The 62,040-nt window shown below is 37.6% G+C and overlaps 2 protein-coding genes across 3 annotated transcripts; both read right to left on the bottom strand.

Annotated features, from left to right (window-relative positions):
* Positions 1-14,463: 14,463 nt before the first annotated feature.
* LOC134841920 (MFS-type transporter SLC18B1-like) lies at positions 14,464-42,130 on the bottom strand. Of its 2 annotated transcripts, XM_063857999.1 has the most exons (3): positions 41,871-42,130; positions 39,695-39,830; positions 14,464-15,030 (listed from the first exon to the last, which is right to left on the bottom strand). In XM_063857999.1, exons 1-3 carry the CDS (start codon positions 41,964-41,966, stop codon positions 14,555-14,557), a joined length of 708 nt encoding a protein of 235 aa, XP_063714069.1. In that variant the 5' UTR covers positions 41,967-42,130; the 3' UTR covers positions 14,464-14,554. The 2 variants fall into 2 exon arrangements, with proteins under 2 accessions (XP_063714069.1, XP_063714068.1); XM_063857998.1 differs by lacking the exons at positions 39,695-39,830; positions 41,871-42,130 and adding an exon at positions 27,382-28,069.
* A 7,279-nt stretch (positions 42,131-49,409) lies between these two features.
* Positions 49,410-50,423, bottom strand: LOC134841561 (uncharacterized). Its single transcript, XM_063857592.1, has one exon. It carries the CDS (start codon positions 50,421-50,423, stop codon positions 49,410-49,412), a length of 1,014 nt encoding a protein of 337 aa, XP_063713662.1.
* Between the last annotated feature and the right edge of the window lie 11,617 nt (positions 50,424-62,040).

Raw genomic sequence — 62,040 nt, 5'->3', positions numbered from 1 at the left:
AGTACGGACGTATTCTTTTGTGTTTAATCGAAAAACAAGTGTCTCGGCGGAAGCAGTCGACAACATCTACTCCGCAACAAATCTATTTTGGGAATGGCATAAAAAATTTTGCTACTTTTTAATTAACAATCAACCATTTTCGGTAAATGCTTTGAATAGTTTATGCAAATATTTTTTGAACATCGTTAAGAATGTTTTATAGAAAACTAGTCGATAAAAATATTAATACAATCAAACACGAGTTGTTCTTGTTTGTTTCTTTTCTTTTTCGAACTTGTTTCTTTATTATGGTATCAAAAATAGACTCTTTGAAGGATTGTTTGCAATGTGACTTATGTCCAGACTATCGTCAAAACATTCGGACTAACTATCGCACTTTTATAACAAGACTTTTGCTAAAATTTTTTAGACTATTGCTACTTGGAATCCAGACTAGTCCTGCTCCTGTTCAGATTTTTTAAAGCTTTTGTTTCAAAGCTTTTAATAGCCACACTAGCTTGACTCTTTTCCTGGCTCTCGCCACAAACTTTTAGACTATAACCTGATTAATTTCCAGACTATTGTTGGATGGGATTCTTGTTCGTGTCTGAATTTATGTCCGTAACTACAAAATGAACTCTAAACTTCAAATAAATAATGGCGAAATAGCACTTGGGGTAATTTTTTTATGACCGTAGGGTCTAAAATCTTGAATGTGTGCAGCGGATTTTAGATATTTCGAAACTATTACAATCAATTTTAAGTATTTCCTGACTGTCAAAACTGACATTTTTTTCCAAACAAATACAAAAGAATACGTCAGAGACTTTTGATACTGAAAAATAATGTCAGTTTTGTCAGTCTGGAAACAACTAAAATTGATTGTAATAGTTTTGAAATATCTAAATTCCGCTGCCTTAGTCTGGATATAGTACCACGACCTCAATCTTTGCAAGAAAAATTGCTTTTCCAAAATTTGTTGCATAAAATTTGGCTTCCAATTTTTAGTCTTCCGTAGTTTGAGTTTCTTAAATTAGTTTGGCTTTAATTTCAATTTAGTGCAAATTGAAAAAGAGATGTTAACTTCGTTTTCGATTATGAATTGTCAGGGAATTGAGCTTTCACATTGATAAGTGAGATGTTAACACTTCAAGTCAAACCGTTTCAAGACTCGTTTTCGAGAATTAAAACCTGGAAATTTACCTATATGTCTGAGACTTAGACAAAAATCGGTGATTGATGACCTTTCAGCAGAAACAGATAGTGTTGGTGCAGGAGGATTTAAAAACAACAGACATTGTGTAAGCTATAAAACATCCACGCCTGTGGTTTTCTGAATCCGGAAATTGGAAACCAGATAAATACTGGCCTCTTGTGACTTTTTAGACGTAATTTTCTAAAAATGTAACCTAAAAGCAACCATACTATATTTTCAAAAACCCTAAGTTAAAAACTTAAAGTTCCCTCAGAAAAGCAATTGATAAGCGAGATGTCAACACTCAAGTCAAGCCGTTTGAAAAATCGATTTCTAGTTTTAAAAAAATTGTGAATATTTCATTCTGACAACGTATGTTCAATTGCAGGCCCTCTGGTCAAATTGCTTTAATTTTTTGCAATGTGCTTGATTTTTACTGGGTAATTGTGCTACAATAAAAAGTTTTCTGTTGATATTGAAGACTGACAAACATCAATAAAGTTTCATATAGCAAATACAGATATGCAAACGGTGTACAGATATGGCATTTATTGCTCTGTCTTGTCTCAAGGTCTCAACAATCGAATCAATCAAAAATTTGTTTAAAAAGTATAGTTTAATTCAAACTGTTTTGTTTAAATTATATCAAATTCTTTACCTAACATCGACAAAAATCAAATATAAATTGCCTATATCTGACGTGCCTGAAACGTGCGTTGAGTTGGATAAAAATAAATTGTTTATATTGTTTAATCAGTCGTCAGAGTTTTTGTTTGACTAATTTTCGAGCCAAATTTACTGACAGCAGGAGAAAACCAATGGCTCGTTTACGTCGGTGCTACATATACATATTAATCAACGTCGGTGCTACATATACATATTAGAAACAATTAAGTTATTGATATCTTGACAGGGTGTCTAAAAAATTGACAATGATTGTTGAAACATGTTCACTTTAGTTATATTTCTGCTGCTATTTCTAAAAAAAATTTTGAATTAATAACAAAAAATTGGAACTTGGTTAAGGATCAGTTAGAAGTGTCAGATATTGAATAGAGAAAAATTGTTTTGATCGATAAAAACATTTAGACCTAGGACTCTAGGCAGTTTAAATCGGGAAATTACAAACAAATAGAAATTTCCTCATGCAACTTTTTAAGTTATGTTACTTAAAACATTACAAAAAGCAAACACCGATTATCCTGATAATAACTAATAAAAATTTGCTACACCCCTTCAAAGCAGGCCAACATCTAAAGAAAACCATTTGCCCGAGAAAACTGGCTACCTTTAGGAACGGTAAGAATAATAAGTTCTTGCTGCTCTTTTTGATTTAATTACAATAGTTAATCATTGAGAAAAAACTTGGAAGCAAATAGAAACAAGGCCCTCAATAAAGATCAAGAATTTTTCGAAAAGCTTGTATATAAGTTCATCTAACTCTAAGCGCAGATTTTTGACTTTTGCTCAACTAGATATGAAAATTGCTGAATTTTTAATATAAATTTTTGCCTAACATCAGATAGAGACTTTAGCCGAAACTAGGACATAGAATTATAGAATTATGCTTGATATTTGACGTGAAATTCTACCCTACTGCCTGATTTTTAGCGATAAGACAGTGATTGACGACCTTTCTACGGAAACATAAGATTTTAGTGCCGGAGGATATTTCGGTAAATATTTAAGACTGAGAGAAACTATTAAGCTTTCATGTAGCAAAAAGAAATCTTGGCAAAACTTGATTTTCAAAATATGATTTTGCAAAGAGGTACCAAACGGTAAAAGGCAGACGCTGTACAAAAAATGAAAGGAATATATGGCTTTGTTCTGTCTCCAGGTCCCAACAATCGAACCAATCAAAACTTTGTCCAAAAATATTGCTGAAATTCTTAAGCATGGATTTGAAAAATTTTCAAAAAAATACTCACGAGCTGTACCAGCCACCGACAAAGCTCCAATAATTATTGCCAAAGCACGAAGCATCAAAAAACTGTCAGATTTTTTTTCTCACAATTGACGTAGATTTTTATATTTTATTTCAAGCCGTTTTGTTCAAATTTTATAAGTATTTTACTTGCTATCAAAAAACTCAAATATAAGTTAGCAAATATCTGACGTGCTTGAAAATTGCGTTGAATATGACGTAAATAAGTTGATTGTTTTTGTTTAATCAGTCGTTCGAAGTTTTTCAGCCAGTTTTACTAACAGCAGCAAGAAAACCAATGGGACTTCTACCAACTAAAATCAAGATTGGTGCTACATATACTCGATAGAAAGCAATAAAAATTTTAAACTTTTTAATATCTTTACGTTATGGCTAAAAGCGTTTTGATTTTTTTCATTGACTTTTACTACATGCTCACTTTAACTATACATTGTTAATTTGCTACTTTTTTTTCGCATGTTTCAACTCAAAATCAAGAATAATAAATTAAAACCTGAATAAGGACCAATTAGAAGTTTCAGATATTGTAAAAAGGGAAGAATATACTGAACGATAAAACATTTACACCTAGAACTTTTGGCTGACTTTTTAGATCGAAAAATTACAAAGAAAGAGAACTGGTCTCACGCAACATTTTAGGTTATTTTGCTTAAAATGTTACAACAGAAACTAACCTACTAGTCTCCAATAGAATTTTGTTTGATAACTTCAGTATTTGTTCGAAGAATACAAATTATACAGACTAACCTATTAATCACTAATTAAAATTGCCCCATCACTTCAATAATTGGCCAAAGAAGACCATTTTTCAGTATGAATTCAAAAAATTTTCCAAAAAAACACTCACGAGCTGTCTAAGCTATCTACAAAAGTCGAATGAAAAAATCTATACGACAGAGCCCCAGAAAATTGTTTTTCTGCATTTCTCTTAACTGGCCTAGTCTTTTGTACATTTAAGCAGTTTTGTCCAAATTATACCAAAAATACCCATTGTTATGAAAAAAATGCAAACCTAATGTTACAAAAACTGGTCACTCTGCTTAATTTTTACTGGATGTGTTTGCTTAATCAGTTATAGAACTTCACTTTTAGCTAATTTTTCGGGTATTATCAAGAGAAAATATAGCGCAGGTTTTTTAAATTGAATCAACCTTTCTCACATAATTGATAGAAAACATTTAGAGTTATTTCATCCCTGATGACCTCAGTGATTGTATTCGAAAACTCAAATTAGGAATCTATTTTTAAAAACTTCCTTAGTTGATAAGATTACTGTGCAACGAACATCCAAAAAATCAAAAAGACTGCAAGCATCTGAAAAACAGTTTCAAGAAAAAAGGTTTCAAACATAGTCCCTCTTTCATCGCTTTTTCATAGAAAACAAAAATCAAATTACAAAATATTCAGAAAAATAGTCATTTGATATCTCGTTGAGATAAAATAATTGCTTGGTCAAAAGTTTGACAAATTAAAAGGAGAAGGAAAACATTTGGAGAAAACTGGCTAATATCAGGAACGGCTGAAAAATAAATTTTTGCTGCTCATTAATAATTGACTAGCTCAGGTAAAATAGGATTTTTTTCGGTAAACAAACAGAAACAAAGATAAATGGTTATTGTGCAAGTACCACAGAAAGTAGTTCTGACCATATTGAAAAAAAAAGAAAAAAAAGGTTTTTTCTTTTCAAAGTCGTTTTCTTTTGCGGGTCGTTTTTAGTAGATTCTGTGATTCCAGAACTATACAATCGACTAGAAAAACTGTGAAGTCAGTATGATCGACAAGCTTTGTCCTCAAAATATGAACAAAAAACAAAATTGTAAAAAAAAAATTGAAAAAAAAATTTGCACAAATTTTTTATATTTTTTGCCAAACCAGCGCTGAACGAAACTTTCAAAACTCTATTTTTATTCTTAAAATCAAATGTTTTTTCACAAAACTCTGAAACAATTAATTATTTTTTAAACGAGCGTTAGAAAGCGTTTTTTTTTTTCAAGCGACCGCTGAACGATACTTTCAAATGAAGTTTTTCATCACAAAACTTTTTAAAAATTTTTTTTTCTATAACGAGCGACACAATTACAATTTTTGAATTATAAATTGTTATAACTTCAATTTTATCAGTTTCAATGCAATCGTGAAAATGCAAACCCAGATATTTGAAAACTAAAGAAAGCTGAACGTTTCAATGTTTTTTTTTCTCATTCTATTAAGTGGACTAAAATTCAAATATAGGCGATTGTGTGCACGCGTATTGCACCGCTATTGTAAATGCAACTTTTTTTGCTTTTTCTTGACGTTGATTTTTCAAACTGAGTTTCAACAGCTGTATATTTGAGAGACATACGAATTATATACTACCTATCTTTCCGTGCGCAGAGAAACTGTATCAATTTGTACCATGAAATTAAGCACACAATGGTTTCAATCTTAATTTCTATTTCATATCCCAAAATCTAACCAATGAGATCTGTATACCTTGCCTGCATTGTTTTTGTATTGATATTATAACCATGTATGTTCATAAGGGTCCCTGTATTGTCTTTTCAAGCTGATCGTTTTTCTATCGCGAGCTGCCAACAGGGCTCTTACTGCGTCTGATGGTTTATATGGCGCTATCTCGCGTATGTAACCATCATGATTATGCAGTAAACAAGAAAGTCTGTTCACGAGTACCATGAAATCCCTGATTACCCGGATTGACAAAAAATGGTTATCATACATTTTTCATATATGAAAAAAAAATGCTTATTATACTCTTTCATACAATTTCATAGAGCAAAAGTATATGTATGAAAATAGCAAAATAAGCATTTTTTCCATATATGAAATTGTATGATAAGCATTTTTTCCATACTATGAAATTGTATGATAAGCATTTTTTCCATAAATGAAAATTCAAAAAATTTTTGTTCCGAAATTTCGCGCTTCAACCGAAACACCAACCAAGGATTTTATGTCATGAGAAAACCCAGAGTGTAACTGGCAGGTACCACGCAGATAAACTGCATTTGGTGGTTTCAGCCTTAAAAGTTAATTTATCATTTTCACATGGAAATATATACCAAAAAAGTAACTTTTTGAATATGGCTAGGTAATTTTTAGCTTGAAAATTATGATGGTTGAGAAAAAAGCCTGTTTTTTACAAGTTTTTTTTTAGTTTTAGCAAATGAAACAAAAGATAATAATCGTGTTTATAAAAAGAAAAAAAACATTTTCATGTGATTTTTGGGTTTTTGAGTGAGAAACTCATCCTGGACTACGTTATAAACACAAAAATGTCAAACTTTGCATGCAATTTTTTTTTCGTAAAATTTATATTTCAGCACAAAAGCAAATTTGCAGCCAAAAAAGGGATTAAAATTTTTTCTACATCAAGTTTTAATTTTTGTTTATGAAAAAAATGCATATCATACAATTTTTATATATGAAAACTCTAGGATAAGCATTTTTCTGACCGAAATTAAAAGTATGTTTTTGATTTTCAATATGCTCTCTATCATAGATATACTTATTTAAATCTATTTAAAGTTACCCAGACACGTTTTTTGGTGATTTTTGAAAATTTTTATTTTTTCTGACAAATTGACTATTTTATAATTTTCATGCATAAAAATTGTATGATAAGCATTTTTTATAAAAAATTTTTAAATCATTTTTTAATGACCAGAAAGCTTCAAAAGTGGCAATTAGACCAAAAAATGTTCATTAAAAATTTTTAAAACACTTTCCAAATTTTGTATAAATTTTTTATGATAAGCATTTTTTTTCCATAGACTGCGTATATGAAACTGTTTGATAAGCATTTTTCTTCTATGGACGTCGACCCTGGTACCTCACGCTCTACTACGAAGATTGCTGATAGATTACTACTTCTTGGTGATGCCATAATTTTCTAGCTGACAATCTCAATGCATCTCGTTTGGCCTGTCTTCCGTGCAGGCATGTGTTGTTGTTCCGACTTTCGAAGGAAACGGAATATTTATGCTCGGTGTGGTTTTTTATTCAGTCTCAATTTTCGCTGATCAAAATAATAGTTTTCAACAAAAAACTTTTATACCCCATTAAAGATATCGACTTACTGGGTTCAAATACAAAAAGTGCGATTATTTCTTTTTTACCTCCGATTATTTTTGTAATGTTCTGGGGGTTTGAAAATTGCCAAATCGGTCACGTACTGGACTAAATTATACGCACTTTGAAGATTTTATTCAAATTGCTGAGAGCGTAACGCGAATTATTTATGCGTGGCAAATTATCCCACACAACAAAATCGTTCCAAATTGAATTGAGGCTAGCTAATCGGTCGTATTAATTTCGTACGACTCAAAATTTCACACTTCTGGTCTTCATTTCTGTCCAACCATGGGCTTTTGCCATATTATCAGAAAATTCGAAGCGACCTTTCCTCTGTCCTGGTCTTTTGTCATCAGGATTTGTAATTTTACCGGTTCTTTGAGGGCGTCCTGCAGCCGTAGACCCATCCACCACTCGCGGACTTTTCCAGACTGCTTCGCACAATTGTCAAAAGTGGGAGTCCTGCAACAGAGGATGAGGCTGAATTCTCAGTAGTAGAGACGTAGCCAGAATCTAACGCTTCGATTTTGGCACCCATCCTTACTAACGCACCCCTGTCCCTCATGTGAGGCGGTGAAGACGGGTATCGGGTGAGCGCGGGAGAAAAAGAATTAAAACGAAGGATCCTATGTGCGCATCTGATATGAATGATGTAGATTGACCACTGCGGATGTGAAAAAAAGAAGGAGTTTCATTGGAACCTCGGGGGCACTTGATAATTAAAGCCAGCCAAGTCAAGACCTTGCGTAAAATCCGCTCGATATAGTTTCCGCTTAACAGTTTCACATGATTGCATATTTTGCTGAAATTGGAGAGAGAGAGAGAGAGAGAGAGAGAGCCGGTAGAACTAAACCACGACTGTCATGACAAGATTCAACGATCTCTCCAATGACCCCAATTAGTCAGCCCCAACGCTATGTCAAAGGTAGTTGATCTGCATCCTGACCTGCAAACGGATCTGCATTTTGTGCCCCTTGATCTGACCATCTGCTACCTGGTGCCTGCCATGAGAGTGGACAAGCCAGGCGCCCACAAGTTCTACCCCAGTTCATGAAGGTGCAACCGAATGATACCTTCCGTAAATATCGAAGGTGGATGAAAGTTTCAAGCTCCTTGGACATGAAGTAGGAACACAATCGAACCAAACCTCAAGACTCCTCCGAAGATGACATTCGTTTTAATACGGCTTATGGTGAAAAGAGGATAAGACCACGGAGCACATTGCGAAATTGGAGACACATTTGTGCAAGCTGAGTGCTTCTCAAAGAACCTTTTGGATCCGTTGAGCTACCCATGAGAGTTCTGAGTGGATGGAAGAACCGAGAGGGGACCCAGAGGGAACCATCCCTGCAGAGTCTTCGCAGTTAACGGCAAACTGCCAATCACACTATTTTGATTTGAAGCGAGCCGACGGCAGCCAAAAGATTCTCAGCCAATGGCCCTGGAATCAAAGTTGCCGAGATTGTAACTGAACAGAAGCAGCCATCCACTCAAGAGCTTACGAACTCTTATGTCGAATGGAAGGCTGAGATAGCCGAGATGCTGTGAAAAAAATTACCAACAGATCGATGTGCTTCAAATTTCTTTGATCATTGTGAGACCACTGTTTGCTGGGCACTTTACATTGCCTTGTCTGATTTGAAACTTGTTTCAAAAAATTTTTAGGGCTAGGAGAATGGCTTTGGTAGAATTGAAAAGAAATGCACAGAACACTTTTTAATCCCAGAACACAGATGAGTTTTTAAACACATTAGCACAGCATGATTCGGAGGAGAATGTCAAGTCTAGGATTCTCATTCTGTCTGCTCTGACAACTAGGAGACGTCCCCTTCCCTGTTTTGGCATGACCCATTTTTCTTGTGACCTCCCGAAGCAGATGAACACACTGCTGATGGCTCTAAAGACGCATTGTGGTTGCTAATTCAAGGTGGTAGTTTTCTTCAAACTGTTAACTGGTACCATTATGCAAAAGAGGGGGGACGGTTGTTAGGCGACGACACACTTGGTGTGATCATCACTCATCACTTCCCTCGGATTTGTGACGCGGTCAGAAGGCCCTAAAATTTGAGATAGCTAGGACTTCGCGCGCCTCAAAAAGTTGATGAAAAATGGCGATGGGGGCCGCCATTTGGGTCTTGCCAATTGCCAGCATGCGGACCTTTGAGTGAAGCTACGGGCCTGGTCATCAGACATATCTCGCGAGCCTAAAGGAGTCCCTGGTCCAGAAGATGTCATGATTGGTCTCGTTCAGAAGTTAGGCCTCCAGATAATTAAATTTGGTTGACTAATGAAGCTCAATCCCAAGGTTTGAGACGCCGTGACCCAGATATCAAGTGTGCCAAAAAAACGTTTGGCTGCGACCGATCTGATGCAATTGACCAGACGACGGATTGATACCAGCTCTCCGGTCTCTGTTCAAAACTGTACTACTCTTTACACTATCCTTGATTCCCCGACAGTTGAGGGACATAATGTTAGAAAAGAGTATCTGGATGGTATATTACCGTATTCTCAACCTGTCTATCACTGTAAATATATTATTCACATTTCATCTGCCATTGGGAAATCAAATCCTTAATAGTGGTCCAATGATACTCAACACGCTTAGACGATCCATATTCAAAATATTCTGGTTCAATATATCCTTGTTCGATATGTAAAGTGTTCATTTTCAATAACCGTTTTACTTTAAAAAATCACATAAACTTACTAAAAAGATCAATTGATTCATAGTGTTAACGCAATATAAATAATAAAATTAATAAAAAAAAATCATTCTCACAGCAAGAGAGTGTTTGCAGCATCAAAAAAACCAAATGAAAATTAAGAAGAGTCAAATTAATGATAAGATTAAATTAATCGAAGCTCAGTCGTAGTTAGTCTGTCTTATTATTATATACGTTGAAAGAGAGTGAATCAAAATTGGAATAAGGTTGCAAAGTAGGGCTAAAATTTAGCGAGCAGGCTGAAACTGGGCGAATACTGATATACGAGGAAGTCTTCGATAACATAACTGGGAAAAGTTCCAGTGAGCTGGTCCAGCGGTTCCAATTTTTATCAAAATCTAATTTGATAAGTATCACCTGACTCGAAGTGCTCGGTTTAAGTTTCGACTTTGAAAGTCGACCATGTGTAGTTTTGCAAATAAAGTTCAGCGGCCAAGAAGCAATTTTATGTCAAGCACAATTTTGAAACATACCCGATTTCGGTCGAGAGAGTCGAATCATAGATCATGCACGGTCAGAAAACAGGTCAAGCACAACCTCGTTTTTTCAAAGTATAGTTTTTTGAAGATTTTAGTTAAATTTGAATTGTAAACTGAGCAAAAAAAAACTTGCTCAGAAAAGTCCTCCGTCAGAAAATTGCAATCGGCAACAATCCTTTGAGAATATTTCGGAGAAACCTTTGAAATTTTTGAAATCTAAGGGTTCTTGCGAGAAGAAAGAGTAAATTCGGCCGGATTTTCCGCAATTATCACTTTTTAGACCAGCAGTTTGGGTCCGGGTTTGTTAAGAAGAAAAGGCAAAATGAAAATATAAATTTAAAAAATTTAGTTTTCAATTTAGGAGTTTTGCATGTTACTGATTCTTATAACTTCTTTTCAATACAAGCATCTTTAAAACCTCCGTCCTTTTTTTAATAAAGCAGTATTTTGAAAGACAAACATCATTAATCACCTTGGTGCTAAAACTTCAAATCAATTTTTTAGATTTTTTTTGTCAGAATTTCAAGTATTTTGAATGACAAACATAATGACTCACCTTGGTGCTAAGAATTCAAATCAATTTTATAATTTTTTTGTCAGATTTTTCTGCAGAACACTCAGCCAGAAACGCTCAAAAAATTAAAAAGTTTTTTTTTGCTCCTATTGGTATGAGTTTTGAGTTTTTTTATTGAAAGAAAAGAATATTACCCTTAATTTGAGATTAAGGCGCGTAGTCAGCCAATTAGTATATTTTCGACAAGATGTAGACATGGTTGGGTTCTTGAGTACTGCGGAGTTAGTTCTAGCCTAATAACTTTTCGTCATCCTTACTATAGTATCCGGCAGTATTGTACTAAATATATATATATATAAATATATATATATATAGATATATGTCCGCATTATTCTCTTTGGAACAATCAGTTAAGCAACCATACCGTTCCTGTTGACTTTACCGTAAATTATTCGGAAAATAGCCCTTGTCTTCTCTTGACCTTGATTTATTATTACAAAAATATAATATTATGAAAAAAGGTATCTGATCAAGAAAATCTCTTCACTGAGATTGTCTTTGATTTTATTCTTCATCATATCTACACCCAAAACAATGATTTACAGTATCTGGTATCGTGGTGAGTTTTTTTCCGAATCAGTGTTTTATGCTGCGTTAATAGTTTGATTATTCAAAAAGTTTATTTTTCTTCGTTTGATCTTTCATTTGAGTTTTTTAAACTTTTGCTTTTGATTATTTCTACTGGTATTCGATTAAGTAATTTTGCTGGTTCCCGCGAATTTAGGGTTTACTAAACGTTTTAGGTGTTTCAATTACTGCCAAGTTTCTGTTAGTATCATACCAAAAGATATTTTTGACTTTATTTCCAGCTTAATTGTTTAAATGTAGGAATGAAACTTTTTTTTGGTTTATTTTATGTTTCTTTACTTGAAATTGTTGAAAGCAGCGCTTAAAGTTAGTATTTTGACCACTGAAGCTTGAAAATTGAAGTTTCAGAGTTCAAAGCCGCCCTGCTTTTAAGGCTCAAGTTTGAAAGTCTCAAGTCTCAAAGGATCTAAAAATTAACCAGGATAGCCGGTTACTGTGCAAGTAGCACAGAATGTTCCGACATAGTCTTTAGAAAACTATAGTTTAGAAATTTTTTTTTTCAAATTGGTGTAGTTTTCTGCTTGGTGTGATCTAACCTAAAATATAATTAGGGTAAGCCAGACCGTCATAGTAATGTAGAAAAACTGGACAAAAAATTTTGTAGAAAACTGACTACAAAGACTATTAAAAATTTTTTTTTTAAATTTTTCAAATATTTTTACAGTAAATTTTTGAATTTTTTGAAATTTTTGGATCCCAAAATGAAGTTCAAAAACTCCAACACTAGATGTACTTGCTTAAAGTAAATTTTAAGGTCTTAAATTAGGCATTGCAGTTAGTGTAAGCCTGTTCGCTCTCTTTATTCGCGCGAATTATGACGAAAAATCAAAAATTTGAAACCGGTTTTTCTCCCCTTTTTCTCCAAATTTTAAACCAATTTTTCTCGGCGCTGGGACTTTTTTTCAATTAATTTAAAATTTTGATCGATTCTTGACTGAAAAGGCTTTGATTTGGCATCACTTCGACCAATTCCGATGACTACTTGAGGTACTTGATTTTGCGTGTGAAACAAAAAAAATTAAAACACACCCGACCGCAAAATTTCTCTTTATTTTCAACGGTCGAAACAATAAAATATAGAACTATAGCTCTAAAGACCGAAATTTGGAACTGTTTGTGTAACATAAAAACTTCGAACAACTGGAACGGGAATTTTGAAAAACACAGAAACTAATTATTAAAAAAAAGTTTTTTACCAATAGGCCTGGGTCGTTTATGTTAATGAGCTAATTCTTACTATATTGAAAATGTCTTAGAAAACTCAAAAAATCTAAAAATCTAAAAACTATTATCCAAAATTTGATATTCTAGTTGAAACGCCTAATCAACGTTTAAAACTCAAAAAATCTAAAAATCAGTTAGAAAACTCAAAAAATCTAAAAATCTAAAAACTATTATCCAAAATTTGATATTCTAGTTGAAACGCCTAAACAACGTACCAAAATTTTAGTTTCAGTTTTTCAAAAGTGATTTGTTCAAAAGGATTTTTGTTTGTTACTCTCATTTCCCATATTTTTAAAAAAATAAAATCAAAAATTTAGGTACCGCAAACCTTTAGTATGATTTCTGAAATGTTGATTTCAGACATTGGAAACGAGTTTCCAAGTTAGTATGAAGGGTTTGAATAGCATTAGTTTTCACCAGAAAATTGATACCTGACACTCAGAACTCAAATTTTATACCGAAAACCCAGCATTTCTATTCTAAATTCTGAAATTTTCTAAAAGGTAACCTTTGAGGCCAATTTTGGTCGTCTGGTAATCAAATTTAGATTTTACGAATTACTTTTTGCTATTTTACCCGAAACCGCCAACAGGTTATCAAATTTATTACAGGAACCCAGAAACATTTTCACCTGAACTGTTCGACACTAAAACTGAGACCTAAACTGAATTTTCATGTAGAGGGCTTGAACATCAGATTCCTCGGTCTGCTTAAAACGTGAAAGAAAAAAATACGGAATTACATGTTTGAATAACTAATTCCTTTATAGCTGGGAAGTTTTTGCATGGGAAAATTTTATCCTATTACTTCACATCATTTCTAACTGATAATCTAACTGTAGTATGCAATTTCTCTGGCTTTGATTAAGGCTTGTTGAATTTTAGATACCGCATTTTCTTACATGGATTGTCCACTTTCAATTATTTTTTCCCAATTTGAAAAATAATCTAATTAAGTTTTATTTAGATGTTTACAAAGTTTCAGTTGCAACTTGTTTTTTGATTTAGTCTACAAATTTTGAAAATATTTTCCAATAATCACAATTGATGATCATATACAAAATAATACGGAATTTCTTGATGCGAAGGTCACACACAGAATGTTCCAGCTATCAATTAAGTTTCTGAGCAGGATTTCGACGATAGAGTTTTTTTAAATCAATATTTTTTGTGAAAAGTTTTCTCTTTCTTCTAGCCAGCGGGTGGATCTAGTATTTTCTCGAGGGTGGGCGGATTTTCAAAAAATTTTCGAAAATTTTGACCTTTTTTTAGGTCGAACAAATTGATTTTTCGAGCTCTCCTAAAGCCTCCCGAGCACTACAAGACGCTGTTTATGAGAGAAAGCGTCCGACCCCCCTAAATCCGCCCCTGCTTCTAGCAGCAAAAACTGTGTAAATGTTAAAAAATAATTTCCAATCAATTAATAAGTTTTGATAAAAAAAGCATTTTTCATGAAAACTATTTTGCACATCGAATGGAGCGGAAAAATCTTTGTTACCAGAAAGTTTTCTCTAAAATTACTAAATGTTGGTTTTAGTAATTAACTTTTTTGTAAGCGCACTCCATTTGAAAAACAAAAGCAAAAGTTTAACTTAGCTTGAAAGTCGTCGGAAAAATAAGGCAAAAAAAAATTTTGCGAAAAAATCTTCAAAAAAAATGTAAAATTTAACTTTAGTATTCGGAACATTCGTGCCATCCTCTGTATCAATCAGCTTTATTTGTACAAATTAAGGTATATACAAATATAGACCATCATTCGGTTTGAATTTCATTCTGCTCTTTCGAGGCTTGTTGGGTAATAAACTCTGCCTAACAAACTGGCTCTAGCTAGGAAGAGAATATGCCACGATGCTGTGCACAATGCAATTGCGCCGTAAATCAAACTGGTCCAGTAAAATCCCACCTGCTCGTTCACAAATCCTCCGAGAACAATAGCTCCGAATATTCGACCTGACGACATCATAATGCTGAAACTCACAGACGCAAAAGTTCGCACTTGTTCAATACTGTCTGCTGATGCATCTTTCACAGCTAGCTTTTGAATTATTAGATAGAATGGGTTCATCATTCCGTCAACTGATATTCCGTTTATAGCTAATATAATCACTGCCCAAATTGTGCTTTCCATTTGAGGAACGAAGTGTGGTAAAAACATGGCGAAAGCAGTAGCAACTATTAGAACTTGGGAAGAGATCATGACGAATGTTCCGAATCCTCGCTCTACCAGGGTAGCCACGACAGCACCTGTGAAAGAGTAGTGACGTCATACATATCAGATCCCAGGCGCGGATCTGGGAATTTCTCGAGGGGAAGGGCGGATTTTCAAAAAAAAAAGAGGGGAAGGACTTTTTTTAAGGTCTGTTATACCCTCAGCCGTTAGGTGAGGTATAATCTAGAATCTATGTAATCAAAGTCTATGCTGTTCGCTAACTGAGAATTGAGAAATAGAAAGGTTGAGAGAACAACTTGAATTCAGTTGATAAAGTTAAGTCTGATTGGAATCTGACCTCGAAATCACGAGAGAGACAGAGACTCATAAATAACTATTGAATATGGTGTTAGGTTTAATAGGTACTTAATTTAGATCAGACATCTATATGGTTACGTTTACATAATGTTACATAAGTAGGTATGATTAACGTTTAGGCTAAGAACGATCTATGTAATGTGTTTTAGCTATACAGAGTTCTAATGAGTATCCAGTATATCCGTACGGATAACATTCCCCCTGCTTTTTTCTATATGATGAGCACATCATATGTCCTCCTGTTTTTCAGTAGCGTCCTCGTTTGGTGGAATGAAAGTTTTGGGGGCGTTCGTTGCCGATGATGTCTGTGGTATCTGTTGAGTGGCCGGTTCGTTGCTTTTCTCCTCCTTTGCGTGTTTAATGAGACATTTAGGGCGATCTTGTCTCTCACATTCTCTTTGGAATGTCATCGAGTTTTTTGGTGGCGAGATGGATTTGAGGATCTTCATTGCGTCATTAAAACTGTCAATAAAAGATTTGTCTGGTGAGCATGACGTTCCAGTTGGTCTGTCGATCACGTAACGTGAACTAATTGCTCGTTGGATGGGGCTATTTGGTGAACTGCGTTGGGCTGACGTAGCTGACGTATTTAACTTTGACACTAATTTGTCACTCGGGTTACTCTGTGGTGACGTTGGGTGTGTGGTCGTTTTTGTTGGTGTATGCAGTGTATCATTTGGCTCAGATTCATCGCCAATGGAAGTGATTGGGCCACTTGTTCCTTCGTTGGTTTCTTGAACCCTTACCTGCTCTGGCGTTTTGTCCATTGTGTTAATTTCGATACATGTGCCGTGCCTGCTTGACCAATTGGTTCCGCGTTTTTATCTTGCTGATGTTGTACTGTTATGAGACAGACTTCGTTATCCGAAGTATTATTGTTGGTGATCGTGTTAATCGGAATTGCATTTCCTAATTTATTTGCAAGCGCGCTTGTTTTGGTCCTTGTGGATCTACGGCTTGGTATAGTTTCTTGTGGCGGCGTATTTTTCCGGTCCATATTTTTGGCTGGGGGCATGTTTAGCGATTGCGTCATATCTTGATTAATAGAATCGTCCGATGAGATTGAAATTGACGTGTCACACTCAAATTCTATGTGTTTTTTGTCCCTGCGTACTTTCTCTGGGCTGCCCTTTCCTTTTCGGCTTGGCGACTTGAGATTTTTCGTAGTCGTTGGTGGGTTTCTTAACGACGGATTTTTTGATGTTGTCGGTATCGTTTTATGAATACGCTCCTGTCCTAGAGTCCTTCTGTTTGTTGTTTGCCGGATAAGTTCCTCGATATTCTTTGGTGGCTTTCGTTTGGGGCTCGTAGGTGTTGATGTTTTTCCCGCTGGATTCTCTGGTCCCTTGGGTGTTTGCTTTGTGATTTTTGAGCCAGTTGGTTTCGTTTGTTTAGCTTCTTTGTCTGAAATACGGGGTTTAGCTCTTGGTAAATGTTTGTATGCTACAAAGTCTTTTAGCTGTGCCGGTCTACATTTACCGTACACTCGCGGATCTGGTACAAACGCGAAACCGTCGTGTCTTATTACCCTCGGTTGTTTCCCATCTTCCCGGACCCATGCAGTGTGCGGGGAGTAATTAATGATTGATCCGTTTCCGATTACTTTGAATTGTGCCCGAATACCCCATGATTTTTTGTTTTACGTGCTATGGTACCCCATTTTCTTGCCACTTGTTCCATACGTTTTCCTAATTTTGGGTCTATGGTGTCCTAGGGTCCTTTAAATCGATCTTTTAGGAACACCAAGGGGGCTCTTTCTATTCTTTGTTTTTCTTGTTGTGTAAGCCAACGAATTGGTTTTCTTGTTCTAATATTTGCTAAATCATGTTGCGGGTTATCGGCGAGAAAAGACCGTTTAACTTTTTGTAAGTCATAGGGTATATTATTAAGTGGAAGATGCGCACCTATTGGGAATTTTTTCAGCAGAGCTTGATCGAACTCCTCGTCCTCGTCAGTGTCCGAAAGTGTCACCTGCTTCTTTTTCACTGTTTCTATCTGGCTAGTTTTTGCTGGTCCTGGAGTCTTACTTCGAACCGCTTGTGTAGATGGTCCCGCTGGTTCACAGGATGGTTCGGGAAGATAGTTACTCTTGTATACCACGCTCAGTTCGTCCTCACTATTGATGTCCCTATTCCAAATTGCTTCGGGCGTGAGGGCAGACTTTGTGAGTATCTTTTCATCTAAACACGAAAGTTTTGTGTTTTCCCAAGAGAGATTAGAGATTTTAGGTGTTGTGCAGATATTAGTTAATGGTGTTTTGGTTTATGCCCGTAGTGCGCTTCAAACGGTGTAATTTTTGTTGTCGCGTGTGGGGTAATACGCAGTGTCTTGATCAACTCTGCCAATTCTGACGCTAATTTGTACGGTGTGTTATTTTTATCGATTTTCATAATAGAGAGACGAGTTTTTAAAGTTCTGATTAGTCTTTCCACCATGCCCATTGAGCGATGGTCGTCCACTGGAGCAAATATCAGTTTAATGTTTTTGCTTTTGCAACAAATCATAATTTTTTTAGCCCGAAACCCTTGAACTTGGTCACACCGGATATTCCTTGGTACGCCGTGATTGACAATATGTGTTTGCATAATTTTTATGATCGTATCTGCCTTGTTATTTGCTACTACTTTTGCTGATGGGAATCTTGAGAATCTATCTACCCCAACTAGGATGTACACGTCTTTATTGTTTTCATCCGGTAGCGGTCCGGCGAAATCCAATTGGATTTCCTCGTTCGGTTCAACTACGGCGTCTAGGCAGTGAAGTGTTTCCAACCGGATATTACCCGAAGGTTTTTACCTTTAGCGCGACATTCCTTGCAATTCTGCGCTGCTGTAACTATATCTCTATGGAGATATGGATACCAAATGTGCTTGGCAGCTTCCAGCATGCCGCCTTGTCCCGGGTGAGTTAGATGGATCGAATCTAGGATGATTTGCCTTAACTGCTTTGGTATTACTACTCTGTCATCATAGACTAAGACGTTGTTACGGAGAGACAAACGGTCGCGCACGTTGTAAACGTATGGTCCGTAGCAGGCTTTGATCTGATCCCACTTTTGTTCTCGTATCATATTGATCAGAGGCTGAAGGTTTCGATCACGTTTCGTGGCCGCCGCGATAAACTCCACGTCGAGTGCTTTTCGTAGATTTTTCCGAAAAAGCGGTACATCTTCCTCCTCCATAGAGATGGCTTGACATTCTGCCGGGTGATCTGGGGGGTCTGTTTGACATAATTGGTCTGACTTTTTGTTAAACGTTAAACTATCTCTCGACGGGATCACTTGATGCCTTACGTCGCTGAATGAGAGAGTTGATTGGTACGGTTCCTCCGAGATTTCTGTGAACGATGCAAAATTGGTAGGTGGAATTGTTACCGTCGTTTGCTGTCCACTGTGACATTTCCTCAGAATCCTTTTGAGCGGGGGTAGTGACATTCCTGTTTGTAATTGTCGATTCATCTTGTTGGCAACTGGAGCGCTAGCTTGTGAGGTAAGGTAAGGTTGGTTATACTGAAGATTATAGGAAGTTTTTTCTTTATGTATTTCGTTTATTGAGGACTGGTTCAAAATGTTTGAACTTGACAGAGAGTGACTGTTTTCTAGAGGTTGATCATTAACAGTGAAATCTGTTGCATTTGCGTGCGAATTTGAGCGAGCAAAGTTTTCCTTCCGGTTGAGCTGTAACGTGCGTTGAACTCCGTTTGGATTTTTTGATAATTTCGACGTTAGCTATGGTGTTGTCTTGAAATTCAAGGCAAGAAATGAAATTATCAATAAGTGCGACTACGAAATGTTCGTCCCAATACGAAGGGGGTTGTGGTTTTCCTACCGGATGGCGCGAAAAATAATCGATTAAGACCATTTTGCTGCCGGAAAGATGTTTGATGTCGAAATCAAATGGGATGAGACGGTCAATCCATCTAGTTAGGCGACTTTGATATGTTTTATTACTCCTATTGCTATTTAGAGCACTAACCAAAGCTTGGTGGTCAGTAATTAATGTAAAACGGCAGCCACACAGATAATATTTAAAATGATCAATGGCCCATACTGCAGCTAGAAGTTCCAACTCGTTTACTGAATATTTATTTTCGCATGCGTTTAGAAATCTAGACGCATATGCCACCGTAGCCCATCCGTCTGGAGTTTCTTGTTCAAGAGCTGCTCCGATACCATCGCGGCTTGCGTCGCAGACTATTCTGGTCTCCCGGTTATTTACGAAGTGTCGATTTTCTGTGATATTTTGCACCGCTGTAAGGATGGTTTGAAATGCCTCTTCATGTTTTTGTTCCCAAACGTAGTGGAATTTGGAAGAAGAAGATAAGAGTGGTCTCAATGGTGTACACAGTTGTGCCAAGTTTTGTATAAATTTATTTAGATGGTGGACTGATCCCATAAAACTTTTGAGTTGTTTGAAAGTTTTAGGGTGTTGTAGTTTTGCAATCGCATCGGTTTTCTTGTGCATTGGTATTGTTCCGTAATCATTTATGATGAACCCCAGCCATTCGCCTTCTTTACAGCCGAATTTACATTTATTTAGGGAAATAGCCATATTTTCTTGATCTAACTTGTCTAAGACCTTTTTCAATTTATCGATGTGTTGTTCTTTAGTTCCGTGGGATATAATCGGTATGTCGTCAAGAAAAGCGAATGTATCCTTCTCGTTGTTTAATGTTAGATCAATGGCCTTCTGAAATTCTGCGGGCATATCCGTGAGCCCGTAGAATCCAGTCTGGAACTGATAGGTTCCTGTTGCTTGCCCGCCAATTATACTTAAGTTACACTGCGTTTTAGTTTTATCGTCTAATTTCAGTTGACTGTAGGTAGGCGAAGGTCAATGGTAGAGAAGTATGTTGTCCCTGTTTTACCATTACCTTCTTGAGCAAATTGGGCTACATTATTCAATATTACGTCGATTTTTGGCATTTGATACTTGTTTTTATGTATCGCTTTGTTAATTTGTTTTGAATCCATTGCTAGTTTTATTGAATGATCTTTCTTTACCGTTATTACGATTGGACTAATAAACTGCTTGTCGCTACAGCTATCCAGTTTCACAATATGGCCTTGGTCAATCAAAGATTTGAGTTCTTGTTCGACCTTCTCCTGAATGTGAATCGGAATTCTGCGCCCTTTCTGTTGTAGCGCCTTGAAGTCGTGTAGAAACTTTGTATGAACTTCGTGGTTTTTTGAGCGTCCGATGCGTGTGCACAACCCCGGGTATGATGATTTTACCCAATTTGTAATGACTGTGTCTGGTTGTTCTGAGTCAGTTATATAATTGATTGACTTACCAGTTGGTTTTTCCTGTTGAAGATGGATCCCTAGTTGCGGCAGGAGATTTCTTCCCAGGATATTCGCCCGTTTATCATCAACCACGACAAATGGCGCGGTGTTGATCGTCCACCCTCCTGACTCTATAGGGGCAATTAGCCTGCCGAACGCCGGAATTTTGTAACCATTGTAGCAGACCATTCTATTAGCTTCGTCGTCTTGGTTGATCTGAATGCGTCTGGCCCTTGGCACTGTATTCTGTAATGTAACCGCTGTTTTATTGTTTACAAATGACGTTGGAGACCCGGTATCTGCAATGAAGGTAATATTATTATTCCCTATCTTAACTCGAATGAGGTGTCCTATTAAGTCGTCCGTCGTTAGTTTTTCTGCCGTTTCTTCGTGAAAGTTGACAGCATTTACGCTGTTGTCATCTGGGTGGATGAGTTCCCATCCCGGAACGACATCCCCTGCCTGGAGATAATCAACATACGCCGCTATATCTGTATCCTGCATATTTAATTCGGGATCTGTTTCTTCACTGATTGCATTAACGTTTGAGGAATTACAGAGTCTTGCGTAGTGTCCTCTTTTCGTGCATTTATTGCAGATTTTATCTTTAGCCGGACATTGTTGGAGGTGACCAGGTCCGAACGGATTACCGCACTTAAAGCAAGATTGTTTCCTGTCTCTGTGTTGTCGTTGCGAGTTTCCCCGCTGTGGTTGTCCTCGACCCCCGTTGTTTCCTCGTTTTTTATTGCGGTACGCGTCCCCTCCTCGTATTTGAATGAACCCAACTGGTTCGGATTTTATGCCCGTTTGTTGAGGAGAAATTGCTGATGATCCTTGCTGGCGTATTTGCAGTTGATTTTCCGAACCTTTTTCCCTGCGTATTGCATATTCAAACGCTTGGTCGGGGGTTTTCGTCTCGGCCAGTAGGTCTTTTTGTACCTCATCATTTATCATGTTTGCTGTGAATAAATCTCTAATGATTTCAGTCTCCAACGTGTTATTATAGCAATTAGGACATTTGAAGTTACACTTAATGACCAATTCCGTGAGGCCACAGTGGAACTGCTCAAGGGTTTCCTTCTTGTTTTGCTTTCTTGTGAACGCCTCGTATCTGTCAAATGTAACGTTGCGGTCTTTAATAAAGAGATGCTCTAGTCTCTTCCAGAATGCTCTCGTTGATGTCTCCTGTATTTTTAGATCAGGGTAGTGTTGACTGAGACGTCTTTGTCCCTCGTTTCCAAGACTGAGGTAAATATAGCTTCTGACTTTTATGTCGGCTTCCTCCCATGGTATTCCGTCCACGGTGGGTCTCAAGTTATCCAATTGGGCACATTGGTTATCCCATTGGATTTTCTTCTCTTGGTTGCGTATGTTTCTGTCCCTAGTTTTTGATTGAGTTTCCCCCTCTATAGGGAGCTCATAACCAGGTTCTTGCGGTTTTCGCACTGTGGGTGGGTCTCGTAATAGCTTTAGCAAGTTATTCCGTCTTTTGCGACGATTCCTAAGTAGAGCTGTTGGTTCCATTTCTCCCACTCGGTTGGATGTTCCGCCGAGGCTTTTTGCCAAAATGGGGCGATACCTAGTGGGTTCTTGGTTGTGAGTGCTGGCTGCGCCATGTTATACCCTCAGCCGTTAGGTGAGGTATAATCTAGAATCTATGTAATCAAAGTCTATGCTGTTCGCTAACTGAGAATAGAGAAATAGAAAGGTTGAGAGAACAACTTAAATTCAGTTGATAAAGTTAAGTCTGATTCGAATCTGACCTCGAAATCATGAGAGAGACAGAGACTCATAAATAACTATTGAATATGGTGTTAGGTTTAATAGGTACTTAATATAGATCAGACATCTATATGGTTACGTTTACATAATGTTACATAAGTAGGTATGATTAACGTTTAGGCTAAGAACGATCTATGTAATGTGTTTTAGCTATACAGAGTTCTAATGAGTATCCAGTATATCCGTACAGATAACAAGTTCGACCAAACCACTATAAATACACTGTTTTGGCCAAAATTTCCGCGCCGCAGGCAAAATTTTGAAAAAAAGGGCAAAAAATAGCGTTTTTGAGCACTTTTTGAAAAATTTCGACCAAAAAATTGGGTTTTTTCGGCGCGCACTCCCCCCTCAAAATTAGTATAGATTGGCGCCTAAGGTGCCTTTAGAAAAATTTTAAGGTCAGTCAGCCAAAATTAGATATCTCAAAATAGTGTAAAGGCCCCCCCCCCCTAAATCCGCTACTGTCAGATCCCAATGATTGTTCCGATCATTGAAAATGGGGAGGAACTTTGTATTCGGGTGAGCTATAGTTCTTTTTTTCGTTTTTCAAGCAAAATCAGGTACCTCAAATAATCATCGCAATGGGTCAAAAATGATATGCCAAACTAAAGATCTTTCATTTGTGATTCGAACGATTCCTAAAAAAATCAAAAAGTTGTCCCAGTTCCGAGAAAAGTTGGTTCAAGTTTTTGATTTCTAGTTCAATTTCGAGCGAGTACAGCGATCGAGTAACGATCATTATGTGCAAAACTATTTTTAAAAAAAATTTAGGCTTAAAAAACTTAGCTTACTCTAATGAACACTAATTTTCATGTGGAAATAGTGTTTTTTTGGCAACAAAGGTTTGTTATAAGAAAGAATCAAAAACTATTGTGCAATAAATTTGAAAAAAATTGAAACATTTTTTTGTTCGTCAATCTGTTTTTGAGGAAAAATTTTGTCTATTATATCGAATTCGATAAACTTCTACGCGTTTGTATAGTTCTCGAATCGACCCTGAAATGTCACTATTTTGAAGAAAAGAAATCAAAATTTTATGAAAATGATCGGAACATATGACAGGACTTTTTTAGCGAATATGACCGGAACATTTTGGGCATGTCTTAAGCTATTTGCTTTCCAACGTCCACAAAAAGTCATTTAACTTATTTGGTTCTATTTCAACTGAACATTTGAATTCTGTCCCATCAATATCTTTTGCAAAAAAAATCGGTTTTTTGACTAACTTTTCAATTTATTACTTGACCATTCTTTCCCTTCTCGACACTTTAGAGCTTTTCTCTGTTTCAACGGTAGTATTTTGTCTAAGGAAGTTTGAATCAATTTTTTGTTCCTTTTTTTGTTCCTCCTTCATTTTTTGACGAAAAATTTTGTCTATTGTCTAAATCACTAAATTTCTAAGCGTTTGTAAAATTTTTGAATATACTCGAAAACGAAACTTTATCGAAGTCAAGAAATCATATTTTTCACAATTTTTTTTACGAATATGGCCGGAAAATTTTGGGCAAATCTTCAACTAATTGTTTTCCAACGCCCACAAAAAAGATTAAAATTTTTGGTTTAATTTCTACTGCATTTTTGAATTTTGATCCATCAATACCTTTAGCTTAAAAAATGGGGCTTTGAACTACTTTTTCACCTAGTTACTTACCCACTTTTTTCCTTCTCTACTTTCTCGAGTTTTTTTCTGTTTCAGCAGTAGTTTTATGTCTAAAGAAGTTTGAATCAAGTTCGAAAAGGTTCCAACATTTCATCTAGTGAAACTTGTGGTGATAGATTTCTGGGTTCAAGGGTTCCCAAGCTTATCTCCCCGTGTTTTTAACCCCATTTTTCTTAACCCCCTCTCAAATAACCCCACTTTAATTTAACCCCTTTTTAATACCAATTGTTAGAATCAAAGTGAAACTTACTTGAGAGGGATTCGGAACCATATCGTCATTTAAACATGCACGCTGCTATATGCGTTTTAGATTTGAACAGAAAAGACCTTGCCGATAGTCTAGACTTTGATATGAACTTGAAAACAAATCCAAACGTCATGATTCAAATTAGTTAGCAAAACTGGTTAGATTTTTCGAAAACTGAACTTGATCTTGAAGCAACTCTTGCAAATAAAAAAATAGTTGACTGGATTTAAATGAAATATGGAATGAGAACTGGTTGTGACCCAAAAGTTGATCTAAACGGACCTTTTTAAATCAAAATACTGATCAATTTAAGTAAAACTTATCTATTTTTTCGAACCATCTAAGCTTTGTCAACTTTTTTTCGAATTGTCGGCATACAACGCAATGTCTAAGGGGTTTGCCAGCCCGTAGTCCCAACCTAGCGTCCCATCCAAAGGAGCGATTGTTCCGGGAACAAATTGCTAGAGACAGCTTTTTTCAAATGCGAGTCAAGTCATTGCGTTTTTTTACGTCTCCGGGAGGCTGCAAAGAGACGTCTTTTCTCAAAAAAACTGACAAACAAAAATTTAAATTGAAAATATATACCAATAACAAAAGAACAAATATTTAACTCAAGTTCGACATAGTGCGAAAGAAATGCAAACCCGTTTTTTCTTCGTAAACATGCATAATATTCTGCTTTTTTTCGTTGAGCAGCCGGTAGTTTTTCTTTTTTTTGTAAACTGGTGACCACTCGAGGCCTTATAGAATTCAGGTTTTTGGATGGAAGCGTCTTTTTGCAAATTTGCAATCAATATCCATATACTGGGTTGTGATCCACTGAAGTATGACTGTATGCCATAATGCCAGCCTTCAACAGCATTTGTTGTTCTTGCCAAACCCGATGATGCCGCATCCCTTTGATTCCATAATGAAGGGGGGATAGGACTTCTCGATTCGGGACGAGACTTTTTATTTAGTTCGATCCAAAATTAAGGCAAAAGTCGTCAATTTTTCCGACTCTTTTATAGTGTGATTGCAAACTAATTGAATTTCCTCCACTATTTTGTCGTATGTTTTTCCTATTTTTTCTTCTTTTTCAGAAGCCAGTGCGGGTAACATTTTGAGTGCTAAAGCGAACTCGTGGTTTGTTTCGTAACCTTTTTTAATCCGAGCTCCGCAATTTTTCTCATAAAACTTTGTGAAATAGGGAAGAAACATCCCGACAGCTTGGAATCGGGGAAATTTTTCTAAAACGTTTGAATATCGGCCTGCTCAAAATCCAGCAAAAGTTTTCCAGATCTATTATCAGGGGCTAGTATTTTCAGGGCTTCTAAGAAACGGCGGTAGGTTTTTTCTGTTTTATCTGGCCGGAACGCATACATGCAAGCGGGAGCTGTTCCTGAAAGACTAACGTGTAAAAAATAAAGTTTATAAAACATTTTCGGGGTGACTTTGAAAGTTCCATCGCCAACCAGAAGTTGGATTTTCCAAGCACACGAAGCATTTCAGGGTCGACGAATAAAATAATCCTCTTAAGATAGTTTTGCCCACTGTCAAATCTTATAAAATTTCGAAGCTTCTGGTTGCTGGGGAAATTGGTAAGACTCCTTCTCGTTGCTTGGGCGCTCGTTGTGCGGTGCGAATTAAGTTTTCGTTGGTTGGTAGGGCTAGTTGAATGGCAATGTCTTCTGTAATGGGCTGAATGGTGGTTGGGACTGCGACGGTTGGGGTGTTACTATCGCTAAGATTCTTGATGTTTTTCAAAATTAGTCGAGCATCAGGTTGGCTCGTTGAAATATCGTGATTATATTCACCCATCGTTTCAAAAAAAATTGTCTCCATCCCTAATTGCTGTTGCGCGGCATTTATTTGTTTGGTACTTCGAGCAGTTCCAATTTTTAGTTGTCTTGTTTTTGCGTTTAAGGTAATACTCGTGGCCTGATATCACTAGCATTTGTTTTTGTGTGTCTTTCGACAATAAAGTAAAATAGAATGACGCTTCAAACATTATATCTGATCTGATAGAGTGGTATAACAATGGTTAAGGAAATAGGCAGTATGATTTTCATAAAACTCACAAACGTCTTTTGTTGCCTTCAATTAGCAATATGTAGGTTATCTCTGTTTTAAACGTGTAAGTGAGGGACTATTTCTCTATTTAATCAAAATGCAATTGTTTTTGAGATGCTAGAGGCATCAAGTGAATTAAGACTAGTTTTTCAGGCCTCAATTAGTACAATTAATTGGACTACTTCTGTACTTAAAAGTAGGACTTAATTTGAAACAAATTATCGTCCTTAAAAGGGTGTTAAACTGTTGTGGGGTTATCTAGTTACGGGGTTATAAAATAGGGGTTGTAAACATAGGGGGTTAAATATCGCGGGGTTAAAGAGTGGGACACCGGGTTCAAGTAAGCATGTGTGTACTAAAAAACTTTAATCTAATCGAATTTCACTTTTGTCTATTTGCTTAAAATTTCTAAACATCTGGCAATTGTTTTCCTTTATACTTTCAATGAAGCTTATTAATTTTGTTGAGAATGAAATACCATGATGGTCTGATAGGGCAGTTTTTATTGTCAAAATTTGGACATTGTGATGGTTTGTTTCAACTGAAGTTCTGTAATTTATTAAATTTGTGGCGTATTATCCTACTCCACCACCTCGGAATTTTCTATTTCCGTTCATGGTAATTGACGATGGAGAAACACTTTTCTTTTGAGTCTATAACATTGAATTTGCGGTTTGTGGCTCCTATTTGCAAAAAAAAATGAGTTTTGTTGGTATATTTTTGTTTTGTTTTGGTCCATTTCAAAAACATAACGTACGAAAACGGCCCAAAATGGCCTTCAAAATATTTCAGCTCAGAAGAACAATTTTTTGTCCGTAATTCAAACGTCTTCTCTGAATTATTTTCTGAATTAATAAATTTCAATGAGATTAGCTTTGAGTTTTAATAAGTTATAATAAAAATCATTAAAAAATTGTTTTTGAGCGGTTTCATGGTGGATAGTTTAATAAATAAATTTACTGACCAAGCCAACACTTTTACTGCCTGGGAGTTCAAGTTAAAGAAGTTAATGAGCATGGTTTGAGCAAGTGAATGGAACAAACCTGTGATTCCAGCAGTAATTGCATTGGAGACGAAAACGAATCCCATACTCCCAATGTCAATCCCTATGGCCTCCTGAAAATGGAGAGAAAACGCCGCATTTCTGAACCCGGACATGAAAAATACGACAGATGAGGGTATGACGACACTCATAGTTGAGAACTTGGCAAGAAACTTCAGATAGCCTCCAGAACTGCTTTTGCGATTGTGTTTGTTGTTCACAGTTGAATTTGTCAACGATGGGAAGATGAATATGGCAAGAAAAGAGAAAAGAGCCTCCGTAGCTCCTGAAAATATAAAAGGTGCTGTGTACCCTCCGTATGGAATCAAGATGCTTCCAATAATGGGTCCGGAAAATACTCCCAGACAGAAGGAAGTCTGGATTATGCCTGCCATCAGACCTGCTTTTTCTGGAAAGCACTTCAGAGGTATTGGAGTAAGCATTGCAAATGTCATTGCGACGCCAACACCGTTAACTGCTCGGGCAAGAATACAAGAAGCGAAGTACAAACTGGATCCAGAAATAAAAGTAAGGAGCCCAAAAACAGCAATAGTAACTGCACAGAGCAGAGTTCCAGTAATTGAGACCGTTTTGGTATTTTCTGGAGTTGTGTGACTTCCCACCAGAAATGCAGCAATGAGGCAAGAAACATCCATCGTTCCACTTACGACTCCAATCTTAGATTGCGTTAAACCTTAAAAAAGTACAAGCTAAATAACTAAAAAACGCAAGTAATGTTGGCAACATATAATCGATTCTGATGGACAAAAGGGGATAAAAATTTGGTCATAATCTTTTGGATTTTGGAGCCGCCCTCATTTCGAAACTTTGATTGAACATCAAAAATTTTTAGCTCAAAGTGAATTTGTTGCCAAATTCACTCTGAGCTAAATTCACTCCCCCCTCAGGGATTCGACCCCTGCCGACCCAAAAGGGTCCCTCTCTGTACTATTTTGAGGTATCCATTTTTGGCTGATTGACCCTAAAACTTTTCTAAATGCGCCTAAAAACACCTTTTTTGGCCTGTTTTTTTTTTCAAAAGTTCGCCTGCGGCGCAGAAAATTTGGTCAAATTGTAGTGATTTAGAAGAGGTCAGAAAATCGATTCGGTCGACCTAAAAAAAATCGACAAAATTTTCGAAAAAATCCGCTCGAAAAAATCCTAGATCAGTCCCTGACTGTTATAAATGAAGAATCTGATTGGCTAATTTTACCTAGATAAAACTGCATGGAAACAATTCTGAAAAAATGACGATACTTTTTTTCATCTGAGCTGAAAATTTTACCGCGGGGTTTGGCTTCGAAAACACTTCTTTTAAATGTAAACCTAGCAATTTCCTATTTCGACAAATCATCTGTCAACTATTTTTCACTGGCAGAACTTTTGTCATTTTTTAAAATTCATATGGTCTTAAACTAAAAAGTTGAATCTGTAGCTGACTTCAGTTTTTAGCAAAGCTTTTTTTTCTAGTTTAATTTTTTGAAATGTGAGTCTATTATCAGGGGCTAGTATTTTCAGGGCTTCTAAGAAACGGCGGTAGGTTTTTTCTGTTTTATCTGGCCGGAACGCATACATGCAAGCGGGAGCTGTTCCTGAAAGACTAACGTGTAAAAAATAAAGTTTATAAAACATTTTCGGGGTGACTTTGAAAGTTCCATCGCCAACCAGAAGTTGGATTTTCCAAGCACACGAAGCATTTCAGGGTCGACGAATAAAATAATCCTCTTAAGATAGTTTTGCCCACTGTCAAATCTTATAAAATTTCGAAGCTTCTGGTTGCTGGGGAAATTGGTAAGACTCCTTCTCGTTGCTTGGGCGCTCGTTGTGCGGTGCGAATTAAGTTTTCGTTGGTTGGTAGGGCTAGTTGAATGGCAATGTCTTCTGTAATGGGCTGAATGGTGGTTGGGACTGCGACGGTTGGGGTGTTACTATCGCTAAGATTCTTGATGTTTTTCAAAATTAGTCGAGCATCAGGTTGGCTCGTTGAAATATCGTGATTATATTCACCCATCGTTTCAAAAAAAATTGTCTCCATCCCTAATTGCTGTTGCGCGGCATTTATTTGTTTGGTACTTCGAGCAGTTCCAATTTTTAGTTGTCTTGTTTTTGCGTTTAAGGTAATACTCGTGGCCTGATATCACTAGCATTTGTTTTTGTGTGTCTTTCGACAATAAAGTAAAATAGAATGACGCTTCAAACATTATATCTGATCTGATAGAGTGGTATAACAATGGTTAAGGAAATAGGCAGTATGATTTTCATAAAACTCACAAACGTCTTTTGTTGCCTTCAATTAGCAATATGTAGGTTATCTCTGTTTTAAACGTGTAAGTGAGGGACTATTTCTCTATTTAATCAAAATGCAATTGTTTTTGAGATGCTAGAGGCATCAAGTGAATTAAGACTAGTTTTTCAGGCCTCAATTAGTACAATTAATTGGACTACTTCTGTACTTAAAAGTAGGACTTAATTTGAAACAAATTATCGTCCTTAAAAGGGTGTTAAACTGTTGTGGGGTTATCTAGTTACGGGGTTATAAAATAGGGGTTGTAAACATAGGGGGTTAAATATCGCGGGGTTAAAGAGTGGGACACCGGGTTCAAGTAAGCATGTGTGTACTAAAAAACTTTAATCTAATCGAATTTCACTTTTGTCTATTTGCTTAAAATTTCTAAACATCTGGCAATTGTTTTCCTTTATACTTTCAATGAAGCTTATTAATTTTGTTGAGAATGAAATACCATGATGGTCTGATAGGGCAGTTTTTATTGTCAAAATTTGGACATTGTGATGGTTTGTTTCAACTGAAGTTCTGTAATTTATTAAATTTGTGGCGTATTATCCTACTCCACCACCTCGGAATTTTCTATTTCCGTTCATGGTAATTGACGATGGAGAAACACTTTTCTTTTGAGTCTATAACATTGAATTTGCGGTTTGTGGCTCCTATTTGCAAAAAAAAATGAGTTTTGTTGGTATATTTTTGTTTTGTTTTGGTCCATTTCAAAAACATAACGTACGAAAACGGCCCAAAATGGCCTTCAAAATATTTCAGCTCAGAAGAACAATTTTTTGTCCGTAATTCAAACGTCTTCTCTGAATTATTTTCTGAATTAATAAATTTCAATGAGATTAGCTTTGAGTTTTAATAAGTTATAATAAAAATCATTAAAAAATTGTTTTTGAGCGGTTTCATGGTGGATAGTTTAATAAATAAATTTACTGACCAAGCCAACACTTTTACTGCCTGGGAGTTCAAGTTAAAGAAGTTAATGAGCATGGTTTGAGCAAGTGAATGGAACAAACCTGTGATTCCAGCAGTAATTGCATTGGAGACGAAAACGAATCCCATACTCCCAATGTCAATCCCTATGGCCTCCTGAAAATGGAGAGAAAACGCCGCATTTCTGAACCCGGACATGAAAAATACGACAGATGAGGGTATGACGACACTCATAGTTGAGAACTTGGCAAGAAACTTCAGATAGCCTCCAGAACTGCTTTTGCGATTGTGTTTGTTGTTCACAGTTGAATTTGTCAACGATGGGAAGATGAATATGGCAAGAAAAGAGAAAAGAGCCTCCGTAGCTCCTGAAAATATAAAAGGTGCTGTGTACCCTCCGTATGGAATCAAGATGCTTCCAATAATGGGTCCGGAAAATACTCCCAGACAGAAGGAAGTCTGGATTATGCCTGCCATCAGACCTGCTTTTTCTGGAAAGCACTTCAGAGGTATTGGAGTAAGCATTGCAAATGTCATTGCGACGCCAACACCGTTAACTGCTCGGGCAAGAATACAAGAAGCGAAGTACAAACTGGATCCAGAAATAAAAGTAAGGAGCCCAAAAACAGCAATAGTAACTGCACAGAGCAGAGTTCCAGTAATTGAGACCGTTTTGGTATTTTCTGGAGTTGTGTGACTTCCCACCAGAAATGCAGCAATGAGGCAAGAAACATCCATCGTTCCACTTACGACTCCAATCTTAGATTGCGTTAAACCTTAAAAAAGTACAAGCTAAATAACTAAAAAACGCAAGTAATGTTGGCAACATATAATCGATTCTGATGGACAAAAGGGGATAAAAATTTGGTCATAATCTTTTGGATTTTGGAGCCGCCCTCATTTCGAAACTTTGATTGAACATCAAAAATTTTTAGCTCAAAGTGAATTTGTTGCCAAATTCACTCTGAGCTAAATTCACTCCCCCCTCAGGGATTCGACCCCTGCCGACCCAAAAGGGTCCCCCTCTGTACTATTTTGAGGTATCCATTTTTGGCTGATTGACCCTAAAACTTTTCTAAAGGCGCCTAAAAACACCTTTTTTGGCCTTTTTTTTTTCAAAAGTTCGCCTGCGGCGCAGAAAATTTGGTCAAATTGTAGTGATTTAGAAGAGGTCAGAAAATCGATTCGGTCGACCTAAAAAAAATCGACAAAATTTTCGAAAAAATCCGCTCGAAAAAATCCTAGATCAGTCCCTGACTGTTATAAATGAAGAATCTGATTGGCTAATTTTACCTAGATAAAACTGCATGGAAACAATTCTGAAAAAATGACGATACTTTTTTTCATCTGAGCTGAAAATTTTACCGCGGGGTTTGGCTTCGAAAACACTTCTTTTAAATGTAAACCTAGCAATTTCCTATTTCGACAAATCATCTGTCAACTATTTTTCACTGGCAGAACTTTTGTCATTTTTTAAAATTCATATGGTCTTAAACTAAAAAGTTGAATCTGTAGCTGACTTCAGTTTTTAGCAAAGCTTTTTTTTCTAGTTTAATTTTTTGAAATGTGAAAATTGAGTTAGAATTAGGACACAAAAATACTAATTGGAAGTTTTCAGCGTTCTCGGCCCAGTAGAAAGCAATACGTATCTGTGCCCACTCCACACACGTCAAGCTATAATCAAGTGATACCTATATAAAAGCAAGTCGAAGGGGGCAGGACTAGAAGATTGCCGGAACTACCCCGAGGAGTCTCCGATCTGTATTTGAATATTTGCAGGAAAAATGCAATTGACTTCATAAATGATAAAAACAACTTGATCAATTTTTTTTTGAAAATTTAAAATAAAACGTGAACAAAACAGCTTGCATCAAGACGAAGACCTGAAAGCTCCAATAGCCGTTTTAACTTTTTTCTTTTTTTTCCATCTCTCCGACATCTAAACTACAAGTAACATATTTTGATTCTGATTACGCATTGAGAAAACCAACTCGATTCCATTCAATTTAGAACGATTTCACCTGAATAGCACGAAATATACTTCACGAGTATTATCCCAAATTGGTCAAATTTGCAATTTTGAACCCCCATAATTTAATGAAAAAAGATCAAAAAGTAATTTTTTTTTAATTTTGCACTTAAGGCATCAAAACTTTGTAGATGATAAAAAAATTTCAAAAGTGATTAGTAAAAAAAAAGAAGTTTTTCTGGAGAAACAAAACACCAAATAAAATTATTCCGCCCTTTCATTCGTAATTCGGAGCAAAAAATTTTTTGTAATCATACAAAAAAAATGAAACAAATTTCCATTTGAAGGGAAGGAAAATCATTCTAAATAATTTCTTACACCGCCAAAATTTGAAGTTCAACAGAAATTGGTGGCAATATCGATGAACTTGAGGAACTTAGTAGATCAGATCAAAGCTTTTTACGTTATTTACACGTTTTTTGCCGTGGAATTAAGGGATAATTGAAAGCCAACAACAAATTCAGCAGATTTAAGTTAATTTACTTATTTCAGATTTGTTGACCGAAAATGATATTGCCAACATTTTGCCATTGAAAATGTATGTGGACAGACGTTTTACTAAGAGACAGAATAGGGGGCGTTAAAAGATCTTTTTGTATCAATTAGTAACTTAAGTTATAAGTGTCGGGTCTGTTGAAATCATAAATCATAATCGATCTGGTATTAAAATTACAATGATAATTTTATGAGCCAATAATTTAAAAGGAAATAATAAATACAAATTTCACATTTTAATTGTTTTCCATCATCTATTTGACAACATCTTTAATTGTTCGTCTATTTTCAACATTTAGGGGGGGGAGTTCTAATTTGTTAACCTAATATTTTCTCTCTGACACTAGTTTGCTGGGAATAGGTGGAGAGAAGATGGAAGGAAGTTTATGTCCCGCTGCTCGTCTAGAAGCGAGGACGATGTGCTGTGTCCGCTTTCAATTGAATAAGTGTGTCCGACTCAAGTGTTGTTGTTTCGAGTGCTTTTTTCGGTGTTTACCTATCTTAAATGACTTTACTTTGAACAAAATTGAGAAAACTTTAGGTTAATTGGGAGTTTATCTATCTTTTGTTCTTATTTTGAACAAAGATGAGCAAATTTTGCCTATGGTGGAGGTTTATCTATCCAATTCAATCTTATTTTGACTAAAATTGGGTACATTTTGCTTATAAAAAATTAGTAAACTTGAAGAAAATTTACACTAAAATCATAACAGGTTCAGTGAACTGCTCTCATTTTAGGTCGTCGAAATCAAATTAGTCGGAATAAACACACTTGATAGTTCCTTACTTAATGAGTGTAGATGCTTCCTCTCCTGAATTGGGTCAAAAGTTCCACCCCTGATGAGATAATCAAGTATAGAGTTAAATTAATTGAGGATAGTGGATAAACCGCGCAAAAACGTCTAAATTAGTATAAAGCACCATTGCACACGGAGAAATTCTTGTTTAGCACAAGTTTGATGTGCATATGATGGGTGATATCAGTTTATCAATCAATTAAAGTACACTTGCATTGAATACAGAAACTCTTATTTAAGTTTTAAGTATTGAGTGACTCTAGAATAAAAATACGGTTAGAAAAAGTAGCTTTTATTTTTTAGAGAAAAAATGAAGGAAAGAAATAGATGAATTCAACTGTCTGTTTGGGCAAAGAGATAGAAGTCACTGAGAAAAATGCAGGCTGGCTCATCCAAATAACTTAAGTTTGATTTTTCCTGCACCTGCTACTAGACTTAAGTCCTCTTTTAATCTCTTATTCTGCTTTAATTGATTTTCGATATTCAAAAATCAGTATTTGATTCAACTGGGGGCAGTTGTAATACTTTCACCTGGCTTGGTTAATTTAATTTTGAGAGCAGTGGGGCATTCATCTGTTTTCAAAGTCAAAACAATAAGCACGCTACGCCTGAATGGCTTCGCGGATAAATATTAAGTTTCCTCGATCATACCTTCAACTTAATTCGTTGCATTTTTCCAGGTTTAAGAAACTGAAAAGAACATTTGACTGAAAAAAAAAACCGTTTACAATTTGAAAAGATAAATACTTGAATTTGAAATTTGAACTTTTTAGTTAAGTTGTTCAGTTGAAATCGGAATTGAATGTTTTGCTAAAAAGGCATTCTTATCTTAAGGTGTGAACAATTTTATAATGAGAAAGAGTCCACTAGAATCTTATGTAAACAATTAAAACAAAAGCTTTATTTCTTCAGTAGCATTTCCAATTATACAACGGAATTAAATAAAAACAGCAGTATGATCTTTTTCAAGGCAACTTTAAGACAAAAATGTGCTCTGAGGAATTAGTTTTTGCATTTAAAATTATTGTTGTCTTTCGAAGAAACTACGGAATTAATTTCTCGGAACATAAAGAAAACACGGAATTGAAATGCTCGGAATATAAATGCTTACTTAGACTAATTTTCAGAAGAAAACGAGTTACTAAATCCTCAAACAGCTGACACCATCGATTACACACATAGCACTAAAAAAATTGAAATTTTTGAAACTAGTTCAAATAAACTGCTATTTTAATTTGTGATTCTGGAACGCTAAGACCCTTTTTATGTGTGCCGAGTTATTCTGCACTACAGAACTACTTAAAAATGAATTGAGGCAAAGTAAATTCCATAACTGATCTGAATTTTGGAGGCAGAGCAATAAGCAGAGTAGTCCAAGAGCAGAATGGATCCAAAAGCAGAAAAACTTCAAAACAATGAGTTTTATTGATTTATATGGGCTAATTGATTGAAAGCAATTACCAGAATTGTCAGTAAAACCAGGGAAATTAAAAAACTGAAAATTCTCATCAATTTTTTGCGACTTTTTAAACAAAAAAACTCAGTTAAAGTACTCAAATTATGCATATAAAACTAGTTTCTTTAATCATATTGACAATTTTAATACTGATTTACCAACTAGCTTATGAAAAATGTTAATTTTTTGTTAATCTGCTCTTGGGCCCATTCTGCTTATTGACGGGCAGAATTTTAAGAATACCCATAATTTTAACACTTTACGGCACTACTTCTGCAATAGCAATAATGTTACGTAATCCCGAGTGATTCATATATCTATTTGTTCATGTCTTATTGTAATGTCCCAGGTAAGTTAAGTTGGACAATATAGTTTGGCTAAATCAAACAGTCCAGGCGAAAACTACGTTGATCTAAGCAGATCTCCTAGAGAAAAACTAGTAATAAAAAGAGCAATTTAGGAATTATAAATCAGTTTTATCTCAAAATAGTCACGTAGGAACTCACCTGGCGCAGCCGGCAGGATTTTCATCAGAGGACAATCGTATTGTATTGAGAATACCAGTGTTTTGGCATCTGCAAATCTAGATCCACCGTGGCAATTTAAAATTTTGTTAGAGAAATTTCTAATGGCAGTCACGGTCAAGGAAAATGCAAACCCAGAGATTATGCTTGAAGAACCAAAAGATATACTGAAAGAGCAATTTCAGTTATTAAAACACTTAGGGACCGGGAATACGCAACTGCAACAAAAACAAGAGATCGTAGAGAATTAGTCAGAAACAAAGTGGTACTCGAGAACGAAGCGAGAAGAACGCGGTCACAAAAAATTTTTTTACCAAAAAGCCTCAATATCAGTTACTATCAGATCAAAAAAGCTCAAAACCCTGTGAAGGACATGGGGATGGTCGACTACTTGACACGAGAAGCGCATAGTGATCAATGGCACGAATCCGAATTAGACCAAATGTTCGTAGTAACAACAATTAATTTCTTCCACAAAGCTATAGACTGCGTGAGCAGTACGCTAAAAATCAATCGTTTGCTCAACCGGAATGGGAATGTTCTAGAACATTCTAGAACAAAAGAAGCACAGAACTCATCCCTCCACGGTCCATGGTGCTATGGCAACCAAAACGGTCATAAACGACCAAAGCTCAAGCGGAACGATACAAATCAACTTTTGCGATCGTTCAAACAGCTAAACAGCAAAACACTACTGCAAACAAACACTTTCTCTAATTTTCAACCCAGAAAACGGCAGGCAAGAAACTCTGCAAAAACTATTCAAAATCACTTAAAAACACTGAAAACAATGAGCGAGCAGCCGAACAGATAATACGACTGGTGGTCGGACACACCACAGGAACATTGAAGAGGTGAAGAAAGGAATCCGCGGTGGAAACGATCCTTCAGCAATACGAACGATAAGTCGGAGTAGGAAGAAGTCAGGAAAACCCTACAGGGAAGATAACCGAAGAAGAATCGAGGAAGATAATCAGGGAAACCCAAAAAAATTAAGACAGTTCGTAGAGTGAGACCCGTCAACCATCACGGCGGAAATAGACATTGTCAGAGGATCAACAAGACGCCGACACTAGACGGCTTTTATTCTGGCAGGTAATTGGAGGAGAATCGAACACCCTACCAAACAGCAATTGAGAGAAAACATCGCGGCAATGATCAGTGTCACAACCGCCGAAACCATCACATTTCAAGAAAAGACAGCGAACTACCAAACAGTTGGAGGAGGACTCACTAGGCAACCTCTCAAAACTCTTTGACAAGAACCGCTTAGGGGAGCTAACTTCGGAAGATACCTGGATGGAGGATTCAAACAGGGATTTGAAACTATGGGACCCTATAGTGATCATCTGTGGAACCAGCTGGCAGTGAGAGATGATTGCATACTAGTGGACAGTCGATTTGCCGTACCCGTACAACTACACCCGGTAATATCGAAGCGAAATCACGAAGAACACCCAGGAGAGGAGGCGATGCTCGGAGTGAAAAAATACCTGTGGTGGCCTCATATGCGTAAGGGCGTGAAACTTGCGAAGGAATACCGTAGTTGCACTAGATATTAAAAGAACGCAAATTATCTCATTCTAAAAAGGCATCAAAACATCGACCACTGCTTACGCAGCCGGGTCTGGTATTCCAGTTAGATTACGCTGGTCCAATGTAAAAACATAATGGAAAAAAAACTTACTAGTAGCTGTTGATAGGTTCTCGAAATTGCTGTTAGCAAAAATAACCTAATCAACGAGTGGAAAGACAACAGTAACGTTTACGCGAACATTATGATACACATGGTATCCCAGAGTCGATTAGATCAGATCAATTTTCTGGCTTCAAGGAGAGAACTTTTAAGAAAATTGGTACACAAAATATTATCGAACAAAAGTTCTACCCAGTAGGAGACCATCGAGGTTGCTGGTTAGTAGGAGACAATCGAGGTTGTTGGTTAGTAGTAATACACGGTGAAGCCAAGATTGGGAGTATTGTTAATAGAAGAAGATAACCGCTCGATCAAACTCTGCCTCGTACAATAATCCGCAATTTGCTAGCCGAATGGGAAAAACTATCTGATCATATACTAAGAGGGGAAAGCAAAATTGGCGAACAGAATCCGAGGGAAAATCAACCCGCTGGTGAGAGGGATGAACGATTTGACTCCCCAACAGGCGCATCCGACGGCTGGAGCATGAAAGTCGCGGGAGTCAGGAGAAGCTCCCGACAAACAAAGAGCAAGGAGCCTTGACGTTTCGGCGATCCAGGCCGACATTCGTTACTGGAGAAATCGGAAGAAGAAGTCTCAGAGAGAGGGAGCACTCTTAAAGGCGGCACTACAAGAATACTGGAGACGTTTGACACATTTAAAGACACGAAACGATCGACCAATTGAAACTCGACTGGAGCTAGAAGAAAGACACCTTTTCAGACACAAGATTGGATATGCGCCTTTATATGAGGGAGTAGAATGGAACCCCAGTTGGAGAATAGAACTAGACGAAGACTGAGAGAAAGAAAAAAAATTTGTGCAATTGGAAAATAAAACTTTTTAAAACTGAGAATTGAACTCCGATTTTTATTATAAAGCTATTTCTATAAATGTAAAAAGAAATCATCCCAGCGGTATGTGCTACTGCTACTGCAATAGCAGTAACGTAACGTAACGTAACCTTGAGTGATCTATTTAGACATTTATATACTTTTTAGTTAAGTCCTATTAGATTGTCCAAGGTCACTGAAGCTAAACCTTTCGGTATACAGCTGAATTAAAAAGATCAGCAGATCTCATAGAGAAAACTATTAGTAAAAAGAGCAATTTAAATCTTTGGAATTATAAATCAGTTTTATCTCAAGATAGTCACGTAGAATATCACACACTTAAAACTGAATATTTTCAGACTAAAACTCATAGATTGTCTATATTTTATTCAATAAAAACAAATCGATGCCAGTTAGTAAGGAATCGGACCTTCAGGGCTTAGCACTACTACGAGCAGTCAAGTTCTCGAATATGTAAGTTGCTGACACAATACAGTGCTGATTTAAATTATTCGGACAAAACGAACAAAACTTGAGTTTTCAAACGCGTTCTTCTAAAATTGGGTTAAGATTATAAAAAGTGAAGAGAACAAAAGTTGCTTAGAATTTCCTCAGAATTCATATGGTGTAATTTTTTCTCCAAAATTCTCAACTAAAACTTATCCCAAAAATGGGTCATTTTGGTTTTTGTCAAACAATCAAAAATTACGCTGAAACTACTTAGTTAATTGATAAGAAATTTAAATCACAAGAAGCCTCTTGCACAGCCCATCAAAGTTTAAGAAGGGTTAAATTTACAAAAAAAAAGAATAAGAAAAATTTTTTTTACTTGATAGTCAATAAATATGATTTTTACTATGTAAAACCCAGTACCTCTGTTTAAAAACAAATTTTAAACAATTTGCGCAAATTTTTGGAGATTAAGCCCTTCTTATATTTTGTTGAGCTGAGTAAGAGGCTTCTTGTGATATAATTTTCTCATCAATTAAGATAGTAGTTTCAGCGTAATTTTGATTTAAAAAAAAAACCAAAATGACCCATTTTTGGGGTAAAATTTTGGTTGAGAATTTCGGAGAAGAAATAACACCATTTGAGTTCTCAGGAAATTCTAAGCAACTTTTGTTGTCTTCACTTTTTGTCTTATCTTAACCCAATTCGAGAAAAACGCGTTTGAAAACTCAAGTTTTGTTCATTTCGTCCGGATATATTAAATCAGCACTATATTCTACTGAATATTTTTCTAGTTATTTTCTAATCTCACCGTGTTTTTTGGCGTCAGGGGGAAAGAATGGACCAGGAAGCGACATACTGACGCCCTCGAAAGTAGCGAACACAGCAACCACTCCGACAACTATTGCTCTTCTAAACAGCGAATGGTCGTCCGGTGCGATTGGCTTCTTGATTAGTGAGTTTTAGTATGACTTGGGTGAAAACGCTACCAAAAACTGCACTCAATATGAAACAAATTGGCGGCTAACAATTACCCTGACCAGTTTGCTTAAGATAAAGGGTAGAAACAATTTTTTATAAACCATTTTGTTATTTTCTCTCAGTATAGTAGTAAGTAGCAAAAAACTCAAAAAAAATTAAAAAGAGAAACTGACTTATCTTGAAAATTTTTTGCATGCAAAATCTCATCATTAGATCGAATTTTATCTCAAGATTGGAAATACTGCTCTTTTGTTCTTTCTGTCTGTCCGAATTTTTTGCAACTCTTGTCACTTCTCTCGAAGTAAAATAGATTAACTGCATGCAAATACCTAACTCTTTCTCAGAACCAAAAAAAAACACTCTTTGGCCCAACTTGCAGCAACAATTCAGCTTTAAGAAGAGCGTTGCAAAATATTCGGACAGACAGAATTAATTTCAAAAAAGCAATCGTAACATTTCGACAGAAATTAGATTTCGCATGCAAAATGTCTCTAAAATGGGTCAATTGCTCTTTTTAATTATACTTGTCTGACTAAACTTTTGGCTACTAATTGTGCACTGCTGATTTGACTTAGGAGAGTTGCAAAAAGTTATGACAGAAAGATTTAATTAAGAAGAGCAACTGTCTAGAAATCAACAGAAACTAAAACTGAAGTAGACATAACGTCGAAAGTTCATAAGCTCGAAATTTATAACCACGGCGGGCAATTGCATCCGAAGCGTTGAATAAAAAACCTTGAAACAGGAAAGTTGTTGCTCAGGGTGGCTAATGTTTTTCTACAATAAGTTTCCGAACTTTAAATGATTTGATAATCTTCACTTCCGTTTGTTTTTTTTGGGGCAGAAAATCTGTTTTTTTTTTGTTGAAAATAATTTTAGATTTCAATTTTTAACTAGTTTTGATAATTATTTTATTGTGAATCTCGATGTTCATCGCAGTATTTAAAAGTTAGGCTAGCATAATCATCGGATAATCGGCGATCTTGCATTTCGAGTTTGGTCTGACAAAAAGTTCAAGGTTGTCCGACTTCAGATTTTGCATGCAAAAAGCTTCGAAAAGCACTGTTTGCTCATTCAATTTATTTCTGTCTGTCCGAACTTATTGCTTCTAATTACATAACAAGTAGCAAAAAGTTGGAACAGTCAGAAATAATTAAAAAGATCAATCTACCAAATTTGAGCATTTTTTTGCAGGCAAATTCGAGTTTAATGGTGACCTTGAGTCCTATTTTCTGTCTGAAAAATTAGCTTTTGCATGCAAAAGTTTTCTGAATTTGATCATTTGCCCTTTTTAATTAATTCTGTCTAATCCAGTGTTTTGCAATTCTCTATAAACACAGAACGAACAACATTCGAAAATGGAAATTCGTTTCTCCCGAAATGGGGTTGATTTTAAGTGAAAAATGACAAAGACAAAATTTGCTTAACATTTTTACAGAAATAACACGCTGCAATTTTGCTTTTCGAAATTCTGTTCCAATAGTTTACCTCAAAAACGGAACCTTCTGTCTTTTTTAATTAATCAAAAATTACGCTGTAAATCAAGAGAAATCTCTCACACAAACTAAAGTTCTAGAATGGCAAAACTTCTAAATTTGGCGTAGAACCTTTTTTTCAAACCAAATAATTTGATTTTTACAAATGACCTTTTTTGACTATCAACCAAAAGTATATTCTCTTATACAGATTTTTGGAAGTTGTACCGTCCTCGAACTTTGTTGGTCTGTGTGACAGACGCCTTTTGATGATTAAATGAATTTTTGATTATATTAATAAAATCAAGCACAGTATTAATTCTGTTCGAATTTTCTGCAAATTTTTTCTTCATCTTCAACTAAATTCAACCCATTTTGGGAAAAATGCATTACAAAAGTGAAAGTTAATGCGTTTTGCCTCAGATTTTCAGGCAAAACATGAAAGTTACTCAGACTTTCAGATTTGTTAATTGATTTAGGAATAGAATTAAGGGGAGACTTCGTTTTTCGACCCGAGTCATTAAAACGCACGTTTAATGGTTGTTTTTCCGCTGCGTTTTGGGCTTCATTTCTCGCTTCCGATGAGTTGACTTTCACGCCCTCCAACAGTTGATGATCTTCAGACATGGGTAATTATCTTATTCGGACAGTCTTTTAAAGAGAAAGATTGATGGGACTCGGCTAGAAAAGTATTTTAAAATTAAGATCAGGAAAAATAAATAATTTGAGAACCAATGATTGTAAGAACCAAAGAACTGAGAACAAAAATTATTCAACTTTTATGGTTAATTAAACGCCAATTTGTTGACAATATCGGTGACCTTGAACAGCTCGTTAAAAAACGTTTAAGAAAGTTCAATTAATTTTTCGACACTGAGAAATGAGCAGTTTTTGAGACTGTTTTTTTTTGCAGCAAAAAGAAGGAAATTTGATTTCAAACGTTGATCACTTTTTGGTTAATTGAAACACTGAACAAGAACTTATCGTGTATGCTTTTCTATAAGTTTGCTGTTTTAGGTGCAGCTAATGGATGTTTTGAGCTGTCCTAAAGGCTCGAAGGGATTTTCAGTTCTGTTTGCTGTTTTCATTCGCTCGGGATTCGCACCAAGTGTCTCTGAAAGAGATAAAGAGATCACCTTTAATCTACCGATTTAGATAGATTTGTCTTAAAAGATGTCTTAGAAGTTTGTCTTAGAAGTTTGGAGCAGACAGAAAAAAAAGAAATCTGGAACTCCAGAGCAAGTTGTTTTTTTAAACCAAATTTTCTCTGAAAAACTAAATTTTGCATAATTTCTTTTCAAAGAAACTCGGCAGCTGTAATATCTTAATACAACACTAAAATCAAGGCAAGATTTTGGCCAACTAAAATGATTAATGCCACCGATATTGTCAACAATTTGTTTTTATAATTTGAATTACTTTTTTTGATTCGAATATTTTTTTTACTAGCAATGATGTATGAACTTATTTGTGTTAGATATACTCCAAGTGGCTGCGTGTGGCTGCGTGTAATCTCAAACCAACTAAAATTAATGAAATCAGTACATGCCACTGCTGCAGTAATCTCAAAATCAAAAGAAATGAAATGTTTGACAGTGTCATATCACATAGATAAAAACCACATGCAATATCTCTCAAAGTGGCTTTTGTGTTACCGTATTTAGATGAATGACTTTAAAACCTCAAGAAAGATCATGAAAGACTTTTGATTGATACTGGCTTAAGTTAAATATAATGAACTTGTAGATCAAAAACCTTTAAAATTTATTCTCTAGATATTAAACTGCCACTCATTTAAAGACGTTATAGCAATGATACTCTTTCAATTTATAAAGTGAAACAATAATGAACTTAACCCAATCAAACGTCTTTCATGTTATGTGTATGGAAACATCTGAAAAAAATTGTCAAAATTTTGCTTTTTTCGAATGTCCAGATAATAGAAAGGAGGCTGTGGTTTTTTCAGAATTACTTTGACTGTGATTAGAAACTTGTGAGAGACCTTTCAAAAATAATGTCTGATGTATAGAAGATGTACTCTGATGTATTCTTATTGTTATGATAAAAGAGAAACAAGACTGCTCGTATCAGGGCGAAGCCCTCAATGTTCCGACTGCCTTTTAAGGTTTATGGAGCAGTAATAACATTGAAAAATTAAATTAAATAAAACAAAATGAAATTTTTTTTTTCTAAAATTTGAAAACCCCCACACGCCATATAAAATACAAAAGGATAGATTTTGCTTCTTGATACAAATCAATTATGGCAAATAAGCTTCTTTCAACCAATGTGGAACGATTTATAAGACGGATTAACTCTCCGCGTACGCGTTGATAGCGCGAAATATATCGCGCGTTAATTGACCCAAATTGGCTAAAATGGCAATCTTTAGACCCCCGTAACCTTACGAAAAAAGATCACAGGTAAAATATCTTTTCAAATTTGAGCTCAAGACTACAATATTTTTCGAATGATAGAATGAAAAATTGAGCATGGATCATGGTGAGCCTCAAACATCCGACCCTTCGATTGAGAAGCGGAGACATAACCTTGCACTTCACCTTTTGTAAAAAAAATTTAAAAAATTTCCAAAAAGTGAACCAGAGCTGTTAGGGTGTAATTTTTTGGTATTTTTTACTCTAAAATTGCTCGTTTTGAATTTCTTAGTTACTTAGGAATTACGCTGAAACTAAACCTTTAGCTGATGAGAAAGTCACTTTTGAAGACGCCTTTTACACAGCCCAACAAAGTTCTAGAGCGATGAAACTTCCAAAACCTTGAACATAATATTTAAAATTGTTTTCAGGAATAATTTTGAGTTTTACGCGGTAAAAATTACTTTTTGGCTAACATGCAAAAAAAATCTCTTATACAGATTTTTGGAGGTTTTATATTTCAAAAACTTTGTTGGGCTGCCTAAGAGGCTTTTTCTGATATAATTTCTTATCAAGAAACGTTGTAATTGCAGCGTAATTTACAAAAAAGGTTTAATTAGTTAAATTTTCCGTTTTAACCTGAATTTCTAATGGTACCTATTACAGTAACTTAAACTTAAGTTGTTTTTATGATAATTGATACTCTGCAAAACTACGTAATCTAAAAAATATTTTACCTTACAAATAAGACAAGACTGCTCGTATCAGGGCGAAGCCCTGAATGTTCCGACTGCCTTTAAGGTTAATGGAGCAGCAGTAATAACATAAAAAATGAAATAAAATAAAACGAAAATTGTTTTTTCTAAAACTTGAAATTTTTTATGAAAATCATCCCCCCACACGCCATATAAAGTACAAAAAGAGAGATTTCGTTCCTTGTAACAAATCAATTATGGCAAATAAGCTTCGTTCAACCAATTTAGAACGATTTTTAAGACGGATTAAATCTCCGCTTACGCGTTAATAGCGCGAATTATATCGCGCGTTAATTGTCCCAAATTGCTCAAAAAGGCCAAAATGGCAATCTTTAAACCCTCATAACTTTGCGAAAAATGATCACAGGTGAAATATTTTTTCAAATTTAAGCTCAAGATAATAATACCTTTCGAATGATATAAAAAAAATTCCGTCAACAATGGCTAGTTAAAAAGTCGAAATTTTTCTGAAGAAAAAAAAACCCACCCGAGCACAAATATTCCGTTACTTTCGTATCGAAAGTCGGAACAGTAACAAAACCCTATCGCAGAAATCTGTCGTTAAAACTTAATACCGCCAATAAGCTGTTTTCGAGAACTTAATACTTTTCACCTCCATCCATTTTTTATTTCTATTAAGACCTAGAATCAAGTCCAAGAATCAATCATGAATAGTTTAAGAGGTCTGAAATGAAGTGCTCGATGCTGATTTGACTTTTCAACTACCCATTTTTAAGGGAATTTTTTAATATCATTCTAAAGATATTGTTGCCCTGAGTTTAAATTTGAAAAGATATTTCACCTGTGGTCAATTTTCGTAAAGTTACGGGGGTTTAAAGATTGCCATTTTGGCCAATTTGGGACAATTAACGCGCTATATATTTCGCGCTATTAACGCGTAAGCGGAGAGTTAGTCCGTCTTAGAAATCGTTCCAAATTGTTTAAAAGAAGCGTATTTGCCATAATTCATTTGTTGCAAGGAGCGAAATCTATCCCTTTGTACTTTATATGGCGTGTGGGGGATGATTTTCATAAAAAACTTCAAATTTTAGAAGAAAAAAAATTTCATTTAGTTTTATTTCATTTAATTTTTTAATGTTATCACTGCTCCACAAACCTCAAAAAGCATTCGGAACATTCAGGGCTTCGCCCTGATACGAGCAGTCTTGTTTTGAATTTGATCGATTTTGTTCGGCTTTGCCGGTGATTGTTCGACTTGCTAATCATTTGGTTATACTTTTGAAGCTGAAGTTTCGATTCTCTTCAAGTTACTTCGACTCCTGTTAAAGTCACTTGTCAGCAAATCACAAAGCGGATGGGGTTCAAATCTACCCAATGACTTATTTTCTGACAGATTGGAGCTAGCCAAAATTTGGAAAAATTTTGTCCAAATACAGAAACCAGATTAGAGTGTAAGTATTCTGAAAAAATCCAAGCTTTGCTTAAACGTTTAACAAAAACTTCCAGTCAGAAAATTTGATTAGATTTCAAGTGCTTCCTGTGAAAAATATCGCATTTGTTAAGCACGGGTAAGTTCAGAACACTGGACCAAATTTTTGTAGGTTCAGACCGTTGTGACCCAAATTGAAAAACAGTATGTGGTTGGAGTTGTTGAAAATATCTGTGCATGTCGCGTCAGCAAAGGAGAAAACCCGTTGGTGAGTGGAGCATTTGAGCATTTGGTAAGAAAACTAGAAAGAGCTGTGCTTAATATGGAAATAATGTAAGGTGCAGTTAAAGATGACCACATGTTACTAAAGTCAACTATTGGTAAGTACCGACGAGTACCTGGTTTGAGGTTTTATTATCCAGTGGTTTTATGATCAAATTTTGGTATTTTTATGCTCTGCAGACGAAGGAAAAGGTGTCCGCGATTGGCTTGATGGAAGGAAAGTTAACCAAAACAGGTGCGATCGAAGGAAAAACTGCCGATATGCTAATTATCCTGCCAGACTGACCTAAGCTGCTGATGGGGTCTACCAGACTGATCCAGAGCTCTGTTTCCATTGTAAGAGAGTGTACCACTGGGAGAGACAGACACTATGAGGGCGGGGTCAGGTCGCGGTTTGCAATTTATGTTTGGCAAACTGCTGTCTTGACCGTGTCGACCCACGCTCGATTTTATTTGACTGCTTGAACCTAAGTTATCTTTGTTTTGACTATGATCGACCGAAGAAAATCATTTCGACTGAGTTCGACCGAGGAGCGTTTCCGACCAAAAAATACTTCGATCGAGAACAAACTTTTCCTGTGTTTAATAAATTAACTGTATTCAATGAATGATAGAAAGTACAACCCGTATTGAAGTTTATCGACAAAATCAAATCGGAAAACTTTTAAATCAGGCATTTTTCAGGCCTGTATCATATCTGTGACATGTCTAAATTACGCATGGGCATGGCTGCTTCGGGTGTGTAGCAGGTCTTTTGGTTTTGAAAATTATTCACTTCTGATCAGATCTCTGTCACTCGTGACCAGATCCGGCAGACACATGACTAGATCTGACAGACACATGACAAGATCTGGCAGACACATGACTAGATCTGGCAGACACATGACAAGATCAGGCAGACACGTGACTAGATCTGGCAGACTGACTAGATATGGCAGACATATGACAAATCTGGCAGATACATGACCAGATCTGGCAGACACATGACCAGATCTGGTAGACACATGACTAGATCTGGCAGACATATGACCAGATCTGGTAGACACATGACTAGATCTGGCAGACACATGACCAGATCTGGTAGACACATGACTAGATCTGGCAGACATATGACAAGATCTGGCAGACACATGACTAGATCTGGCAGACACATGACTAGATATGGCAGACATATGACTAGATCTGGCAGATACATGACCAGATCTGGCAGACACATGACCACATCTGGCAGACACATGACTAGATCTGGCAGACACATGACCAGATCTGGTAGACACATGACTAGATCTGGCAGACACATGACAAGATCTGGCAGACACGTGACTAGATCTGGCAGACACATGACTAGATATGGCAGACATTTGACTAGATCTGGCAGATACATGACCAGATCTGGCAGACATATGACCACATCTGGCAGACACATGACTAGATCTGGCAGACACATGGCCAGATCTGGTAGACACATGACTAGATCTGGCAGACACATGACTAGATCTGGCAGACACATGACTAGATATGGCAGAATAATGACTAGATCTGGCAGATACATGACCAGATCTGGCAGACACATGACCAGATCTGGCAGACACATGACTAGATCTGGCAGACACATGACCAGATCGGTTAGACACATGACTAGTTCTGGCAGACATATGACAAGATCTGGCAGACACATGACTAGATCTGGCAGAAAAATGACCAGATCTGGCAGATACGTGACTAGATCTGGTAGACACATGACTAGATCTGGCGGACTCATGATCAGATATGGCAGTCATATGACTAGGTCTGGCAGATACATGACCAGATCTGGCAGACACATGACGAGATCTGGCAGACACATGACTACATATGGCAGACAAATGACTAGATCTGGCAGACACATGACAAGATCTGGTAGACACATGACTAGATCTGGCAGATACATGACCAGATCTGGCAGACACATGACTAGATCTGGCAGACACATGACCAGATCGGTTAGACACATGACTAGTTCTGGCAGACATATGACAAGATCTGGCAGACACATGACTAGATCTGGCAGAAAAATGACCAGATCTGGCAGATACGTGACTAGATCTGGCAGACACATGACTAGATCTGGCAGACACATGACTAGATATGGCAGACATATGACTAGATCTGGCGGACACATGACCAGATATGGCAGACGCATGACCAGATCTGGCAGACACATGACCACATCTGGCAGACACATGACTAGATCTGGCAGACACATGACCAGATCTGGTAGACACATGACTAGATCTGGCAGACACATGACAAGATCTGGCAGACACGTGACTAGATCTGGCAGACACATGACTAGATATGGCAGACATATGACTAGATCTGGCAGATACATGACCAGATCTGGCAGACATATGACCACATCTGGCAGACACATGACTAGATCTGGCAGACACATGGCCAGATCTGGTAGACACATGACTAGATCTGGCAGACATATGACAAGATCTGGCAGACACATGACCAGATCTGGTAGACACATGACTAGATCTGGCAGACATATGACTAGATCTGGCAGATACATGACCAGATCTGGCAGACATATGACCACATCTGGCAGACACATGACTAGATCTGGCAGACACATGGCCAGATCTGGTAGACACATGACTAGATCTGGCAGACATATGACTAGATCTGGCAGACACATGACCAGATCTGGTAGACACATGACTAGATCTGGCAGACACATGACAAGATCTGGCAGACACGTGATTAGATCTGGCAGACACATGACTAGATATGGCAGACATATGACTAGATCTGGCAGATACATGACCAGATCTGGCAGACATATGACCACATCTGGCAGACACATGACTAGATCTGGCAGACACATGGCCAGATCTGGTAGACACATGACTAGATCTGGCAGACATATGACAAGATCTGGCAGACACATGACTAGATCTGGCAGACACATGACTAGATAGGGCAGACATATGACTAGATCTGGCAGATACATGACCAGATCTGGCAGACACATGACCAGATCTGGCAGACACATGACTAGATCTGGCAGACACATGACCAGATCGGTTAGACACATGACTAGTTCTGGCAGACATATGACAAGATCTGGCAGACACATGACTAGATCTGGCAGAAAAATGACCAGATCTGGCAGATACGTGACTAGATCTGGCGGACACATGACTAGATCTGGCAGACACATGACTAGATATGGCAGACATATGACTAGATCTGGCGGACACATGACCAGATATGGCAGTCATATGACTAGGTCTGGCAGATACATGACCAGATCTGGCAGACACATGACGAGATCTGGCAGACACATGACTACATATGGCAGACAAATGACTAGATCTGGCAGACACATGACAAGATCTGGTAGACACATGACTAGATCTGGCAGATACATGACCAGATATGGTAGACATATGACCAGATCTGGCAGACACATGACTAGATCTGGCAGACACAAGACTAGATCTAGCAGACACATGACAAGATCTGCCAGACACATGAATAGATCTGGCAGACACATGACTAGATCTGGCAGACAATTGACCAGATCTGGCAGACACTTGAACAGATCTGGAAGACACATAACCAGATCTGGCAGACACACGACCAGATCTGTTAGACACATGACTAGATCTGGCAGACATATGACAAGATCTGGCAGACACATGACTAGATCTGGCAGAAAAATCACCAGATCTTGCAGATACGTGAATAGATCTGGCAGACACATGACTAGATCTGGCAGACACATGACTAGATCTAGCAGACACATGACTAGATCTGGCAGACAAATGAACAGATCTTGCAGACACGTGATTAGATCTGGCATGTACATGACTAGACCTGGCAGACACATGACTAGATCTAGCAGACACATGACAAGATCTGGCAGACACATGACTAGATCTGGCAGACACATGACTAGATCTGGCAGACAATTGACCAGATCTGGCAAACACTTGAACAAATCTGGAAGACACATAACCAGATCTGGCAGACACACGACTAGATCTGGCAGACACATGACCAGATCTGGCAGACACATGACTAGATCTGGCAGACACATGACTTGATATGGCAGACACATGACTAGATCTGGCAGACACATGACCAAATCTGGCAGACACATGACCAGATCTGGCAGACACGTGACTACATCTGGCAGACACATAACCAGATCTGACAGACACACGACTAGATCTGGCAGACGCATGATCAGATCTGGCAGACACATGACTAGATATGGCAGACACATGACTAGATCTGGCAGACACATGACAAATCTGGCAGACACATGACTAGATCTGGCAGACACAGGACCAGATCAGGCAGACACATGACTAGATCTGGCAGACACATGACTAGATCTGGCAGACACTTGACTAGATCTGTCAGATTCAAGACCAGATCTGGCAGACACATGACTAGACCTGGCAAACACATGAGTAGATCTGGCAGACACTTGACTAGATCTGGCAGACACATGACTAGATCTCGCAGACACATGACCAGATCTGACAGACACATGACCAGATCTGGTAGACACATGGCTAGATCTGGCAGACACATGACGAGATCTTGCAGATACATGACTAGATCTCGCAGACACATGACTAGATCTGGCTGACACATGACCAGATCTGGCAGACACATGACTAGATCTGTCAGACACATGAATAGATCTGGCAGAGACACCACTAGATCTGGCAGACAACATGACTAGATCTGCCAGACACTTGACCAGGTCTGGCAGACACATGACTAGGTAGGTCTGAGGTGCACATGACCAGATCTGTTTGAAACGTGATCAGATCTGATACGCGCATCGGAAGCCCAAATGACATCAAAAATTTGACATCTGCAGGATTTGTATGGTGACTTCTTCTAATCTAATCTATCAGTGTTTAATTTTATCAGGATGTTAAGTACTAGAATGTTTTTTTGTCAATCAGGTAAAATAACTCAACTTAACAATTTATTCTGTTCTTATGACTTCGAAGGTAAAATTGGCTAGAGACATATTTGGACAAAACTTGAAAAAGTGACTGAAGTTTTAGTAAAAACACATATTGTCACAAACTATAAATGTTGATTTTTTGAGTCAATCACATTCTGTTCCTAGGTAGTCTGAAATGATAGAGTTTCGTTCCAGCTTGAAGTCGTTTTTCTGAAACATTTATCTTTTAAAAAACTCATGGCGCAATTTTGAAATTACGGTACCTAACTTACCCAGACAGTTTTTTTATGTCTGTTTTACGAATCAACGGGAGCAAAATCAGAAAGAGAGTTTGGTATGAATAATGTGGGAATATTAAAAAGTATATATATGGTCTTAAAAAATATATATATTAAAAATAATAATCAGGTCTCCCTCCAAAAGTTCATCCGTCTCACTATTCACTTCCACCTCCAATATGGATGTTCACAAAAAACGGATGTCTTTTGTGTCCGGGACAGCCCCAACTTGGGTGCCTGCTTTGTCTAACTGGCCCTTGGGGGGTTGGCTTCGGGAGATTATTGTATCCGCTCTCTCCTGTCAAAACCTGCTTGAGAGTGTTGACTTTATCAAAAGCGAATTTGGCTCGCTCTCTCATGCAATGAGTGAAGTTGTGTGAATGGATAAGCTAAAGAGGCGATGAGTTGTCTCGAGGCCGTTCGGCTCAAGCTACTTAGCTGTTTGAGATGGGCAAACCAAGTAGAATTGGGTTCTGGTTGGCTATCTCTCAGGTTCGGGTGGCGGATAAAACTTTGATGGGGGATATCAAAAAAGGAGCAAAGCAGTAGCGGATTTGAGGGGGTCGTACGCCCCTTCTCTTTAGGGATTTGACCCCCTGGCGACCCAAGGGTTCCCCCTGTAACTATTTTGAGATGTCCATTTTTGGCTGACTGACCATAAAATTTTTCTAAAGGCGCCAACTTTTACAAATTTTGAGGAGAAACGCGCTAATTTGGGTGAATTTAGGGTCTTATAAAGGTTTGGGAGAGCTCAGAAAATCAATTTGGTCGACCTAAAAAAAGGTCGAGAAAATTTTCATTTTTTTTTGAAAACCCGCCCCCTCGAGAAATTTCGGAATGGAATACCTCGATATTTTAAAATTGAATATCTTGCAAGTCGATATTTTTTACTACAATATATCTTGCATATTGCTATTTTGTATGCGCTCCATAATTTGCAGTGAATGGGAGTTTAAGTTTCATTTTTCATCATTTTCGATGAGGAGTAATTTTCGATGAGAGGGGTGTGCCGCTCTCTCGTATCCTGTAAGACCTTACAAAAACCTGCTTCAATATCTGTAAATTATCGGCAATTCAACAGATAATATATAGAATAAGTAATATCGGTTAAACATTTTTCGGTTAATATTTTTAGCAATACGGTTTCCAACCATCTCAAAAATCTATAAACATTTTGATGGCAAACTGACCTTAATCGGACAAACCAGTAGTTTTCAAGGCCTTTTGTCTAAGCAAATCTAATTTTAGCTTTTTCACTTTCGCGCTATAATGAGGTCATTAATTTAAGATTAATTTAAGCGCGAATATCTTCCGCGCCCAAAGGAGCGAAAACGGGTGCGAGTTTTACGGCCGGTCGAGTTAGCTCCCCGGAGCGGGTGGTAACTACGGCGGATCGGGCTATGTTGTCTTTTCCGTAATTAAGGGTTTTTATACGAGCCAGAGGGTAGTGTCCCCTTGGGTTGCGTTCGTCAACAATCCACACTAAATCCCCTGTTTTTAAAATAACGTCACTATCGGAGTGCCACTTACTGCGTTTATTCAGCGCTGGCACATAATCTCGCAGCCAACGACTCCAAATTGCGTTGGCGTAGCTTTGCGCTCGGATATATTGCTTTCGATGGTCGAAGTGCTCCTGGAAAGAGAGAGAAGGAAAGCTAGTACCATTTCGGCCTAACAAAAAATGATTAGGAGTTAACACCTCGAAACCATCCGGACTTGCACTTACTGATGTTATGGGTCGAGCGTTCAGTGATTGTTCTAAAAGACAGAAAGTTGTTTCAAGGACTTCGTGAGTGAGCTTTCTACTTCCTATTATTGCGTAGAATACCCTTTTACAACACCGAACGAGACGTTCCCAAGAACCACCTTGATGCGGGGCTGTCGGGGGTTAAATTTTCACTTAATACTTTTTTTCGCCAGCTCAGGGGGTGCTTGCCCGTTCCACGACTGAATACAATTTAAGAGTTCTTTCTTGGTTCCCACAAAATTGGTGCCGTTATCAGACCAAATGACTGATGGACTGCCGCGACGGGCAATGAACCTTTCGATTCCCATTACACACGAACTCGTGTCCATGGATGAGACAATCTCAATATGTACAGCTCTGGCGGTCATACATGTAAAAAGGAAGCACCATCGTTTTTCAGAACTCCTCCTGATTGAGACGTAAAAGGGTCCAAAGTAATCAACACCACAGTTTGTGAAGGGAGGCTGGCGGTAACCAAGCCTTTCAACTGGAAGCTCTGCCATCATAGGTGTGACAGTTTTGGCTTTGCGCTTCCTACATATAAGGCAGTGGACTTCAATGGACTTTAATAAAGAGCGAAGGTTCAAGATTGCGAACTCTAAGTGAATTACAGCTCGCATTTAGTCTAAGAACTGGTGCTGATAGCGATAATGAATATCACTTACGAACAATTTCACCAGAGAATGCCTTCCATCAAGGATTATGGGATATTTTGTGTCATATTCAGTTTCAACTAGGCGGCGATTTCGCCCAGTTGAACGAATGATGAATGCAGGACCCATAAATGGTGCATATTGTGCAATACGACTAGACTTTTTGACGGTTTTGTTGCCGTACAGGAGTAAATATTCCGCTTCAAAAGATTCCTTTTGGGAAATCAACAAAAGTCGTTGTTTGGCGGTTTCTAATTCAACCGGATCGGTTATTTCCTTTACTTTAGTCCGGTAGTGCCGGTGTTTTGGACTAAGTCTGAGCATGGAGGCAACCACTCGCTGGAGTTTACGAAACGAGCTGAATTCTTCCCATGCAAATAAAATGGGTTGTTTTTGTTTTGGTGCAACGTTTGAAAAATTAGAGCCTGCTGTAAACCTTCATTAAGGTCACAAGCGGAACCAGCCAGGCGGTTTTTCTTAAGTATTTCTATGCTCGGCTTGAACAGCCACTCGCCACTTTTCAGCAGACTTGGCCCGTTCACCCAGCTGCTTGTTTTTAAGGACTCCGCTGAGATTCCTCTGGTTCCCGTATCAGCAGGGTTGTCTCCACTTAATCCGGTTTGCCACGAACGTGGGTTGCTTACTACCTGAGTTTAACCACTGGAGCACAGTGGTGCTGTCAGTCCACATGAACGTGTTTGACACAGGAATGGTTAGAACTTTGAGGACATCTTCCTTCAAGCGGGTAGCGAGTAACGCGGCCTGCAGTTCAAGCTTCGGGATGGAAAGCGCTTTCATGGGCGCGACTCTTGCTTTTCCAAAGACGAAGGCAACTTGTGTTTCGAGTGAAGTTGTCACACGGGCGCGAAGAAAAGCTACAGCACAAAAAACTTCTTCTGAGCTGTCACCGAACATTTGTAACTCAACCCAATCGACTGGTGCGGAGAAGTAGCTGCGCTTTATACTCATTTTCCCTAGAGATGGCAAACCAGAGTGCCAGGCAGAAAATTTTGTCTTGATATCAACGGGTAGCTCATCATCCCATTGTTGACCATGAATGCGCCAGATTTCTTTCAACAATAATCGCGCTCTTACGGTATAGGGCGCTACGAGACCTATGGGGTCGAAAACGGAAGAAACAAAACTTAACACTGTTCGCTGTGTTATCGAATTTTTAAGTTCACGGTTGACACCACGGCTTACGACCAAAGTGTCGTCGATATGGTACCACTTCAGACCAAGAACATGAGAAGAATTATCCCCACAAGTTACAAAGTTTTTACTTTCCTGTTGCGGCGCGCTTTGGGGCGGGTTTAACTCTTTATGAAATGTAGTTACGTTACTTATGAACTTAGTTAATTTAAAACCACCTAGAGCTAACAGAGTAATCAAATCTTGACTCACTTTAAATGCAACATCAGGGTCCTCAAAGGAGTCTAGGTAGTCGTCCATATAAAATTTCTCTAGAACTGCGGACGCTGCGTCAGGGAACATCGCCTGATTATCTATTGCAGTCCGTTGCAATGCATAATTTGCACACGTTGGCGAATCTCTCGCTCGAAAGATATGTCTGGTGTACTGGTGTACAACCACATCGGCTGTGGGGTCCTCCCGCGACAGAAAACGAAGAGATGGTTGGTCCTCTGGAAGGACGCCGACTTGTAAGAACATCCCTTCAATGTCAGCCGATACGGCAAAATGATGTTGACGAAAACGAAGGAGAACGAACACAAAGTTTTGCAGTAGGTCGGGTCCTACTAGCAACGATTTGTTCAATGACGTACCGTGGAATTTAGACGCTCCGTTAAGGACACGCCTCACTTTACCAGGTTTGTTTGGGTTCACCACGGGATGGTGAGGAAGATACCACTCGCGTATGCTGCGGTTCGAAAATTTATGGGGAGGAACTTGAATCACGTATCCTTTATTCAAATCATCTTCGATAATTTTTGAGTATTGATCCCTTAAGTGAGGATCTTTCGCTAAACGTTTTTCCAACGATTTTAACTGAACCAAAGAGGAATAGTAATTGTCTGGTAACATGCTAGATTCTTCTGCCCAAAGCATACCTACAGCGTATCTTGATCCATCATGGACGGTGGAGGAATCAAGCATTTTAGCCGCCCTTTTGTCCTCGGCTGAACGGGAATCGACCTGTTTGTAGACTCCGTATGACTCTATTTCATACCAGCGTTTGATTTGACAAGCTAGTTCGGTATCATCCGTATTGCAGTTGAAACAAGTAGAAAGGAAACCAGTAGATGTCGGCATTGGGCCGCTCAAGACCCAGCCTATTGGAAGGCGAACCGCGACGGGCGATGTGTTTGGATCGGCCTCACTCTTGAAATACTCCTCGGGCCGAATAGCATGGAAGGAGTCTTGACCAATTATCAAGTCTACATCGGCGTAGCTATACACAATTGGTTTGATTGGAGCAAGGTACGGATACTTGCTCTGTAATGCAGGGGTCTTGACGGTATTGGTACCGACTTTAAGTTCATCCTTGACAAATGCGGTTAAATCGAATATGTATTCGAATCCATCGAAGTTAGAAGATACCTTCATCTGAACTTGTTTCGTTTTAACAACAGTCGTTGTGTTAATACCATTTACTGTGAGATCCAAATCTCTTCCTGAGAGATTCAGACATTTGACTAATTTAGCCGATATCCAGGAATGACTAGATGCTGAGTCACACAATGTTAAACAATCAGCACTCCGGAAATCGGTGGAAACTTGGAGCTTGATTATGGGCAGTAACCCTTTCGATGTTATGATTGATGATTGGTCGTTCGAGATTGCGCAACTTACATCCAACGGAACGGGATTATTGTCTGCTTGATTCGAACTTGCGTTTGGTATATTCTTGCTGAATGATTTTCGATCAGCGTTTGTGCTCGCTTTATCCGGCTCTGCATTAGATCTTGGTTGACCAGCGTTGGGTCTTGTATGGCTATCATTTTTGTCCGGATTTCGACTAGGAAAAACCCGTTCAGCCCCATGGAGAAGTACACTATGGGTGCTAGTGCAACCTGGTTTGGTGCATTTCTTTGCTCTGGGACATTGCCGGAATGCGTGGTTCCCTTGTAAGCAGGAGAAGCACAATTTGTTTTCCGCAGAGAATTTTGCACGTTGTGTTGGAGTTTTCACTTTAAACACAGAACACTTCCACAAGGCATGTTTCCCCTTGCAGAGGATACAAGAAGGAAATTCAAACTTTTTTTCAACTGTACTTGTCGAGGCAAAAACTCTCGTTACAGCTTTAGTTTTGGATGGCTCTTCGACTTTGGGCTTTCCATGCATATTTTTCATTTGCTCATGAGCTTCTGCTTTATCTTTTAACCAATTGTTAAAGTCAATTAGGTTGGGGCGTGACCGATTACGTTTCACGGCAAAAAGTGACCACGATTCTCTCATGTTTGGTGGAATTTTCGAAAGAGCTTGATTTCACAAAGAGACGCTTTTCAAATCTTCTTCATAATCAAGAGACCTAAAGACAGCCACTTGACTTGAAATGGTCATCGAGAAGCTAATGATGTTCTCAGAGTTGTGCATTCGAAGCTGCGGGAAACTTGACAACTTATCAAGGTGGGCCGTAATTACGTTTTGTGGCTGGCCAAACTTTCTTTCTGGAGTTTTCAGAGCATCCTTATACATTCTTCCACTGTATGCGATATCTGCTATGGCTGACTTAGTTTTTCCCGTGACTAATGTTTTTAAATAAGGTAACTTCACATCATCGCTTAGGGACGCTGCGTCTACAGTACTGCAAAATTGGCCAAACCATTCGTGCCATTGGAGCGGGTTGCCATCGTACTGGGCCAGCTTCCATTCTGGAAGGAGATCCTTCTTTCAGACTGACAGAGCTTGGACTAAGTCATTCAGTGTCACGGCTTGTGGTTGGGGATTTGGTTGCAACGAAGGCAATGTGTTGCTAGGATCAGCTGCAAAAGGTTGCTGCTGATATATGTAAGTGTTTTCAGCTGATGCGTCGTGATTGGGAAACCCATAGTAAACGGTACCACCACTTGATACGTGGGGGAATTGGTGCTGAGATATTGGCGTTACGGATGAAAAACACCAACTGATGGGTTTGTGTTACCATCACTTGTTAACCCAGTGATACAATGGGTGACTGCGGGTGTTTACTTTGACATTAGTGGCAAATTGGGCTGACTAATAACGGCAGACTGTCCGCTAAACGGATTGTTCACTGACAAAGGATTGCTATACACGTTATGTGATAGCAAGTTTTGATTTCTGCAGATTAAATTTGCAGGTGGTTGTGACACAATGGCATGGGGGGTGTATCCAGAGTATTGATTGGGGTTGGCGGGCATGTTTCCAACAACTCGGGAATTGTTATTAAAGTTGTTGACGGGGATATGTTGAATGGAAGACGAAGGATGAGGTACAGAGAAGTAACAGCATACCGGAGTATTGGTAGCTGCTGTTCCAGCTGGATTAAAAAATGATGATGTATTGTTTTCGCAAAGTGTAGCGTTATTGGAAATAAGCAACGACTGCGTTTCGTGCTCAGGATTAGTGGATACAGCGTGCTTGATTCCATCGTCATTGCTGAAGGAGACGGTTGGTTGATAGGGATAACATTGTTGATCACAATCAAAAGTCTGATTCGGCAACGATCGCCGAGGTGAAATTTCGCTGTGGACACATTTCTGTGTTGATGCGAACCACTTTCTATATTTATACAGTTTTCAAACTTTGAAGAATACGGAACTACCTTGGGTCCTTTTTGGTTTTCTAATGCATGATCAACCCAATCGTTTACCCTGTCAGAACGACGATCAACCGAAGACGCCAGCTCGAGATGCTGATCTATTTCAGACTCTTCGAGGTATTCAGTTTCAACCATTTTTGCTTCAGCTACTTTAATACGATTTTCTTAGCTTAATCGTTCCATTTCAAGACGACTTTTTTCGATTAATAAACGATGTTCTTGCTCTTTACGGTTAATTTCAAATTTAACTTCTTGTTGTTTTTGTTCCATCTCAATCAGATGCTGTTGCTCTTCGATGATGGCTTCCTGTTGTTTCAGTCTTAAGGTTGCTTCATGTTGTTTTTCCAACTCTTCTCGCTTTATCTTCGCTAGGAGCAGTTCTTTCCGGCGCTCACTGGGGGTCAATGATTTCATTGAGCTTTGCTTTCTCGTCCCGGATTTTGCCGATTTTGATGAAACTTTTGATCGACTAGTTTCACTGACGCAGACCTCTGAAGCTTGATTAGATTCCATATGAGCACGAGCCTTACCAGTTACTTCATCGTTAACTTTAACTATCCTATCCCACCATGCAGCCAACTCCGTTAATGATTTGCTAGCTTTATCAGTTTTATTAGCTAATATCACAAGTTCATCATTTTTTGCTAATGCTTTTTCGAGAACACTCTTGCAAGATCTTTATTTTTGTTTTCCGAATTGGTCCCTCTAAACTCACAGTTATGCGACTGTGAACTACGGAAAGCTCATTTTCTAGTGATGTTCGACCATTCATCTATTTTAATGGTTGATATTTTAACTTAATTTGTTCTGTCATTTTGATTACTTTTGAACTTGTTCACTTCTACTCAACCGCTCAACTGCTCATTTTGAGAGAAAAAAGGGAATAATTAAATTAAGACCTTAACTTTAGTATAAATAAATTATATTATGACTCGTTCAGCAATATCACACATTAGAGAAGCACTTCATTTAATTCCTACTTGCTGCTCAGCGTTTCTTCTGTTTCGATTAGCTTGCCGCTTGCGTTTTCCTGGCTTAGGAGTATTTTTCGTTGAAATAATATACTTCAAATTCTTGCTATAACGCCTAAGGATCGTAAACGTTTTCAGTTCTAAAGAGGGTGTAGTTCTAAGTACTTTTGCCATAACTCAGTGAGGTTCTGCTTCCTTCTAGATATCAGGTCTGTTACTATATTAATAACTAATATACCTGACTCTTTCAACTTACTATATATATATCTTCCGTGCCTACACGTTTACAGTAAACAATTGCATAAATATTACGTTTATAGTTTAAAAGAATCTTCTTAAGCTGGTTAGGAGTTAGTGCGTTAAAGTTATTACTACGGTGTCGACTAATAGAGTTATTAACGGCGTCGTGCCAAATAACAATGTCGTTTCGGTTTAAGAGATAGTGATCAAGTTGACACTGACAAGTTTTACGGACGTTCACTGCATTATGATTGAAACTTAACCCGGGAATGGCTAAGCACGATTGAGATACACGCTTTTGCGAAGCGGGGGAAAGTATTTTCAAAGCGTGGTGCAGCGAGCTAGCAGCTAGTATGAATATTTAGTGAATTAAATCAACATTAGAGGAAGGGAATCAAGCAAACCGCCTCGACTACGGCTACTTTTATCCAATTGAACTAGTTTAGTTAGCTGCACCACGTTTCAAGAATAAATACGGCGTTTTTTCAGAATTTTTTTTTTCGAAAATTTCGGATTTTTTTTCCGAATTTTTTTTTTCGAATTTTTTTCCGAAAATTTTTTTCTAAGTTTTCACCCAACGGTTCAAGTTCCAACAATAACCAGATGCGTTTGCGAAATTTTGAATTTTTTTTTTAAAAGTCCAAAACTTGGGGCAAAAAACTCGACTCGGTCGTTTAAATTAAATTAGTATGAAACTAGGCGTTTTGCTGAATAATTTGCAAAACTTCAAAATTTTGGAAAAAAAATCAAAAATTTTCAATTTTTTTTTTCAAAATTTTTTTGGCCTTTTTTTTCGATACGGTGTTGAACTTACAAACATGGTGTTAGGATAACGTAATTAAGGTTTATGAGGCCGGTTTTTTCCCAAACCCACAGAAAATTTTCTGATCAGGTTTTGGTATCGAGAAAAATTGGTGGTTACGATTTTGCCATCAAAAAACCTCGTATCAGAATTTAAAGCATCAAATCAGCAATTTAGCACAAATGGATAAAGTTTTGGTTATTTAGTCTTACAAGTTTTGTAGAGGCGTTCACCGGTAGATTCCAAAATCCACAGAAAACTTCGCGTGTTGAGAAAAAATGGATGTCCACAATCCACAATCAGGTCTCCCTCCAAAAGTTCATCCGTCTCACTATTCACTTCCACCTCCAATATGGATGTTCACAAAAAACGGATGTCTTTTGTGTCCGGGACAGCCCCAACTTGGGTGCCTGCTTTGTCTAACTGGCCCTTGGGGGGTTGGCTTCGGGAGATTATTGTATCCGCTCTCTCCTGTCAAAACCTGCTTGAGAGTGTTGACTTTATCAAAAGCGAATTTGGCTCGCTCTCTCATGCAATGAGTGAAGTTGTGTGAATGGATAAGCTAAAGAGGCGATGAGTTGTCTCGAGGCCGTTCGGCTCAAGTTACTTAGCTGTTTGAGATGGGCAAACCAAGTAGAATTGGGTTCTGGTTGGCTATCTCTCAGGTTCGGGTGGCGGATAAAACTTTGATGGGGGATATCAAAAAAGGAGCAAAGCAGTAGCGGATTTGAGGGGGTCGTACGCCCCTTCTCTTTAGGGATTTGACCCCCTGGCGACCCAAGGGTTCCCCCTGTAACTATTTTGAGATGTACATTTTTGGCTGACTGACCATAAAATTTTTCTAAAGGCGCCAACTTTTACTAATTTTGAGGAGAAACGCGCTAATTTGGGTGAATTTAGGGTCTTATAAAGGTTTGGGAGAGCTCAGAAAATCAATTTGGTCGACCTAAAAAAAGGTCGAGAAAATTTTCATTTTTTTTTTGAAAACCCGCCCCCTCGAGAAATTTCGGAAGGGAATACCTCGATATTTTAAAATTGAATATCTTGCAAGTCGATATTTTTTACTACAATATATCTTGCATATTGCTATTTTGTATGCGCTCCATAATTTGCAGTGAATGGGAGTTTAAGTTTCATTTTTCATCATTTTCGATGAGGAGTCATTTTCAATGAGAGGGGTGTGCCGCTGTCTCGTATCCTGTAAGACCTTACAAAAACCTGCTTCAATATCTGTAAATTATCGGCAATTCAACAGATAATATATAGAATAAGTAATATCGGTTAAACATTTTTCGGTTAATATTTTTAGCAATACGGTTTCCAACCATCTCAAAAATCTATAAACATTTTGATGGCAAACTGACCTTAATCGGACAAACCAGTAGTTTTCAAGGCCTTTTGTCTAAGCAAATCTAATTTTAGCTTTTTCACTTTCGCGCTATAATGACGTCATTAATTTAAGATTAATTTAAGCGCGAACAAG

The sequence above is a fragment of the Symsagittifera roscoffensis genome, chromosome 3, assembly GCF_963678635.1.
Source record: "Symsagittifera roscoffensis chromosome 3, txSymRosc1.1, whole genome shotgun sequence".
NCBI classification, from domain to species: domain Eukaryota; kingdom Metazoa; phylum Xenacoelomorpha; order Acoela; family Convolutidae; genus Symsagittifera; species Symsagittifera roscoffensis.
The sequence above is the reverse complement of the archived record's forward strand: the minus strand, read 5'-3'. Positions and strand labels throughout refer to the sequence as shown.

Bases quoted from the DNA above. Each gene is read 5' to 3' on its own strand.
- LOC134841561 (XM_063857592.1), bottom strand. From the start codon at position 50,423: ATGTGTCTGCCATATCTAGTCATGTGTCTGCCAGATCTGATCATGCGT.
- LOC134841920 (XM_063857998.1), bottom strand. From the start codon at position 28,036: ATGGATGTTTCTTGCCTCATTGCTGCATTTCTGGTGGGAAGTCACACA. The intron at 15,031-27,381 runs GTTTGTTCCATT...ACTCTTTCACAG, and splicing joins AATTACTGCTGGAATCACAG to GTGCTGTCGTGGCTACCCTG.